The sequence below is a fragment of the Desmodus rotundus genome, chromosome 11 (genome assembly GCF_022682495.2).
Source record: "Desmodus rotundus isolate HL8 chromosome 11, HLdesRot8A.1, whole genome shotgun sequence".
In the NCBI taxonomy this organism is placed as follows: domain Eukaryota; kingdom Metazoa; phylum Chordata; class Mammalia; order Chiroptera; family Phyllostomidae; genus Desmodus; species Desmodus rotundus.
In genome coordinates this window covers 62,818,158-62,872,861 of record NC_071397.1, presented here as the reverse complement: position 1 = coordinate 62,872,861, position 54,704 = coordinate 62,818,158, and the positions used below count along the sequence as shown (strand labels likewise).

Sequence of the window (54,704 nt, the reverse complement as noted above, 5' to 3'; positions counted from 1 at the left end):
CTGGTGTTCGGGGAGTTGGGGGAGAATTGGTTGCTGGCCTGAGGCAAGACGCCACACATTTGGTGTCACAAGTGTTCTACGGGCAGAAACAGATCGTAGCACCTTCTCTTCCTAGTTTGTCGAGTGTTTTTATTATGAAGGAATGTTGGGTTTTTGTCAAATGCTCTTTCTGCATCTGTTGAGATGATCATATGGTGTCTGTTCATCTGGTAAAGCATATTGATTGATTTTCAGGTGTTAAACCACTTTTGCTTTCTTGAGATAAGCCCACCATGGCCATGATGCATTGTCCTTTTGTTGTAAAGATGTGTTCAGTTTGCTAAAATTTTAAGAATGCTTGCATCTATGTTTAAGTGAATATTGGTCTGTAGTTTTCTTAAGCCTTTGCCTGGTCTCGGCGTCAGCGTGATGCTGGCCCATAGAATGCCTTGGGAGGTATTCCCTGTTCAATTGTCCGGAGTTGTGCTGAATCAGTATTCTTTCTTCCTTAAATGTTTGGGCCTGGGGTTTTCTTTGTGGGAAGATTTCCACCTGCACTTTCGGTTTCTTTAATAGATATAGAATTGTTCTGGTTATCTAATTTTTCTGTAGTGGGTGTTCATAGTTTGTGTCTTTCAGGGAATTTGTCTATGTTTTATCTATGTCACGGCATTTCTATCTGGTGTAATTAAAATAGCAGATGAAAGTCCTTTTTCCCGTCTTTCTCAGTTAACTCTCCTCTGGTGCTTTGAAGCAATACAGGGTCTTGACTGGTCCCTGTGGTCTCCACCTTTCCTTTTATGGTCAGCCTTTGGAAAACTACTCCTTCCCCCTCTCCCTACCACTTGTATATTTCCCCAGCATTTCCCACTTAAAAAAAATCACTCCAAATTGTGTCTTAATTATTGTTTAATCAGTCCAGGAGTGTTTGCATTTCAAAAGAAAATGTTTCTGTGGGGAGTAGGTGAGGGAAGTACTTTGGGAAACGGGCTTTCCTCTCTTTTTCAAATCCTCGTCTATTACACGTTTATTTTCATTATTGTGCTTAAGTCTCCGCCAAGCGAGTTTCCGTTGCTCGTTGGTTAACTTAAAATCTTTGACACAGCCCTGCAAGACCCTGCCCAGTCAGAGTGACCAGAATCCATTCTTTGTGCTCCGTCTCGTGGACCCCCGTCTTGGCGGTCAATCTATTGCACTTCTCTGAGAAAGCGACCTTCGGATCCAGAGTGGAGTCCAGAAATGTACACACAAACGCAAGTACTCAGTAGACCAACACACGCAGGTGTGAAAGTCACGGTTGTAAGGCGTGCCATGCTGAGGATGCTAGGTTCTCGTGGCCCCCCGACAGAACCCGAGCCTGTCTGCATCCTCCCCTCCGGCAACCACGCGGACGCCCTGAGTGTGAAGGATGGGAGGTGGGCTCCGGGGCCACAACGCGCTGGGGAAGAGACCCTGGTGGTGCGGAGACGCCGGGGCTGCCAGGCGAGGGGTGGAGAGGGAGAGGGATTGAGTAACCGAGGAACGGAGCCTGGCCCCGCGCACGGCCCAGCACTGGGACGCTCGGGGACACTGAAGGGCGGCCCCCGGGAGCGCGGCTGGCGCGGGGGTGGCGGGGGTGCGGACGGGTGGGGACGGGCGGCTGCGGAGCCGGGGGCACTTGGCAGGGCGGGGTACCCCGAAGCCCCGAAGCCCCGAAGCCCCGAGCACTGGGTAAGATCGCCGCGTCTGGCTTCGGAGCGCAGTGCACCGCAGCGCCATGGAGTCTGGCCACCTGGAGATGATTTTTGACCGCGTGGGGCACTTCGGCAGGTAGGGAGCTGGGGTGGGAGTGAGGAAGGAGGACGGCCTAGGGGAGCGGCAGTCACGCGGGTGGAGGGGTCGGTGGGTCTGTTTCTTTCCGTTGCAGTGAGGGTCTCGCGCTCCGCACGAGATCTGAAAACACCTTCCACCGCACGTGCCTCAGAGAAGTCGCGAGACTCCCGTCCAGACTCCCGGTCCAGACTCTCGGAAACGAGCGACAGGACCTCCCCACAGCGAGGAGAAGGGCTCTGGGGGTTCACTTCGGCAGTGGTGGCTGCGGGCTCTCCCGGCGCCCCCGCTGCGGGGCAGGTGGGCCCTGGCACGCGCGCTCTGCCGAAGCGGGAGTACCGAGGCTCAGCCTGAGAGGCGGGGCCACCCAGACAGAGCAGTGCCTGGCCCTGGCCGCCCGTCTCTCTAATCCACCAAACAGTGTCCTCTTTCGCTTCCTGAGCCGGCTGCTATTCTGCCCCGGGGCGCCCTGGGCTTCTCTTAGCGCCTGAGCAGGCGTTGCCCCTTAGGAGCTACCGTTAGGCAGAATTTGTTGCTATTTATAGACACCTAGTAGGTGCCAGCTACACTGTACCAGGTAGTTACACAGAGGGTTTCATTTGATGCCCATTGTGATCTTGCAAAGGGGGCTGGTCGGGCCAAAGACCCACAGCTCTCACCTGGTGGGACCTAGGTTTAACCTTTGTACACTCGGCACCCTCTTTTCATTTGTAAAATTAATTAAAAAAATATTTAAATGTATTCATTCATCCGGTCGTTCATTCATTCATGGAGCAACGTCGTCTGTCTGACCCTGAATGTTTTGGGAGGAGAGGAAGCTGGGTGAGGGGCCATACAGCGTGCTGATCAGAGATTTGGAGCCAAGTCTACCTACATTCTGGCCAGCCACTTCCTCTAACGCGATTCCGGGAATATTGTGTCTCAGTTTCCTGTCCACAAAATGGGAATCATAATATCTGCCTTACCTCCTGTTCCCAGGTTTGTAGTGAAGAAGTGATATGGTGCTGCTCTTCAAGGTGGAAAGTTGCACAACTTTTTGTTGTGATTCTCAGTGTCCACAAAAAGGAAGTTACAGAGCCAGTGAGGAGGGGCAGGAGGTCCCAGCTGTCCCCTACCTCCTCCTAACACCCGCACTGTTGAATGCTGGATTGTGTCTAGCTCTGTCGTCAGCACATCTGGCTTCTTTAATGGTAACTACAGCCCTATGAGATTGGTAGTATCACTCCCATTGTTGACACGAGAAAACTGGGGCATGTGCCTCAATCACAGATCTGGTCACAACAGAGCAGAAGTAGGTGTTGTTGGATGTCAGTTCCTCTCCACAGCTCGCTCTCTCAACCCTGTCTCAACCCTGATGCTCTCTCAACACTGAACTCAGTGAGGCTCCTACCCTGGTACTCAGCCAGGCCCTTTACATATTATCTCATGTCATCCTTCTGGAAGCAGAAGGGTAAAAGATCAGCTCTGGGGTTGGGTGTCTGAGCTGCAATCCTGGCTCTTCCGAGTATAAACTATGTGGTACTGAGCATTTTATTTCCTGCTTCCTCCTCTGTATAATGGAGGTGATAATAGAACTACAAATGCTTATTACAAGTCCTCCACATGTAACCTCTCAGTTCATCCTCACAGAACCCTATGAGGTTACTTCTGTGTTCATCTGTACATATATTAAGCTAAACCTGAGAGAGACCATTCATATTTGCTTACACTCCATGGGTCAGATATAATATCTTGCTTTCTTCTCGTTTCAGATACCAGATATTTGTCTATTTCACATGTGCCTTCCAGAACATCTCTTGTGGTATCCACTACTTGGCTTCTGTGTTTATGACAGTGCTCCCCAAGCACACCTGCAGGCCCCCCGGCAAAGTGAGTCGGGTCCTTTTCCAGAATACCTCTATTTGGAGGTTGGAGGACGTCTGGGGCCTGTTTACCTCACGCGGGGAATATCACATTGTGGTGCAGCAAGAGAACGGTGAGATCTGGGAGCTCAACAGTTGTCACAGGTTCCGGTGGGAAAACATGTCGCATTTGAACTATGAATACAATGGCCATAAAAGTAGCTTTCCTTGTCTGGATGGCTACATCTACGACAACAGCAAATGGGGCAGCACCGTGGTGACTGAGTGGGATCTGGTCTGTAACCGGGAATGGTTTGCGAGGATGATCCAGCCCACGTTTATGTTCGGAGTCCTGCTGGGAGCGCTGATTTTTGGCTACCTTTCTGACAGGTAACGATGAAATATTCAGCATTGTCGCATCAGTGTAGGGTTTATTTTCCTGTCTGGTTTTCTTAGGGGACAGGGAACTATGTGAAAGATGTCAGTCGTTTTCATGCTTCCAATCTAAATACCTCCCTCTTTGCTGATCTGTTAAACAACATTCACAAAATAACATGTTGGTAAGGGGATGCGTTCTGAAGGCAGCCTGCCTGTGTTCAAATCCTGGTTCTACTTATGAGCTGTGGTCCCTGGGCAAATTGCCTAACCTGCATTTTGGAAGAATCTTGTTTGTAAGCTGGAGATGAAAATAATAGCACTCCCCTCAAAGAGTTACTGTAAAATTAATACAGAAAAAATACTTTGGATATAGGAACCACTCGATAGATACTAGTTGTTATTTTGAATATTCTTTTTCCACTAAATAGCCTTGCTGTTTAAGAGATGTAGCTTGGTTCTGCACAAAGACTTCAAATACTGGAATTATCAGGCATAGATAATAAAGTAACTATGTTTTCTCAAACATAGGCAAGTTTTAAAACATTGATAAAAGTCTGGAAATTGTATTTTAAAATGACATAAAATTGAAGAATAACTACTTAGAATGTCCAGGAAATTTTTAAAAAGTGACCAACAAACTTCCTGGGTACTTTTAACAACCTTCTATACACAGCTAAAGAAAAAATTAGTAAAATGGATGATAGTTCAGTACAAAAGTGTCAATAATAAAACTCAGAGAGACAAAGACCTGGACAATATGCGAGAGTGGAATGAATGGAGGCAGAGGAATAAGATATGGAACATGTTTAATATTAGAAGCTAATTGGTGGAAATGACCATATTAGAGGACAAAATTCTTATCACCAACTCAGTAAACACCAGAAAAGCATTTAATAAATTTTAAAATCCATTCGTGATAAAAACTAAGAATAGAAGAATGTCTTTGCTGATGACAAGTACCTACAGAAAGTCCTACCCCTAGCGGGATAGCTCTGTTGGTTAGAGCATCATCCTGACACACCAAGGTTGTGGATTTGCCCCCCAGTCGGGGCACATGCAGGAATCAACCAGTGAATGCATGGACAGGTGGAACAACAAATTGACGTCCCTCTTTCCCTTCCTCTCTCTCTCAAATCAATAAATAAAAATTTTGAAAAATGGTATTCAAGGCTCAGATGAGAAGGGGGAACATTCGTGCATAGGGCCACCAATCTAGCCTAGTGTTGTGTGGGAGCAGAGAAAACCAACTGTGTGAAGAGGACACTTACCTGTTGCTCCCATATCTTCTGCTATACCAGGCAAACCTGTTGGCTGGAATCTCGGGACTATAGTCTTTTGCCTTAAAACTATCTGTCAGAGACAACTCATGGGGAGAAAATACATGCAAGTCGTATATCTTAATAAGGGTCTAGTATCCAGAATATATAAATAGCTCTTGCAACTCAACAATAAAAAAAAATCCAATTTAAAAATGGCACAGGATTCGAATAGATATTTCTCTAAAGAATATATACAAATGTCTAATTAGCACATATAAAAATGCTTAACATCATTAATCATTAGGGAAATGTAAATCAAAACCACAATGAGATACCCCTGCACGCTCACTAGGATGGCAGTAATCAAAAGGACAGGCAATAACAAGAGTTGTGGAGCACGCAGAGAAATTGCTCTGCTCGTACGTTGCTGGCGGGATTGTGGAAACAGGGCAGCCACTTTGGAAAACAGATTGGCAGTTCCTCGAAAAGTGAAAACTTGGAGTTATCATTTGACCCAGCCATTTCCCTCCTCGGTGTATACCCAAGAGATTGAAAACAGAAGTTCCTACAAAATCTTGTTCAGGGATTGCCATGGCAGCATTAATCATAGTAATCAAAAAGTGAGATAATCCAAATGGCCATTAACTGAGGAACAGATAAACGAAATGTGGTGTAGCCATGCAATGGAATGTTAGTCATAAAAAAGCCTGAAGCACCGGTACACGCTACAGCCTGGCTGGACCTTGAAAACGCAGTGCCAAGTACATGAAGCCAGGCACAAAGGTCATCAATTGTGTGACTGCATTTATATAAAATATCTAGAATATGCACCTCTACAGAGACAGAAAGTAAATCGATGAGTGGTTGTCAAGGGCTGGAGGGAGCAGAGAGTGAGGAGCGACGGTTCCTGGGTGCAGCTCCTTTGGGAGTAATGAAAATGCCCTGGAATTAGATAGTGGTAAGTGTTGCATAACGCTGTGAATACACTAAAAACCACTGGATTGTATCCTTTCAAAAATTGATTTTTTATGGCATGTGAATTCTATCTCAATTTTTAAAAAAGTATCAGGAATATAATTTGTTTTTATTTGCTTTTTAGACAAAGAAATACCCCTCCAAATTATAAAAATATAGGGCAAGTAAACTCCTTATTCTACAAGCAGAATGTGGCAGGACCTCTCTGTCTTCAGGGCGCTCAGCAAGAGCTGCTGCACCCTTGGTGGGCAGCGCCAGCTCTGCAGGGAAGATGGTCCAGCAGATCAGAGTAGAAGCCCTGGGAGGGAAAGGACAAATCTTCCCTCCTCTTCCCGGAAATCCCCAACTATAGGATCACCCAGAGTGATCATACATGTATATCAGCAGCTTAGGCAGAGGCCTGTCCGCTCCTGGGAAAGACTGGCCTCTGGAAGAAATCTAGTGTTTACTCAAGATCCGCCCAAAACAAATGAATAACAACAGCCAAATGCATAAGCTATTAAAAATGTTGGTAACACTCATTGCTCATGGACCAGGGTGGATGTTCAAACTGTTACAACCATACTTCGCCTCTTCCACTGCTGCTGCTTCTTTTTCAGGGTGGGAAGACGATTTGTCTTGTGGTCCACAAGCATTGGCATGTATGTGTTTGGCATAGCAGCGGCGTTCGTGCTGGATTATTACAGCTTCATGCTCGCACGCTTTCTTCTTGCTATTGTGAGTCCTGTTTCTTAACCTCATTAATTCTGCCACAGTGTTTTCACATTAAACCTCAATTCTCTTAGATGTGCTTATTTAGAATCTAGGGCAAGAGATCAAGGATTAACCTTTGTTCTCTCCCTTGCAGAAGTTTTTCTGTGGAATATTAATGCACTCTGTTTAGAATGTAACTCATTAAAACAAAAAATTGTAGCTTTCTAGGCTGAAACTTTTTGTTCGACTCTGTGCCTGGCACATGATCCACATTCCACAATTACTAAGGTATTGTTTTATTTCTGAGCAATTAATTATATTCGCCTAGTCAAGCCCTGCATTTATGAGCCAAACAGATGGTGAAGATATGTTGTTGACGAAGTCATCTGTGTATTGTGCAGTAAAAACGCAAACAGGAAGGCATCAGGCCTTTCTGTTCTAAAGAACAGGGGATTCTAGTGCAAAGGGCATGAGTTTAAATACAGCTTTGTCATGTATTAGCTTCTCAGCTGTGTGACTGTGGGAAAACATGTTATCCTCTTTGAGTCTTAGTTTCTAAACTGTAAGCTGTAGAAAATAATCCCTGCTTCGCAGGGCTGTTGTTAGGATTCAGTGAGACTCAAGTAAACATCTGTGGTACAGCACCCAGCAAGGCACCCTGTGCAATGGGTACCGTCACTGAAAGTAAACCAGCGAGTGAGGACGTTGCTTCCACACTTGGTGAGGCTCTCGGGCAGGTTCCTAATTACCAAACAACAGCGGCAGTGCTTCTGCTCGAAGGTCACTGACCGAGGAAAATGGAGTAAAGTTTTTACCTGCAGGAAGAGCCTGCAGTCTTGGTGAGCACGGGGAAAGGCAGGTGTCCCTCTCACCAGGATGGATGATCCAAGGGCCCAGAAATTGATATCCACAAGAAATTTCAAAAGAGTATAATTCAAATATTAAAGGTTAAAGAGAGGCATTTTGGGAAATCAGTGGTGCTCTAGAATAATTTTGCAAAACTTAATTTTATGATTTGTGTTATAAAAGTCAAATTGAAATAATTTTGCAGTAAAAATTCTAATCCTTTCACCTCCCCATCCATCATTTGATTTATTCTTTTTTTTATTCCAAGAATGATCACACATTGCTGTTGTAATCTAAATGTTGTTAAAGATAGGCCTATTTTCAGAATAAATTTTTCTCCACTTTTTATTGTGGTAAGAGACACATAACATAAAATTTACCATCCTAACTTTTTACGTGTACAGGTCAATGATGTTAGGTACATTCACACTGCTGTGCAAATATCACTGTCATTCATCTCTGTAACGTTTTTCATCTTGCGAAACTGAAACTCTGTACCCATTTAATAACTCCCCATTCTCTCTACCCCATCTAGCAGCCACCATTCTACGTTCTCTGTGAATATGACTACTCCAGGTACTTCACATAAATGCAATCATACAGTATTTGTCTTTTTGTGACTGGCTTATTTCATGTAGCATAATGTCCTCAAAGTTTATTCATGCTGTAGCATGTGTCAGAATATTCTTCCTCCTTCCTTTTCAAGGCTGAATAGTATTCCATTGTATGTATATACCATATTAGGCTTATCTATTCATCTGTCTATGAATGCTTGGGTTGTTTCCACATTTTAGCTACTGTGAATAAGGCTGTTATGAACACAGATGTACAGATATCTCTTTGAGACTTTGCTTTAAATTCTTTTAAGTATATACCCAAAGTGGCATTGCTGGATCATATGGTAATTCTATGTTTAATTTTTTGAGGAATTCTCATACTGTTTTTCTCAGTGGCTGTACCATTTTACATTCCCACCAACAGTGCATCAGGCTTCCAATTTCTCCACATCCTTGCCAACACTTACTATTTTTTGCTTTTTTTGATGTAGCCATCTTAATGGCTATAAGATGATATCATATTGTGATTTTGATTTGTATTTTCCTAATGATTAATGATGTTGAGCATCTTTTCATATACTTGTTGGCCATTCATATAATCTTCTTTGAGAAATCCAAGTTCTTTGCTTGTTCACTTTGGAACTGAATTGTTTAATTGTTTGTTGAGTTTTAGAAGCTCTCTATGTATCCTAGATAACTTTCTTTTATCAGATGTATGGTTTACAAATATCTCATTCCGTAGGTGGCCTTTCCACTCTGGTGTTCGTGCCCCTTCATGCACAGAAGTTTTAAATTTTCATGAAGTCCAATGTGTCTGTTTTTTCTTTGTTGCCTGTCAAAAATAAAGGTTTAGTCAAATCTTTTTTCCTCTCACTAGTTACCACCGTGTTTTGCCTCTGTTTAAAATTTAGGGTTTAATAATAATGGCTTCTTGCACAGGGATAAATTGATATGTACACTTAGGAGGAACTGAGAAGTAAATTCACAGTGTAAAGGAATATTTACATGAAACAAAAGGTAGTGTTTAACATTTATTCACATATAACCTCTCAAGTTTTGCTGTTGGGGGTGGAAAAGGGCGAGGAAGATGAAAGGACCCATTTAAAGTCAAAGGGTGGATTGGATTAAATGCCCTTTTACAAATGTGATATGGGTTCCAAAAGACACATTTTTTGTCATTTTCTTTTTTGCCTATGTGGCATTTGCAGAGAGATCAGACCCCTCGGTAATTGTAAACTGACCTTAAATCTGAACTACCCTCCCCCTTCGTTTTTCAGGTTTCAAGTGGCTATCTTGTGGTGGTGTTTGTCTATGTGACCGAGTTTGTCGGCAGGAAGGCCCGGACATGGGCGTCCATGCAAGTGCATTCTTTTTTTGCGTTGGGAACCATGGTGGTGGCTACGACCGGCTACTTCATCAGGACCTGGTGGATCTACCAGCTAATCCTCTCCACAGTGACGATCCCCTTTGTCTTGTGCTGTTGGATGCTCCCGGAGACACCTTTTTGGCTTCTTTCAGAGGGAAGACATGAAGAGGCACAAGCAACAGTAGATATGATGGCCAAGTGGAATAGGGCAAGCACCTGTAAGCTGTCAGAACTTTTATCACTGGACGTGTATGGTCCTGTTGGTAACAAGCCTTCTGAAGTTAAGGGGTACCACTTCTCAGACCTGTTTTATGACTGGAATATTGGAATGAAGACACTTATTGTCTGGCTGATTTGGTTCACGGGGTGTTTGGGATTCTATTCCTTCTCCTTGAATTCTGTTAATTTAGGAGGCAATGAATATTTAAACCTCTTTCTCATGGGTAAGTAGTTAAATTATATTCAAGTGTAACAATGAAATGAAATTGCTGCCATGTTTTTATATGTGAAAAAAAGTGCCTTTTTTTCCTACCAGGAACGATATTGTCAACTGCATGATTATGATCTCTTGTAGTGTTATTATACTTAACACATGTATATACTAATTTTTTTTTAAAAAAAAATGCAAATAGAAGAACTTAGCCCTTCCTTTCTTTTCTGCCTCTTCTCCTTGCTCATTTCCTTCCTTGAAGCCCATCCCATTTCGAACTCTCCATCGGGGTAACTGCGATAACATTTGACTTTGTGCCCTTTCAGATCTCCACGCATTTCTGTATATTTGTGTACATAAACTTTTCATATTTTGACATAAGTGAAGTCATTCACTGCATGTTGCTCTTTGTACATTGTTTTCCTTTTAGGATGTGGTATGTCTTGGAGATCTTCTGGTCTCTTTCTTTCTTTAAATGTCCTTACTTTAAAAAGTTTGCTTAGTAAAATAACTTAAATACATGAGACTATCATTGATGTTGCTGAGGTTCTTCCACTTTAGTAGCAGGTTAAAACTGGCTGCAGACATTGCAGTGAAGGCCTGAGGCGTGACTCCTAAGGCCCACCGAGCCCACTGCAAACGGGAGAGTAACCGTGGAGCTCTCTCAGCGCTTGTTCCTCTAACTCCTGGTCATCTTCATGTCGGCTGCCTGCGTTTGGTATCATCCTCAGAAAATCTTGCTTTAAAATCTTTATACATGGAAATCATCCCCTTATTAAAGTGCTCTGACGACACATCTATTTTTGTTAGGAATTGTGAGAAAAGTCATTTTAAGGAAAAAAAAAACATTTACTCTCTTTTTGGGCAAACCATCAAGTTTGTCTTGCCATCATCTGCATTTGGTATGTCGGTTTGAGGACTGAGGCGGTGTTCCTGGAGCAGAGCCGCAAACGGTCGGAGGCTGAGGTGGGGACAGGGCAGGTCTGAGGGGGCTGAGGAAAGCTGGGGTTTTGGATCTGTATGACATGGTTTCTTAATTTCGATGGAGATATAAATTCTCAAGAAACTGGGCAATCTTGTAACTATAAAAAGGTTTCCAGGACAAATCTACGTGGTTTTATATTCTCTACTTTCTTGGATTTTTCATGTCCTTGCCCTTCCCAGTAGCGCTCCTGCTGGCAAGTACTTACTTCCATGCTGTGAAATTTTCCAACAAGTTTTCATCTCCTGAGATGGTTTGGAGCTGGTGGGCACTTCATCTCTGGTTTTGTGTCATTTGCAGGTGATAAATAACCTTTAGGGTCACGTGAAGATAGGAGCAGAATGGGGTCCAAGCAATTAGAGAGATTATAAATTATAAAGTGGAGCCCTGGCTGGTGTAGCTCAGTGGATTGAGCATGGGCCTGTGAAGCAAAGGGTCACTGATTCGATTCCCAGTCAGGGCACATGCCTGGGTTGTGGGCCAGGTCCCCAGTGGGGGACACATGAGAGGCAACCACACACTGATGTTTCTCTCCCTCTCTTTCTCCCTCCCTTCACTTCTCTCTAAAACTAAATAAATGAAATCTTTACAAAAAAAGTGAAGATCTTTTTAAAAAAATTATAAAGTAGAGAAAGTAGTGGCCCACTGCCCTAATCCCAGAAGGGCTGGGCCTCAACGCTTGCCCCATTTCTAGCCAGACAGAGTCAAGCCAAAAATCAGGTGTCATGTCAGCATCCCGAGGCAACAATGTAGGGAAAACCAGTGTAGTTTGCTTTCACTGTCGCTTCAGCTGTTTCACAGTTGCTGCCCAGCTTTGCCAGACTCCAGGACGTTGTCTGGTGGCTTTGCGCACAGTCCTATGCAGGGGAGAGCTCGGAGTCCCACATGGAGGGAGGCTATGGGGGAGGAAGGCTGCAGGACAGGGGCTTTGGCTCACCAAGACCTCACTTCCCATCCTGAGCTGTTACTTGCTCGTTTGGTTCAAATCATTTACTCTTAGTTGTTAAGTGGGGATAATAATCCAGGCTTACACCCATGAGGCTCTTTTTTTTTACCCTTATCTGAGGATGTGTTTATTAATTTTGAAAGAGAGAGAGAGAGAGAGAAACACCGTTGTGAGAGAGAAACATTGATTGGTTGCCTTCTCATAGCTCGGATGCTCCCTGACTGGGGATTGGACCTGCAAGCTGGGTGTGTGCCCTGACTGGGAATCCCACCTGGGACATTTTGGTGTGTGGGACAATGCTCCAACCAACTAAGCCACCTGGCCAGGGCTCCCACGAGGTTCTTTTGAAGCCCACTGTCTTGTTTGATCTTGAAAAGTGCTTAACGAACTCTTAAAAAAACCCCAGAATATAGGAGTAGATGTACCTGCTGCTCTGACCTGAAACATGAACTACACAGCAGTGTCTGCGAAAGGGAGGCGTTGCCTCCGAAGTTGTTTATTTTTCACATTAATGAGAGACAGAGAGACTGTCTCTCAAATAAGGCTCAGAATGTTGTTGTTATCATTATTTTTTTGTTTTTTCTGAGCCAGGTTTTTTTTTTTTTCTGAGCAGCTTCAACTGAATTTAACTTCAGATGTACTACTAAGACTGTTCACTCAGAAAACATGTACCCACCTGCTATGGGTACATGTGCTCCATGTGCTCCAGAACCTGTGGGAGACATGTAGACCCAGACCCGCCTCTCCAGGTGCTTGTCAGCTGCTGCCGATGAGTGCACTCCGCTCCTGAGGGCAGGCGTGGGTAGCGCCCTGAGATGAGACAAGCCGCAGAGGGAGGAAAGGACAGAGCTTTAGATTAAAAGAAAGATCTGGGCCGGTTCCTTCCCCAAAGGAGATTGTTGGGTTGACTCAGTTTTGCTGAGAGAACTTGCTTGCCCCCTGTTTGGTTCTGGCCAATGGATGATAAAGCTTTTTTGTTCTGGCACTAAGCTTCAAGCTTTGGTTCTTCAAGGGAAGGACTTTTATGTCATCTATGGATTCAGCTCTTTAATTTTTGTTGTGGGGGAGTAAAAAGAAGTCCAAATCAAAGCCCTTGTTCATATTCATATTCGATTAAAAATGTTAACTTTTAGGTTTAAAACCCATCAAGCAGTTATCATTAGTTTATGAACTTAGCTGACACTGGATTTTGTACTTTAGTTTCTAAGTTTGAAGTTGTTGCTGCAAAAATTTCTCCTCAGTTCTATCAAGCATAAGAAGAAAAACTGGGACAACTGTAATAGCATAAACAGTAAACTACAATTTAAATTTTGAAAGTATGCATGCAATCATCGGCATTCAAAGAAATAAACACCTAGAAAAAGAAGATCAGAAGTTATCAATATTGTCTATTAATTTTACTTATTTATTCATCTAGCAGGCCTGTCCTCCAGGCACCCTGCTGTGTCCTGGCGAGCTTACAGCTTAGCAGGGGCTAAGATTTCTAGGACAGGTGGTAAGTGCTGGGCGGAGTAAGCTAGCGTTTGTGCATTTCACAGGAAACACTCTCCCAGGAGTTTAAAAGTGCTGGGGCTGGCTGCCCCTGGAGCAGTTGGTAGTTCTGAGAGGCCCCTGGAAGCAGAGCCACTGCTGATCATTCCTTGTGGGGAATGGGTGACACGGAGGGGTCCCCTTGTACAGTTGGACACCACGGTTTATAGAGGGCCCTTTGCTCAATGACAGGTGCCGTGGAAATCCCGGCCTACACCTTTGTGTGCTTGGGGATGGATATTCTGGGCAGAAGAACTGTCCTGGCCTTCTCCCTCCTCTCCGGCGCAGTTTCCTGTGGTGTGATCATGCTAATCCCCAGGGTGAGTTCTTTCACATTTTATTTAGGGGATGATTCATTATACTGTGACGGTTTGGGGAGAATTTTTAGCTTATTACAGTAGGTATGAATATCAACTTAGATATATGGACAGAGTACATATATAATATTTAACAATATATTTTCTTTAAAAAACCCATTCATTCTCTTATGTAGTAGAACATGCTCATTGTTGAAAATTTAAGGAAAAAAGATATATTTTTAAAATGCCCTTTATCCCACTTCCCAGAGATGGCCAGCGATGTATTTTGTAAGTGCAGTAGTGTTGAATGAGGAGAATAGATACCTGCCAGCGATTATCACCGAAAACATTTATTCATTCAACAAAATCTATCCAGCATTTATGTGCTAAGTGCTGTTCTAGGTGCTGAAAACACACTGAGTCAAGTTTCTGAAGTATAACAAAGAAGAAGCAGGATGAGGAAGAGAGAATGACTGTGTACAGCAGGGAGCACACCTGTGTGCTATTTTCTTTCATCTAGGGCGATCCAGGATGGTGTGCCTCTCAGGGAAGGCGCCCTTACATCAGAAACCTGAAAGAGAGAGGAGCCATGGAGACATCCGAGGGATATTATGTCTTATATTCAGGGTTGTTTCTACTTAAGTAGTCTTGTTTTCTATGGTGCTAGGTTAGTAGTTGCCAATCTCTACTATTCTCCCTGAGGCACCTGCTTGTAAAAATGCACTTTCTTGGGGAGAAGCACTGCCTGAAATCACTGAAAGGACTTTCGCGTTCCCCTATTTTGGCAAACCTCATCCCCTAGAATACCTCTTGCATCCAGAAGTGCTCCCCCTTGTCCCGCCAAAATGTTATCAGAACCTGTATTTTCATCCTCTATTTGAAAAATATGGTCACTCTAACAATATTTTTAAATACTTTATGTAATTTTCTCCGGTGATAGTATCTTAACATGCAGCACAAGGTGTTTTAAGTTTTGTGTATTGTTTGACATTAAATTTAAGCTAACCAGTGGTTTCCTTTCAGAGGGATACTCCACTTAATTATCAGGGTCGGTGATTCGGGTGTTTTATGTAACTGAAATTTCCAGGTGATTGATATACAGCTGATATGAATGCAATAAAATTGCTTAGGACGAGGAGGCCTTTGCCAGTTTGAGGGAGCTTCATCTGCTTTTGTCTGTGTTTTTACGTAGTTTGCAGTGATAGTAGTTGAGTTGATGGCAGGTGCCTCTGAGTTGGTGGAGATTTAGGGGAACCCCAGACCCTTCAGGACCTACAGTGGTCAAGCCACAGCGGTGATGGGGAAGACAGGAAAGTGGCTGATGGGGACTTCCAATAGAGCACCAGCCCCTAACCACAAATTTCTCCCCTCTAATAAAATTTCTCTTCAAATGGTAGTGCTAGTACAATACACATTTTTTTAAGTCATGTCAATTGATTCAATCAATAGTGTCTACAGTAATAATTAAGGTGACAGGGTGACACTGGCTGCTTTAATAGAGGCACCCCCAAATCTCAGTGACCTCACATAATAGGTGTTTATTTCTCGCTCACAGAAAATCTGATGTGTGAGTGGTGGTTGATACCGTTGGGAGTGGTGAGGGGAGGGTGTTTGCTCCACAGAGTCGCTCAGGGACTCGGGTTGACAAGAGGTGCTTCCATCCTCAACAAATGCACTCCAGGGACACCTGGGTTTCAACATGCAGATGGCAGCTAAGGGGGAAGAGAAGAGATGGAGCACGGGAGGACTTTGTGAGCTGCTGCTGGAAGTGAGACGCCTTAGGGAAAGGGGAGGCTATGCAGAAGGCACCCACTGAGAAGTTTGCGGTTGAGGAATACATCAGCTAAGGGGGGATGGGGTGGACAGTCTGTACAATAGTTCAGTTATCACGTGCAAGTTATTTTCTGGAGATACTTTATAAGCCATGGGATTACTGCTGCAAAGGGCACAATTTTGTTTTTATGGCTCTTTGATTTATTCTGCTGGCTCAGTGCCAGGAGTGGGTTATTGGTGGAACCAGCGTGTTTGGATGTATCTCGTTCCAAAGCAGTCCTCCCAAGAGATATTTTTTTTTCTTACTTGGTAATTTGAAATCTCCAGGGCTGGGGGCAGGTACAATAAAAACTTTCCTGTAAATTGGAAAGCTTTTGCAGACCATGAGTAGAGTTTACAAAATAAATTCAAACAAAAAAATAAAACTTTTCATTGTTCTTGAAAATATTAGAAGACTAGAAAGTTTTATTTAATAATTTTAGCTCTGGCTGGTGTGGGTCAGTGGTTGAGTGCCAACCTGCGTCTCAGGTTCGATTCCCAGTCAGGGCACATGCCTGGGTTGGGGGCCAGGTTCCCAGTAGGGGGCATGTGAGAGGCAACCACACAGTGATGTTTCCTTCCCTTCCTCCCTCCCTTCCCCTCTCTAAAAATAAATAAATAAAATCTTAAAAAATAATTTTAAAAATTCCATTTTTCTTTAAAATATTACTTATGATGGTCTGTTTTGCTAATATGTTTATTTCAGGGTTATTATCACTGGAGTGTGTTGACTGCTATGGCTGGAAAATTTGCCATAGGATCAGTGTTTGGCCTCATTTACCTTTATACAGCAGAGCTGTACCCAACCATGATAAGGTAAGAGTAACCTATTTTTCTGATGTTTTCCTATTATAGTTCACTTACGTATCATTTCATTTTGTTTGGCCTTTGCATATAAATGCTTTATTTTCATAGATGCTACTGGAGCTCTGAGATAGGAGGAAGTTACAAGATGCTAATTCTGAATCTGAAGCTTTGTCTGTACCTCATTGGCAAGGATAGTGAAGAAATAACACTCAATTACCCTAAAACCATTTTAAATCTTGAATCTAATTGACTTACACTGACTGTCCATATGACTCAGGCTGATTTTCTGAGGATGTTTCTCTTGATGTTCTGATGTTGTATCAGTCTGTTAGAGCCACTGTAACAAACCACCAAAGCTGGGAGACTCAAACAAAGGAGGAAAATTTGTTTTCTCACAGTTCTGGAGGCTGGAAGTCCAAGATCAAGGTGTTTGGAAAGTTTGGTTTCTCCTGGAGTCTCTCTCCTTGGCTTAAGAAAATATATCTATTCACATTAAAAGCACATTCTTTTCTTCCTGCTAGACATTGTATAAGATTTCTTTAAATACCTTTTGACAAAAAGCACACTGAGATATTGCTTGATTTTTAAAAAATAAAATGTTCCATAGATATAAATCTTTTGTTCTCTCAAATTCCCACTCCAAACAAATTCCCGTTCTAGAAGATTGATGTTATCCTCAGTAATAGACTGGATGAATATACGTGAGGGCCCCACCTGCACACCACATGAAGATTGGTTTACCCTTTTATGTCCTGAATTATCTGCATGCTTGTATATACTACTGTTTCAGAGAACGTGGGTCTAAATCACAAGTGATACTTGAAAAATTAAGTAGAATTATTTCCAAGTATATTAAGCCAAGCTTAAGTTTTATTATTTGTTCTCTGCTGGAGGGTGGATCAGGGTTCCTGGAAGTTGATCCCTCACTCTGTGTCATCTGTGCTCCCCTCGTCTTCTATTCCTGCTGCCACCTGCGTTAATTCCCCTCTCGTTTTCAGGACGCGGGCCATGGGAAGTGGCAGCATGGTGTCCCGTGCAGGAAGCATCATCGCTCCGTTCTTCGTTTACCTCTCTGGCGTGTGGATCTTCATGCCCCAGGTGTTTAATCAACTTGTAGAACTTTGCTGAGAGAGCAGAAAGGCAGACCAGCTCATTGCCTTCTATATTTTTATTTATGGGAGGCAAATTTATCATTCAATGATAGGGGTCTGTGGAAACCTTATTAACAGCTCACTAGGCGGTAAGTAGGGTGGTAACTGCTGTTGTTGGCCAACTGCCTTCCATCCACGGGTGAGCTCAACACTACAGCTCAGTCTGCAGAAGGGCTGCTCCTGCCATGAAGCCGGGACCACACAGGGAGAGCGCTGGTCTCTGGTCTCTCAGAGCCTCTGCTTCTATCGCCTGCCCCGCCCAGCCTGTGGTCCTTCACCTGGATGCCCAGGCTGCCGCCACCCCCAACCCCTTGCCCCTGTTTTCCTACCACGTGCCTCCTGGTCAAGGAGAATTCTAGAGGCTGCCCGTTCCCTGGAGGAATCTGTGGTGCTTGATGGAGAGGTCTGGGTGTCTGTGGCTTTCAGATATAAAAAACCTTTTCCTTCTGGCTCTGGTGGTGTGAGCTCTTTGCGTGGCTACGAAGAGTGAAAGCAGTTATGTTGTGTTTGTAGATTTCCTCAGGTGGGTGCTGAGAGGTTGGGAAATCTGGGGGAGCACTGTTCTCGGTTCCCCCCTGGTCAGGAGGAAGATGGGAGAGTTGAGGAGTGGGTGGAATAGGGATTGGGAAGGGACAAGGGTGTGGGGTCAGTGGTGGCCCAAGGTGCCGCAGTGACTTAGAGGAGAGCCCTGGGTCTGCTGGCCCCCTCCTCTCCCAAGGTGCCTCTCAAACTTGAACTACGCTGTAGCTTCCTCTAGGCTGTTCCTTCTTGGCCTCATTCAGCACTCCTCTTTCTTCTTCTGAGTGCCCTTAAATAAGAGCACCCTCCCCCCGCCCCCGGCGGTCTTTCCCAATCCCTGCGTGGGTAGCCTCTCCGAAATTCTGACTTCTCTTGCCAGCCACAAACCCATGTTTCCACCAGGCTCATGGCTTATTCTCCCTGAATGTCTTACAACAAATTCACTGTTTCCCAAACTGAAGGGGTTGGTGACTTAAATTTCCTCCTCACTCTCCCACTTTGGATTAGGAGCCAGTGGCCTCCAGCAGGACACTTTAGCGTCAGCTTTTCATTTGCCCTGGTTTTCACCCCTTCTCTTCCCAATCCACGACAGTAAATCCTGATCTTCTCTCTCAAAACCAACCCAGATGGCTGCTTCTGATTCAATTCCACATCACCTTCCACCTCCCAAGTCTTTTCCCTATAATCCAGCCCCCACCCCAGAATAGTTTGCTCAACCACAGCTCTGCTCCAATTGCCGCCTCACCCTCAGAATAAAATCCAAACTCTGTTTGATTCAAGTCAAGTCCTTTCCAGATGGAAATCCTGGCCCATCTGACCTAGTCTGTTTTGGTTCCTCACACACCTCCCCCTCTTCCCCACACTCAGCCCCACCCATTCTCCTCCTAAACATCCCCACTATAGAGAGGGTTCTTTCCTGTCTTGCCAAACTTCTATCTATCTTTCTTTCTTTTTTTTTCTTTCAGAGAATGGGAACAGTTTTGCAGGGACATGTGGTAGCCATGAAAGTGATATCAGTGATGTTAAAAGCAGGAAAACAGATAAGGCTAAGTGACTAGAGCGGGACCTCCGTGGAGGAGGGAGGCAGAGGCTTCCGGGATGCAGGCACGGTTCTGTTGTGGGTGGTCCAGCCTGCGATGCGCTCGCTTCATAATTATTTCTTAAACTGCATTTGTTGGATGCCCGTTTAATACTTAAATCATATTTTATGATGGATATATAGATAGACAGACAGACATGGACTTTTTTTTTTCCTTTTTAAGAGGTAAATGCAAGAACTGTTAGGACTCATAAATCTCAGAAGCGTCAAGCCCATCTGGGACGGAGCCTGGAAGGGCCACCAGAACCACAAGACGAGTTAGGGCAGTGGTTTCTCCCCAGTGCTTCCATGAGGCCCGTGCCCGTTGACACAACACAGTCCCTCTCACAGGGTCCTCCCAGGCTTTGTGGAGAGCAGCTGCCTCGCCAGGAACTTCTTGGAGAGGCTGTCCCGGAGCGTGTTTCCCAGTTCACCCTCCCGCACGACCTCTGCAGATGACGGGCAGGGAGCCAAGCACTGTGGGAGTTTGGAGGAGGCAGCCCCCACGTGTCTTTGAGGATGCAGAGAAATCCCGCCTCTCCAGGAAGCCCACCCGGACCCCAATACTGTCCCTCTCCCATGTCTGTGCAGCATTTCCTATGTGTCCCTTTCACTGCCTAGTCACAGGCTGGCTTTATTATTCACGTGTGTGTCTTTGTGCCCTGCCCCCCCAGGTTAAAGTGTTGAGCTCTTGCAGATGGGACCTTTTGTATCCCCACCACTGGGTCCAGCAAAGCATTTCCTCACCTTGGGTGCCACTCATGTTTTAATTTACTTACTATTTAAATAGACTGGCTTTAAAATAATAACAGTGAAATCATGGGTGTTTATACTAGTTATATGTTTTTCTAAAACACACTAACAGAATCTCACAGGTAATAAGACAAAGTTGTGAACCTGTCTAAAGCCGCCTGGCACACGTCGGTGGGTGTCCACCTGTTCTTTCGGAATCACTGGCTTGGCGTGGGCACCTGCTCTCTCCCGCTCCAGAAAGGGCACTCAGCCACGTTTGCTTGGTTGGCTGTTGGAGGGCCGGCCTCTTTGATGGGCTGACTCTGAGGTGGAGAAATGACTTGGGCTGTCTGATCTGCACAGAGAGGGGCTTTGGCGGGGGGGGGGGGGGGGTCCACTACCCACTTTAGGGCATCAACTTTTCTAGGAGCATCTCCTTTGTGCTAGCCCTTGAAATTCCTCATTAAATAAATAAAATATAAGAATGGGAGAGGTGTTTTAAAACAATAAGCTGAAACACACAGAAGATAATTAACTCTGTCAAAGCAAACTGCTATAAATTTACTAAAACCAAATAAATATACTTTTTAAAGGACTTCTGTAAGGGTCCATTAAGGACTAGTTAAAATGGATTTTTAATTTTATGTAACAGGTACTTAAATGGTGCTTGGTATGAGATACGCTCTTTAAGTGCTTCACAGAACTTAGTCTTCATAGGCTGCAGATACTGCTTACTGCTGTCCCCATTTTATAGACGGGGAGACTGATGTACAGAAAGTCATTATCAGCCAGAGCTCGCTCACCTTTAAGGTGACGGTGCTTGGATTCAAACCCAAATACCACGCCTTTTACCCTGTTAAACCAACAAACAGTACAAAAGGGATTGCAGAGAATTAATCTCCTCCCCCACCTTGACCTGACCCTGACCCTGACCCTGATCGCCCGGTTCCCCTTTCCCTAAACAACCTCTGTCAGCAGGGCCTTGTGTATGTTCGCAGAAATATTTCTGTGAATGTGCTTTCTTTGGAGACAACAGATGTTGCTTGTTTTTTAATGAGCAAAAAAAATAGATTATTCAGGGGAGAAAAGGCATACAACTCTAATTGAATAACAATAAAAATTAAAAAAATAGATTATTCAGTTTCTCATTAAGCTTATTTATGGATGCCACGCTGCCTGGGAGCCAGCGTTTGCATTTAGAGGAATGGGAATGCTAATCTAGAAGATATGTCTACATTTTCTCTTTTGAAAGGAAGCACATGGAAATCACTCGTTCCGATGCTTTTATCATCAACCATTATTTGCTAGTAATCTACAGAAAAGTGGATACCTAATTCATATCATTTTTTTTATTCATCCATGCATTTGGCAAATGTTTAGTGAGTGTTGATTTTGAACTAAGAACAAACTGTCACAAGCCCCAGAAATGAAGGCTGGAGTGGGGAAATGCTGGGCCCGGGGCTAGGTCCAGAGGGGAGGCTTCCTGGAGGAGTCAGCAAGAATCAGCCTGGTGGAGAAGGGAATTCTAGACAGAGGGACCAGAAAGCCAAGGGCTTAGAGGTAAAAGGAACCCGGCCAGCCTGGATCTGGATGCAAGTGTTATTGCTCACACCCAGGGTGGGTTGTGGGAGGTACTGTAAATCTAGAGAGATGGGTGGGGGTCTCAGAGGTCAGAAAGGAAGAACATTTGGACCAAAGGTGGGTTTGAGAGGATAGGATGGAAAAGTTGTACCCACAGGAACTGATGACCTGTTGGGTGTGGTGGAGGGGGGAGCAGAGGGATGTAAGAGTGGTTCTGGGGGTTGGAGGGAGCTGTGGAGTAGGAACAGGGCTGAGGTGGGGAAGAACAGTGTGTGATGAGTGTGAGGTGCCTGCAGGGCAGGGGACAGCCCCCGCTGGAGTACAAGTTTGGGAGTCAGCTCATAGGAAGGTGAGGAAGGGGTGAGGAAGGAGTGAGGGAGACTGAAGAGCATAACCCAGGAGTGGTTATGGTGTGATGGAGAAGTCCAGGTCAGAGACCAAGTTGCAGCAGCCAGGGAGGTGAGTACCCCAGAGGAGGAGAGGAGGTGAGGAAGGCAGGAGAGGACGGTGGCTAAGAAAGAGCAGTACAGGAACATGTCCCAGGGGCCTGGAAGGAGCAGCTCCGGGGTGGGGGACGTGGGCCTGGCTGGGAGGGCAGGAGGAGGAGGGCTGAGAGAGGGAAGCAGCCGCGGTGGGGAGAGGAGAGGCGGGAGGCTGCATGGGGTGTGGGCCAGGCAGAGGGCCTCTTTTGGTTCTTTTAAAAGATAACACTTATTGACCAGTTACTATGGGCCAGATGCAGTGTTATGTGCCTTATAGGTGTTATTTAATCCTCTCAACAGTCTTTTGGTACGATTATTATTTACATTGTACAGATAAGGAAACTGAGGAGCATAAAAGTAACTTGCTCAAGGCCACACAGGTAGTGAGTTACTGGGCAGAGTGGGCTTGGGGATTATAAGAGGCTCGAGAACTTTTATTTTTACTAGCCAGTGTCAAGAAAAAAAGTGTCAAAAATATGTGTGAGTGAGGGAGGGCTGCTGATGGAGGAAACCCTGAGGCGGGAGGGGGAGGGGGAAAGAGGAGGAGAAGGGGGAGTAGGAGGGAGGGGAAGGGAAGGGGACGTTGTTGGGGTGGTTGTTGGGGTGTTCGTGGAGTGGAGGGAGCTGGCCAGGGCGGCCGGAGACCAGGCCTCCCGCTTACAGTGAGGGGGGAAAATGGAGGGCTATGGATTTGTTTATTGCCTATTATTGTTACTACCAAGCTTAAAAAAAAAAGAAAGAAAGAAAAAATCCAGTTCTCTCTTGGATTTTCCATTTGATTCCGTTTCTTGTTTAGACTTACTTATTCAGTGGTTTTCAGACCCTGACACAGGCTCTTGGGGGTTCTTCGGGGTTCATACATCAGTGTCTGTGTCTCCTATGTCTTGAGGCACCAGAAAATTCTTTTTGACATCCTTTGGAATGTCACCACTACTGCTTCTAGGCTTCTTCATGCATTTCTAAGAATTAGATCATCAGCATTCTGCAAAACAAAATAAAGAGCAGACCTCCTAGGCCACATCTGCCATTGACACACCTTCTTCACGTCAGAGTGGCCCTGTGTGTCTCATCCTTCTCCTCGGGGGGCTGTCAAAGCCCCAATGTGTAGCTTTATCAGAAAAACCATGCCGTAGGCTACTTTGATGGGCTCTTCCCAAGCAGTATTTTTTGGTACAAGAATTCAAATTATATAAGGATGGAACACATTTTTACAGACTGTATAAAGCTTTAGTTCTAAAATCCACCCAACATCTTCATAATGATCAGTATAGAACAGATACGTACACTTTAATTTTTAATGTGATTTGCATTTTAAAGACAAACACCTGGTGCTATTCTAAAGGGTTGCCTTTTATGTGTCAAAATTTGGGAAGTAAAGAAATAATTGATTTTTGTAAATAGGAAATCAGGTGGACCCCCCCTCTCCAAAGTAGCAGTTAGTTTCCATTGCTCTCGTTTTGTTTCCCCTTCAGTTCTGTAGGTTTGGGTTCATTGACACATTCATTTGTGCATGCATGTCCGCATTCATTCATTCCCCAGCATTTATTGAATTCCAATGCGTACTGATTACTGGGGCAGGGGCAGGGTTGGTTATGACACTCACTGACCAGGAGGTCCCAACCGAGGCTCAGTTGCTGGGTTTCTCCACAAGACAATGGAGTCTGGGAAAGTGGGACAGGGCTTTTTTCTCTGTGTAGCAGCTCCCAGGACGGTGCCGGCAAGAGCGATAGTGCAGGCAGTTCCCAGGATTCATTGAGTAGGTGCTCCACAGTGGTTAATGCATGAATTAGTGAGTGACCAGATTAAGCGCAGACCAAGAGTTAAAGAACTCCCAGGCCAGCCTACGTAACCAAAGGTCTCACCACAGAATAAAAATGCCCGTGTGTCAAATTCAATTCTATTTCCTTGGAAGAAGTTTCAGAATTATCATTCTCTGAAAGGTACATTTATTTCTTGATGTATCTCTTACTATTTTTTTTTTTTAAATTCCTTCCAGTTGCTTGTTGGGATTTTGGCCTTAGTGAGTGGAATCCTAACACTAAAACTCCCAGAAACCCTCGGGAAGCCTCTGGCAACTACTTGGGAGGAGGCTGCGAAACTGGATGCGGAGAAGCAGCAGCAGTTGAGGTGAATTATTTCCCACGACCAACAATACTGGTGCTGGACAAAGACAGAAGAGATTAATTCAGGGGGTTCTGGCCTCGGTGAATAAATGTGCCGCGTGTACTCTCTAGCACCTGAAATATTGTTTACTTTCATGCCTTTGTATTAGAGAAATAGTATTCTCAAATCCTGCATGTCACTTGTATGTCTTTTAAAATTTCTTTGTAAGAAAGTTTTAAAACAGTTGTTTTGTAAAAGAAATAAAAGCTGAGATGAGAATGCTTATTTTTTAGACTGCTTTCTTTTTGCCACAAAATACTTTTCCATATTTGTTCTTCTGTGTCACTGTTTCTCAGCTTTCCCCACTCACCACCGGAGGGGATATACCCACGCCAGTCAGTGCCAGGGCCCCTCCTACCCCACGGACTCGAATGGGAAGAGGGTGCATGTGAGAATGAGTTTCTTTTTTCTTTTCTTTTTCAATTGCAGTTGACACTCAGCATTATTCTATATCAGTTGAAGGTTACAGCATAATGGTTAGACGTTTATGTAATTTACGAAGTGTTTCCCCTGATTATTCTAGTACCCACCTGACACCATACATAACTATCACAATATTACTGACTACGTTCCCTGTGCTGTACTTTACATCCCTGTGACTACATTGTAACTATCCATTTGTACATCTTAATCCCTTCACCTGGCTCCCCAACCTGCCTCCCATCTGGCAACCCTCAGTTTATTTTCTGTATCCATGAGTCTGTTCCTGTTTTATTTGTCCATTTATTTTGTTCCTTAAATTCCACATGCAAGTGAAATTTTGGTCTTTGTCTTGTTTATTTTACTTAGCGTAATACCTTCTAGGTACATCTATGTTATTGCAAATGGTAAGATTTTATTCCTTTTTATGCCCGAGTAATATTCCATTGTATGTACACATCACATCATCTTATCCAATTGTCTATTGATGGGCACTTTGGTTGATTCCATATCTTGGCTTTGTAAATAATGCTACAATGAACATAGGGATGCATATATCTTTTCAAACTAGTATTTTGGATTTCTTTGGATATATACACAAAGGCGGAAGTGCTGGGTCATAAGGCAATTAGTTCTATTTTTAATTTTGTGAGGAGTCTCCATACTGTTTTCCACAGTGGCTGCTCAAATTTGCATTCCCACCAACAGTGCGGCATGGTTCCCCTTTCTCCACCTCCTCACCAGCGCTTGTTGTTTGCCGATTTATTGATGATGGTCATTCTGACAGGTGTGAGGTGGTATCTCACTGTGGTTTTAATTTGCATCTCTCTGATGATTAGTGATGTTGAGCATCATTTCACATGTCTGCTGGCCACCTGTATGTCTCTTTGGAGAAGTGTCTATTCAGGTCCTCTGCCCATTTTGTGATTGGATTGTGTGGGTTTTTTGGTGTTAAGTTATATGAATGCTTTATAAATTTTGGATATTAACCCTTTATCTGATGTATCATGGCAAATATCTTCTCCCATTCAGGAGGTTGCCTTTTTATTTTGTTTATGGTTTTCTTTGCTGAGGCAACACTTTTTAGTTGGATGAAGTCCTATTTTTTTGTTTTTCTCTTTTGTTTCCCTTGCCTGAGGAGATATATCAAAAGAAATATTACTAAGAATGATGTCAGAGAGCTTACTGCCTGTGTTTTCTTCTAGTTTTATGGTTTTGAATCTTACATTTAAGTCTTTAATCCATTTTGAGTTTTTTCTTGTACATATGTCTGAAGGTGGTCTAGTTTATTTTTTAGCATGTTATATAGCATGCCCTGTTCAATTTCCCCAACAAGTATTATTGAATAGACTGTCTTTACCCCATTGTATTTTCCTGCCTCCTTCGTCAAATATTAATTGACCATATAGGCATGATTCTCAAACACCTTAGGGTTCTCAACCACCACATGTGGGTGAGGGGGCACAGCCCATTTTGCATCTCCGCCTCGTCTACCAGTCTCAATATGGCTTCTTCTTTATAGCCTTATTATAGAATTTCTGTCCAACTAGTCTTCAGATGGTTCTCCAGGTTCATTTTCCGTAATTTAGCTGTAATTTTGCTGTGGTCATGGGAGGGAGTGAGCACAGCATCTTCCTATTCTGCCATCTTAACTGGATCTGAAAGTACGTTTCTTTTGCCAAAACCCCTTGAAGATTCTATTTCTGATATCCTTCCCCTCTTATGAGAACCATAGCTCTAAATTCAAGTCTTTTTTAGTAATTCCCTGTCAAAAATGTTTATAATTTAACCTTAAACACTATAGCTATAAAAAAAAAAAGATGCCTTGCTTTCCAGTAAAGAGTGAAGAGGGCTTGAATGTGTAGTCAAATTTTATTTTTATTTTCTTGTTTTTAGATTTTACTTATTTATTTTTAGAGAAAGGGGAAGGGAAGGAGAAAGAGAGGGAGAGAAACGTCAATGTATTGGTTGCCTTTCACATGCCCCCCACCCAGGACCTAGCCCACAACCCAGGCGTGTGCCCCGACTGGGAATCAACTAGCGACCCTTTGGTCTCAGGCTGACTCTCAGTTCACTGAGCCACTCCAGCCAGGGCGAAATGTTTTTGTGTTTGGTTACACATAAGAGGCATGCATCTGCTGGAGGCTGGGAGTGAGTGTTCTAGTGGGACATTTTTACTTCTTCAGAATGTATGAAATTCTCTCTGCAAGTCTTCTTCACAGGACAGAGAAGCTGTGGCATTTTAGAGCATTGCCTATTTTTAAAGTTTGCACATCATCCTGGAAATCGGCTTTAAGCATCATGAGGATCTGTTGCCGATGTAAAAAGAAATTTAAGTGTTCTTGCCTTTTAAAGAAAATCTACACTTATTCTACAGGAAGCTTTTTACTCTTTTTTTAAGTACTAGATTTTGTTTTCTCACCTTATTTAAAACCATATTTTACAAAAACAGTTTAATATCATGAACATTTCAACTGCAAAATTATGGCCTAATCTCCTCTGTTAGAGGAGTGTATATCAGATAAATTTCCCATAGGTTTTGGGTTTTTCTTTACTACGGTTTCTTCAGAAATTGATTATATTTTTCTCTGCTCTTGAAGTTTGGCTGTTGGGCATGCCTTATGTCCAGCATGTTAGAATGATCAGTACCAGTGTAGTCTGCAGAGGCGAGTCAAAGGCCTGGGACAATTACTTACGACAGATGCTGTTGGCTAACAATTACTGTTCAGGGAGAAAAGAAAAGAGAGATTGGACCTGAATTATTTAGACTTTTTATATTAATTCAGTTCCCTGGATAGTTGCTCAGTTGGTCTTTCCACTCTTACAATCAAACATAAAACCAAACGCCTTTCTCTTCTGTAAGGCAAAGGAAAACAAAACACACAGGAGGATATAACAAGAGAGGAAAACATTTATTCTTCCTCTCATCTCTTATTTTGTCTCTTTTTGTCATCTTCAGCCTGTTTTCCTGTCACTTAGATTTTTCTTTTAAGCTACCATTTGATATTTTTTGGCTTTCTGTTTTATGTTCTGTATTAGTTTGTTAGGCTGCCATAACAAAATACCACAGACTGGGTGGCTGAAGCATAGGAAATTGATTTCTCACAGTTCTAGAGGCTGGAAGTCCAAGATCAAGGTAGATTGCTTTCTGAGGCCTTATGTCCAGCATAAGGACAGCCGCCATCCCACTGAGTGTTCTTATGACTTCTTTGTGTTCACGCAGGAGGGAGGAAGGGAAGGAGAGGGAGCGCGAGTGCTCTGTTATCTCTTATGAGGGCACTAATCCCACCTAGAGGGTCCTCATCACCTCACTGAGCCCTACAAGCGTTTAGCCCATAACACCTGCGTATGTATTTCAGTATCAGTAAATGTCCAGTCAGAAGAGCATAAAAATCACCAGAACAATCTGAATTTTGTAAATTTGCAAAAGTAAGATATAGTCACTGCAACCGGTGAAGACCACTGTGTCTCTCCTCTCTTGTCATCCAAGTGGTCACAGACATTCTTTTCTTTCTGTCAGATGTGTATATATATTCTTTTAAAAAAGATTTTATTAATTTATATAAAGAGAGAGGAGGCAAGGGAGAAAGAGAGGGAGAGAAACATCAGTGTGTGGTTGCCTCTTACTTGACCCTCACTGGGGACCTGGCCCGCAACCCAGGCATGTGCCCTGACTGGGAATCGAACTGGCGACACTTTGGTTTGCAGCCTGCACTCAATCCACTGAGCCACACCAGCCAGGGCTGTATATATATTCTTCAAGAGGGCTTTTAAAATGTAATAAACTCCAGACCCCATGGAAGCTGAATCTGCACACCTCCCCTCCAAACTGCTGTTAAAAGGTATGTCATTAGGAAAGTTCATATTAAAAATATACTTTGAATGCACCTAATTGAATGCTCAGCTCTGAGGGGCTTATCTGTCCCCCTTCTCTCACCCCTATCGAATATTTACTGAAAACACTGAACACAAAGAGTTCATTCTGTAAAATGGCATATGTGAAAGGGTACTTGAATTCTTGCAGGTGATAAGGAGGACTCTTTTCTCATTTAAGATTGTTAAGTTGGTGGTGGAAGCCAGAGTCTCTGGCACCTTCTCCCAGCAGAGTGTCTGGGAGTCGTGGGTGTTCATGTCTGATCCAAATTCACTGGAAGTCAGTGAGGGCTGTTCGTTTTCTCTCTCAAGTCCACATGGCACCAGTATTTACTGACAACTACTAGTTCCCTAAGTACATTCATTTTCCTCATTCATTCCCTGCCTCTCCCTGGGCTCACTCACCCCAATTAGGGACCAAACTTCTGAGATTTTTATGGATGTTCCGAAAAGTAAGTTTTATTTTATAGGGAAGAAAGTGTTCAGTTATAGATTCTTCTTCTGTGTGCTCAGCCAGGGCTCACCATGCGTCAGAAACTTGAATGCCTTGAACTCACTCGTTCAGCTTTTCCCTGCGCCATCCTGGAGGAGACGCAGCTGAGTCCCTGGAGCCTCGCTTCCTCAACAGCCTTCTGAAAAGTTCAAGTTCCACCTTCTGAAAAGTTCAAGTTCCGTTGGCGGGAGGCCCTTTATGGGCTGGCAGACTGGCGCATCAGCAGGCTAACACATCCCGAGACACTGACAGCCGTGTGGAGCAGAGCGCGGGGGCGGGGTGCACAGGCAGGCCCGGGTACACTGCACAGGTGAGGCTCGGGGCACCTGCAGAGCCCAAGTAAAAGTTTCCGAAAAATCGTTGGGGAGGAGTGTGAAGCTGTGCTCGCCCGCCTGCAGTCTCGGGGAGATGGCTTCAACTCTGGACCTCCTCAGCCACTTGCCTGCGAAATAATAACATAAGATCCCACTAGATGGTCCTGGAGGCCCCTTTTAGCCCTCATCCTCACTGACGCCTGAATCTGCGTTCCTGTCAGCTTTCTGAGCGACCCCTCATTGGAGCGACACGGCTGTCGTTCTGTGCGACAGCAAACAGAGGGCCTGTTGGCGGCACACTCACACAGCCTTCTTTTTTGGTTTTGTTTCCAAATGTTTCCTCCCCGTCTCCCTTTCAGAGGCAAGGCCAGCCCTGACCTGGGCAGGGAGAAGAAGGAGCCCTCGCAGATATCTTCCACGGCTCCCATTACCTCTCAGATGCAGTCCTCCCTCCTTGCCGGACTTACCGGACTTCCACGCTCCGCTCCCAAATCTCCCCGTGCAGCCGCCCACCATCTCCTCAGCTCTCCTTGAACTTCGTGCCTCTGCTACCTTGCTCACACCGTCTCCCCTCCCAGTGTTTCCCGCTTTCCTCTCCTGTGTCCGTCCTGGACTGGCCACTTGGATCCCCCACACTCCCTCTCCCTTGCGTCCTCCCAGCGCCTACAGTTAGAGTGCTGCTTATTAGAGGACCATCTTATTCTGCCTTCTTTCCTTTCTTGAGGGAGAAAATGCCATTTTATAAATCCTTGGGTCATAGTCCTGGCAACATGCCTTGGGCAGAATGAGTGCTCTATAAATGTTTGTTGATTGATTTTATAGTAGGTGATCAATAAAACATATCTACCACCTTACAAAGAAGGTTACATACCTCAACTCAGCAGATGTTCACAACTTATAAGAAATCGGAGTTCATGCTCAATTTTCAAATGGAGAAACTGAAGTTTAGAAGCTAGGTGGCTTGCTCAAGGTGAAGCAGATCGTCTGTGGCTCCTAAGGAGGTGCTTGGGTGAGGACCTTGAGCCTTGGAATCTGACATTCAGACTGGGCTTTGCCATGTGAGAGACCCCGGGCCCTTCCTTACTCTCTTGGAGCCTCAGTTGACTCACCTGTAGAATGGGGATAATAATAGTAGCTACCTCACAGGGTGGTTGTGTTAATGGTGTCATGCATGTGTCTAGCAAATGGCTAAGGCAATATTATTATCATTATTTTGATACTTCAAACTGCTTTCCTGTAAACAAACTTGTTGACCGTGAAGTAAGTGTCTGCCACACACTCAGCAAATATTTCAATATGTGGACTAAAGAATCATTTGGTTTTTATCCTACATTATCTCCTAAATAATTTTTCTAACTGCAATCAGGTCATCATTTAACTGATCGACAACATTATTCTGCCCTCACACCCTCATCCCCCTCCCCCAGCACAGCTGACCCAGCAAAGCCAGACACCCATGGGAGACGGCAGCTAACTCCGGGCAGCCAAACGAGGAAACCAGGGTTTGCTTCTAGCTGAGCTTGCTGGGAGTTGGACAGGTTCACCCCTTATTTATCATGCCTACAAATCAGCTGGAGAAATCCCAGGCTGGAGGCCAGATGAAGGGTTTGTGAACTAGACAGAGAAGAGCTGCTAAGGGTAGACCCACTTCTAGGGGTTGGCAGAACCTCAGCTGCACGATTTACAAGATGAGGTCAGTGGCTCCTTTCTCCAGGGAAGTAAGTGACAGAGACACAGGCATGTGGACCAATGGAGAGTCAGACTAAGGGGAGTGTCCTTAATAACTGCCCCAATGGGAGGCAGTTTTGCTTTCCCTCTGTCTCTCAGGGCACTAGCCCAACCTCTCACTGGGAAAACAAGTGGTGGTGCCAGAGCCTTCCGTGAGTTCCAGGCCGCTTTTCCAGAGACAGGTACCTGAATCCTCCTGCTTGCGGCTCAGGGGTCACGCTGTAGTGCTCGGGGAGTTCCGGGGGCCATGTCTTAGTGGGATCAGGTGGCAGGGATTCACAGGCAGCTGGGCCAGGCTGAACCCCCTTTGCTGGTTCACATTTCTTCTCCCTGGCAGCTGGTTATTCTCAGTCACAAATTACTTTTCCTTCTCAACTTAGATTATGAGAACTATTTTGAGAAAGTGGTCGGGCAGGGAGGCCAGTGTGAAAGAGGAAAGCCAGTAAAGGGATAGATGGCTGCCTTCTACCTCTGGGGCACACTCCTCGGGCTTGCCCCCTCCACTGGTCTGCCCCTTGTCCTGGGCCCCTGCCTTCTCCTCCGTCTGCCCTGGCAGGACTGCTCCTTCCTAGGGAGCCAGGCTGTTGGGGAGCAGTCAGAGTAACTAATGACTGAGGAAGTGCATATACTGCTTGAGAAATAGAAATAACACGCAGTAAAACTCACTGGAGGACTTTAAAGTGTCAGAGATCTTCCGAGCCGGAGGAGACCACTGACAGCTCACAGCAGAGGGAACGCCCCACCTCCTCCTGAGGAAAGGTGAATTTTGTGGCCACCGTTTGTATCACATGCCCTGGCTACCGCAGACTGGACAGAGAAGGGCAGCTGTGCCGAGGGCAGACATACCGGCTGGTTTAGCTCAGCAAGGTGGCCTGGTGCTAGAACACTGTCTGATTGGAACGGCAATGACCAACTGGGCTAACTGCATTTTCTTTCTCTGGAGTTTCAACCTGAGACCTACAGGGAAAGTTAGAGTGCAGGGACAGAGGTGGGAGGACGAGGAGGGAGCCTGGGTGGACACAGAAGCTGACAGGGGAGCAGGGCTCAGTGGTGAGAGGGTGGGAGTTGTTGAGCCCTCCTCAACCCTCTCGTTCCCACACTGGGTGCTGGGCTCAGGCTTCTGCCCCTCACAGGCTGCTGCATTTCCAGACAGACTCTCAGAAAGAGCCCTCTTTATGAGGCGAACTCAGTGGGTCTCTCTTATTTACCACCCATGGGGGCTAAGAAAGAATTCGTGTGGCCTGGTTTACAGAGGAGGGAGTCCAGACGAGGAGACCGTGGGTCACCCCCCAGCTTACAGAGAAGCCTGCTCTCGGGGGCGGGGGTCAGGTGTAGGGTTGGGCTGAGGGTGGGCATGTCGAGGTGGGAAAGCAGGGATGGAGTCAGGGAAGGCAGCTGGGAGAGGTGGTCCTCAGTTAGAGTGAGCAGCAGGAGAGGAGGTGCCGAGGTTCAGTCATTCAAACTTTCTGTTAAATATTGTTATATTTGCTGCTTGTTACTACCGTGCTTATTTCACTAACCTTCCCTAGGTCTTGCCCACAGGGAAAGAGGTTTAGGAAAGGGGGCAGAATGAGTAGAAATCTCCCCCCAAATTCAAACCTACTTACCTGTTGTGTGTTTTAAAGGCAACTCCAGGCCAGTTTTGCACTTCTGTCTAAAACTCCATCGAGACCTTATTGCCCATACTCCAATACTTAATAGAAAGAGAGTTCACAGGGAGCTCTCCTTATCCCACGGGAAATGCCAACAGGAAAGGTCTTACTCCGAGAGGCTGTGGACCTCAGGAAAGAACCCTCAGGGACAAACTTTGTCCTGGATGGAATAATCGCCGACACAAGGCTTATAGCTCACACCTTCTCTCCTCACAGGCCCATGGATACAGCCCGGATTGCCGTGGTGGGGGCAGGTGTGATGGGACTCTCCACCGCTCTGTGCCTATCCAAACTGGTCCCACGATGCTCCATCACGGTCATTTCAGACAAGTTCTCTCCCGATACCACGAGTGACGTGGCCGCCGGAATACTTATTCCCCACGTGTATCCAGGTGAGAGGGATTTTCGCTCCTCTCTCAGACATGGTAGACGTCAGGTAGAACGATGTCAGCGGAATTCTGTTGGCAAAGACAGCAGGATGTGCACGTAAGTGTAATGTGAACTTTTAACATCTTATAGGTCCACCTGTTAGGAAAAGCTCGGTTATGCTGTAAGACAAGACCAACCTTCAAGACTTAGAAGCTTAAGAAACAAAGGTTTATTTCTTGCTCATGGTGTATGTTGTATGTTGATTGAGCATCGGCGAGGGATCAGCAGAGACCCAAGCTGATGGAGCAGCCACTGTGTTGAATGTCATCAGTATCTGTACCTGGAGGGAGGTCTCACCTCCAGGGGTCTCACTCTAGGGGTCTCACCTCCACAGTTAAGTGCTCTGGCCAGGAAGTGACTTCTGTCACTTGTGATGAGAGCTCATTGGCCAGCACTACTCACATGCTCTTCAGCCTTAGGAGGCCCGGAAGTGCAGTTCTGTAAGGCTCCCAGGAGGCAGATGGCCAGAAGTATTTGGGGAACAGCACCAGTAACTACCACAATCGGTAACTCTAAGCCTTTCCGCCAATACTAGTAATGATCAAGCCAGAACCCACCTGTGTGTAATGGGACTGAGAGCCTCACTTCTAAGCCAGTATAGAAACTACCAATCAAAGTGTGTTCAGGCCTAAAGACGCACTGATTTTTAAAAACATGTCCGTGTATCCTTTCCATTCAGGATTTTCCACATGAAACGGGAGAAAAGAATTAGCATTAAATCGAAAACAAAATCACTTTGCAGCCAATTTTATACTCACTCTTTCCACTTTCTCATTTCCACTGTCCTTTTCCCCTTTAATTTTAGTTTTTATTTATCAAAATTACACATGCACATAGTTTAAACAATCAAGTGGTTCCAAGATTTGTTAAAAAATAGCAATCTATACTTTGAATATTGCCCTATTTAATCTGGAAACACACGTTCTTCAGTCCAGGAAGCAGTGTTTGAACCACTCCGGGGCTGACCTCTGCCCTCGATGACGTCTCTGACTCTCTTTCTGGAGTCGCTTTTGTGCCTCCAGGATGGCCCTTCAGTTCTCTCAGTTTCCCCTCCTCACTCCTATTTCTATCTCTTTCTCTTTTATTTTACTTTCTGGGAATTTTCCTCAGTTTTGCCTTTTACCTTGCTGTTGAATTTTTAATTTCAACTATAGCATTTTTAACTTTACAAAGCTCTGTTTTGTTGTCTGACTTTTCCTTTGATATAGCATTCTTTTTGTCTTCTATAGTTGCAGTATCTTTTCTTATCTTTACAAAGATAGTAATAATAGTTTAAAAAGTTTCTTCTCCCTGCAAAATTTCTGTTGTCCCAAGTTGTGTCGCTTTGTTGGATGTTCTCATTTTTCAGGTTGCAGGTTATCCTGGCCAGCGGTCATCTTTACCTGTCTGCTGACAGTTCAGAGTGAGACCGTAAATAGCCAATGGGAATTTTGAGCGCTGTGTAGGGTTTGCTGCCTTGAGTCTCCCTGGAGTGTGGTGGCAGAGCTGTTTAGTTGGGGAACCTGTGATATCATCATGTTTAAGTTTTTCTTCTCGGACTGGTCATGTTCCTCAGAGAAGAGGCTTCTAGCCTCCTGGCTGGGGAAGGCAAAGCCTGGGCTGGCCACATTCTTGAAGGCAGGGGAAGAAGGCTGGGGTCTTAGCATCTGGTTTGCATGTGTTTCCTTAACCCTCTAGTTTTCAGTATTGTATCCCTGTCTTCACCTGTGCTTGGTGTTTCCCAGAGACCCCCTGTTTCATCTAACAGAGTATGAACCCATTTTTTTTGCCAGGGTGGGGAAGGAGGGCAGGGGCCTTGGCATTGCAGGTCCAGAAACTTGGCTTTCTCAGCACCTGTGATGCTGATGCACCTTCTGGGTGCTGCCTTGCAGGGAGCAGGCACAGGCACCTGGTGTGTTTGCAGAACACCAGTTCACTGTGGGTGCCTTTTGTGTAACCAGGGTTCTGTGTCCCCTTTCCAGAAGCCCCCTTGCTTGTACCAGGTCCCCGTGAGTGGCCAGAAGGTAACCTGATAGTTGTGGAATCATCTTCAGAGGAGATGCATTGAGGAGGAGGAGGCACATTGAGAGTTCATCCAGGCCATCAAGGCCCAAGCTCACACTCTGGCTGGGTGGTTGGAGCCCTGCAAAGGGGCCTCTCTCTGGTATTGCTGGATAAAGACTCCAGTCTTCTCTCTGGGCTTCTTTCAGACCAGGTCTGGTGGTAAATACCCTCTGCACTCATGAGTATCATCACCATATGGGGACCATGCCAGTCTTACAGGGTCGTGTGAGAATTAAATGAGTTAATATAGGTAAAGCACCTAGAACAGTGCCTGGGACATAGTGAGCGCTCTATCTGTACTTGCTATTGTCACTACCTCCACTCCAGCTACAGTTTCCTTTTCCCAGCACTTGAACGTGAGGTAGCTCACCAAGCTTGCTCTGCCCACTGTTGAACTGGAATTGTTTGTTCTTTTGGGATGACTTCTGCAGCAGGCGGATCTCGGCCACTATTTCATTGTTAAGGTTTGGGGTGAGAACGGGACCAATGCATTTCAGTACAGCCCCAAACACTGGCTGTAATTGTTGGGGTCTGATCCTTAGAGGTCAAATTTAGTTTTTGTTGCAGCTTATTATTTATTTCTTCCTTATTTCTACACTGGTGGCCCAGTCTGCACTTTTGGAATGCAGTGTTAGTTCGCAGAGGCCCATGTTTAAAGGCAGCCCAGGCCCACTCCTAAAGAAATGTTTGTGGGCTCTGTAACACGTTTTAAACCCTGCTACTGAAATGCCCTCATTGGCCTGGAGGCTTTGTCTGGGGAGCAGGATGACTCCAGGGGCCTGCGCACCTCCTTTGTGAACTCCAGGGACATCCCTCCATGCAGAGCCGATCCAGTAACCTCTCTGCCTCAGTTCTCTCATCTCTGCTGTGGCTGCCCCCATGGAAGCCTCTCAGTATTACTGCGCCCTGGTCTCTGGCCTGACCTGGGCTTTCCCTCATGACCCTTCCACAGGAATCAGAGGGCCAAATACTTTACCCACTGTTGGATTTCTCTGTACCTGCATTGGACACTCTTATTTTGGGGCTTGAACCCTGACCCTTACTTCCTCCCTGACAGGCCTGGCACCCTTCCAGAAGCTGCGTCTGGGTCCCACCTCTGGTGCTCTGGCAGGGAGGCCTGGGGCATAGAGAGCACTGATCCACAGGACTCTGCCAGAGAGGTGGTGCCCGGTGTGGTCCTGCAGACCCTTGCTGACCTGAGGTGCTACTCCAAGCTGGCCCATGAGTTCATGGAGTGGCAGGGTTGGAAGAAATGGCAGCCCTGGCTGGGGCTACAGGGAGCTCTTCCCGAGGAAATAACTTCATAATACAGGTCTTGTTTCCCTGTAGCAGGAGGGTGAATGCAAATCCTGGGCTTCCCATGGATTTGCATTCTGTTCTCTGTCCTGGTTGACCTGGCCCCCCCACACTGATCTTCCCTTGTCATCCACCATGTTTTCAGTCTCCAGGAAAGTGGCCCTGGGTTCTTTTTCTCCCATTGTTTTAACTGTATGGCCTGCTGGATGCCTCAGCCACGCATGGACTTCTGCTCAGGTTGGACTTCATTCAAAGACCTCTGGAATGTATGTGGATCCCAAGTCCACCTGCCAGCTGGCTCACCTATCAGATTTTGCCCCAATTGATTGGTTTCCACTTTGTGGGTCAATCATTACACAGACAGATGCCTACAGCATATGTCAATATTCAAAAGTTTTGTTGCAGATATATCCTCCACCGTGTGGTACTTTATCTAAATGAAGGAGCTTATCTGAAGCCCAGCTATTATCATCGTTTTCATTTCTGTGCCACTCTGCTTTTCTCCATGATTACAGACACACCCATTCACAAGCAGAAGCAGTGGTTTAGAGAGACCTTTGAACACCTATTTGCAGTTGCCAATTCTGCAGAAGCTGGAGAGGCTGGCGTGCATCTGGTGTCTGGGTAAGAGAGCAAAGCGGAAGTTATTTTAGAATTCAGAATGATCTGAACAGAGCTCAGAGTGCGGCCTCAGTTAGTGTCGAGAGTCTGCTGTGAGCAGAGTGCTGACCTAGATGTGGGAGGATTGGAGGAACATTTTAGGCTTTACTCCAAAGAACTCAAGAAAGACAAATTACAGTATTAGATTTTTTTATAATAATAAACAACCATTGCAGTTTCCCATCACAAATACTATTTTGAGTTTCCTCAGGGATTTTGCAGTGACTTGCAATTATGGCTACAAAATGTGTCAGGTAAGCAGTGAGGGGGCTGTGAGAGGATCGTGTGGCCGATGGAACATAACAGGTGGGACATTGGAATGGGTGCAGAGCCCCGAGATACAGGGACATCTTACGTATTTAGTGTCCTTGGAGAATACTGTGTTCCACAAGTATAAATTTTGTAGGTCCCTGAAGTCACCTTTTGAAGTGCCACTTGGGAAAAAATGTTTCTGAAATGGTAATCTCACTCCCATCTGATTCTTCATATCTGATTCCTGGAGGCACACAGTTCAACAAGGAGTTTAAAAATAAATCCCATGGAACATTTCTAACACAAACGAGCACTTAAAATATGACAGTATCTTTCAATAAGTTCTTAAATTAGATCACAAACCGTTCTGTCACTTTCAGTTTATGACCTAACGTATATGTCGCCCAGCGATTTAACACAGTCATGCCCTTCAGCCTTCAGAAAAGCAGAGGGATGCTGCCTTTTGCTAAATTCTTAAATCCACTGCACCTTCTGTGTTATTTCTAAAACAAAAACCAAGACAAAACACAAAGTGTCCTCTTTCCTCTTTTGAGATCAAGCTGTGTGCTGGCATTTTCTGCTGGTGAACACATCTGCCTCTGGAAAGAGATTTCTGGTCTTTCTCGTCTCTTGCCCTCCCTCACCTCCACAAACACCAAAGGATGTTGACACCACTGATTTCCCACAGTCTTTGTCCAAAGTAGCAACTTTCGCTTCTCTACCTTCCAAAGATGGACTGATACTATAACTGTCTCCAAAGCTCTCTGATGAGCCACATAGAAAAATGGTTTTCATCAATATACAGCCACACTTTGTTTTTGTCCAAAACCGATGTGGCCCAGTCTAATTCACAAACTTCAGCTCTAAGTAATTTTTTAAAAAGACAGCTATGTTCAAAATTCAAATATCCTTTCAAGAATAATGCTTCGACACCATTGAGGATATTAAAAAGAATGTACTTCAAGCTATTCTAAAAGAGAGTGATTTATTTCCCTCACAGGAATGGTTTTTACCCCACTGGCTTCCAAACAGGATTTGGATCCGTCCAGCACAGACAAGGTCACAGTGTCCTGTGCATCTGGGGCTTAAGCATATAGCCTTATTCACCTATTCACTTCTTCAAAACACCTTTTTAGCATTCATCAGTATCAGGTACTGTCCTAGGTATCAGGGATGTATAAAGGAGCAGTTTCGTACATACTGCTTGGCATACAGTAGATTCTCAGTAAGTAGGTGTGGAGTGAATTTTTAAGAAAGCCCGCCGTGGTCCTGCCCTCACGTAGCTCATGGTCTGTGGGCAACGTCCTAAATCTGCTGAGCACAGACGAGACACGCGTGGCCAAGGGAAAAGCGCGGGGTGCTACGGAAGCGTTTGTCTGGAGAACAAGCTCGCTCTGGGATTTTACGAGTTGCCACCAGGAAAAAAGTGATGTTTCAGTGAAGACCATTCAGATGTGGGCAGGTTAGTCTGGTGAGGTGGAGAGGTGAAGGGGGAAGAGACGGGGTCCTGGACAGAGGAGGCAGCTCTCTGGGTGGAGGGAAAAGCACATGCATAGACCTGAGTCTGGGGTGACCGTGGTGTGTGGGAGGGACTGAAAAATTCCAGCATAATGGGAAGCCACCGAGGGATTTTACACTGAAATAATTGATCGTATTTACATTTCAAAAATATTCTGTCTGTAGTGCGGAGAACAGATTTGTGCAAAGACATGATGGTGGGATAGATTAGCTATTGACGGTGAGGGTGTGGGGTGGATGAATTTGGGAAATGCTGAAGAGGAGATGCGGATGGGCCCTGACGGGTGATGGCATGCAGGGGGTGAGAGAGCAGAAAGCGTCAAGGGTGATTTTAGGTTTCTGGCACTAGCACCTGTGTGCAAGGGGCCCCATTTTCTGAGTTGGAGAGAGGGGTAGGGGCAGTGTGGGGGGTAGTTGAGGTATGAGACATGGAGGTAGACATCCAACGGGCGGCAGGCGAGGTGGGTTTGTGTCTGGACTTGGAGCTCACGAGAGAGAAGTGGGCTGGAGATGAAGCCTTCTGAGTGTCTGGCCTATAGGTGATGGGGAAGAAATGGAGGAGGGCAATCTAGCCCAGGGAGAGTGTGCAGATGACACAGCAAGAGGGCCCAGCCTCGCCCTGCAGCAAGCATGTACACCTTCCATGGGGGCTGCTTTGAAGTAATTACTTAATTGTGAATTACTTAAATTCTGGCACATTAATATCACATCATCAGCTCGCACAGCACTCACATGATTTTCCTGGCTACTTTAGAGCAACCATGATTTACAACATTTATTCTTATTGATGAAAACAACCCAACACTCATAAATCAAACATATGCCTAGCAGCTATTGGTAGGACCATTACAGCCCCATCCACCCAACCATGACTTAATGGTACCAGGGCTCCTCCGCACAACTCTTGGCTTCTCTTCTCAAGAGCTTAATGGATGGACAGCCTACAATGTAAGTCAGAACTTGCACCCCGGCCTCCGGCACCCCCACCATTGCTCATTCCAATTTAGGTATTTTGTTCAGAATTGAGGCCAGCCTTTAAGCTTTTGATGGTTTGCTTATCATTTATGTAAAGCAGTATGCAACACAGAAAAATATCCTTTCCTCAAATACACATACTCATAAGTAAATAAGAAAATCTAGGCAAGAGTTTTTTGGAAAGAAGAAAATTAAATTCAATCTTTAAAAGACACTACTTTTCAAATGTTTTATTCCTCTCCATAATGAACATTTTAAATTTAGCTACTGAGTTATATGAACCCAAAAGAATGGAAGAATAGATCTTTTTCTCTGTATGTGATAGGAAGTGTGATTTTTCAGTGATTTAGAGAGTGTCACATGCGGTTCACTAGGAATGTGTTAATTCGCCAAATTTCAGGGAATTAACTCGCCTAATATTTTTGAGCTGGCAGATATTTCAGAGCATTCCTACGGAAGAAGCACCGTTCTGGGCTGACGTGGTTCTGGGATTTCGAAAGATGACTGAGGCTGAGCTGAAGAAGTTTCCCAAACATGTGTTCGGTCAGGCGTTTACCACCCTGAAATGTGAAGGTTCTGCCTACCTCCCATGGTTGCAGAAAAGGTCAGTTTAAATGGCTCTTTGCTGCTTTGTTCATTTGGCATAGCCATAAATAGCTCAACTGCTATTCATAAAACATATACTGAGAATTCTCTGTGATCCCTTGAGGCTCTTGCGTTGTGTCTTGTTGCTCACAAGAAGTCAGGGCATTGGACATGAATGGTCTGAAGACAGTGTTTGAGTCCCAGGAGTGAGTCACATTGTTTTGGCGGTGACTTGTCTGTCTTCTACCACTTGACACACAGATTGGTTCCCGCTCACCCCGCCACACCGTACGCCAGGAAAATCTACTTATTGAGACAGTGTCTTAGTTTCCTCGTCTATAAAATGGAGAGGTTTGGAAAATATGCTTTCGGCTATAAAATTAGATGATTTACTCTAGTTCTTTGAATGAGAGGATCCTATGCTTATTATAAATTATTTTTTAAATATTTTTTCTCATCAGTGAGAACATATTTATAGCTTCATTATTTTCTTTTGTTATAAAGAAGAACTCTAAAACTAAGGGCTTACCTAAATTATGTAATTGCTTCCTCACCAAGTTTAGGCCCAAATACCTTGAACTTGCATTTGGGCTTGGTTTTTAGGACTTGCTATTTCCAGTTAGTTAGGAAACACATCAAGAACATCTTGAGTTGAAAAACATCAAATAAATCTCTCTATAGAAGTCAAGAAATTGCAGGCATGTGGCGGGGTGTTAGACATTGGCTTTTTCAATCTCTAAATCTGTGTATTTGGTGGACGAATCGGAACACTGTGAATTACTGTACAATGTTAGAAGGGTGACTTGAGGTAAGTGGGCAATAATGATTGGGCTCGATATAAGATATAGAATAATTGATTCAGATAATTCATTAATTCCATAGTTCTGTGTTGAACACCTGTGTATACCTGGTACTGTGCTAGAAACTGGTCAAAAAGAAAGATAAAATGTGATCATTTTTCTTTTTTTCTTTTAGATATATTTTATTGATTACACTATTACAGTTGTCCCATTTTTTTTCTCCCCTTTATTCCCCTCTGCCCTGTACCCCCTCCAGCATTCCCCCACCTTAGTTTGGCGTGTGTATATATATATATGTATGTTTATGTTTACATTGGTTAATAACTACAGTAACACATATGGGGAGGGTTAAGTACAGATTTAGGAGAGTTGAATGGGGGCACAGAGGAGCAAACCTAAGTCCGTTGGACACAGACAGGTCAGGAGCGTCATGCTATATTTCTGTAGCTCTGTAAGTGCTCTTGCTTGCGCCCCTCAGTAATTGATATTGGCCATTTTCCGTTTGTAAGTTCCAGTTTCATAAAGCTCACATTTCTGTGCTTTGTTCCCTGGCCCACACGCCACCGTTCATGTGTGAGGGTTGCGCCTGACCATCAGCTGCCAGCTGGACATTTTGAGCCGGCCCGTGGTGGCGTTGCTCCTGAGCCCGCATTCGGGTTTTAGCAGCCTCGCCGTCTTTCCGGGGTGGCAGTCCTGTGCAGTGTTACCTTCTTGTCCTTGTATTATAAAAATGAGTAGAAAAATCGGAAGTGCTAACGTTAGTGACAGAAAGTTGCGGAGTCGTGTACTTTATCTTAAATTCACGTACGGAAGTCAGTAAGCATGCCTCGAGTGGCAAAGCTTTACTGTCAGCATGCTGCCTAATTTTAAAATTATGACAAAAAACAAAATGGAAGACCATTAATAATAATGGGTACAAAATAATGGGTATAAAAGGTGAGGTGTCATTAGAGAATTTTATTATAATTTTTAGCATTTTTAGCCCTCTTGGGCTGAAGTTTCATAATTACCCCCAAATCTATTGCTTGGCTTCCTCTTCTTGGACTTTTGGCTCCATGTTCTGGAAGGTCTATAACATCCTGGCTGGCGCTCTGTGGTCCCTGGCAGATTGGGAAGAGGTGGGTGAGGAACCCCCCCAGAGTGTTTGCTCCCATCGCAGAGACTGTCAGGGGCTTCTCTGTGTGGGTGGGGCTGGCCAGCAGGCTGGGCCGGGAGAGCCAGGGACCCAGACCTCAGGGAAGTGAGTGAAATCTTGTAACCTAATCTCCAGATTCCTATCATTTGCTTTACTGTCTCTCTCTCTCTTCTTTACACATATTTTTTCTAGAACCATCAAGGAGTGAGTTGCAGACATGATACCCCATTATTCCTAAATATTGTCACATGTACTTTCTAAGAACAAGGATATTCTCTTAGGTAAATACACTTCTATGATACAAACCCAGGTATTTATATTGATATAATAGTACAATCTTACTCAGATTTTGCCAATTGTCCCAGTAATGCTTTTATAGCAATATGTGCGCGTTTCTGGTTCATAGTCCAGTCCACGGCCGCACACCACACATTGCATTCAGTAGTCCCATCTTTGCAGTCCGTGGTCTATCGTTGTCTTTTATGACCTTTAAAGGTCATGAAATAAGGCAGACCAGTTGTTTTACAGAACGTCCCTCAATTGGGGTTTGCCTGATTTTTCCCCATGATTATATTGAAGTTGTGAGTTTTTGGAGGGACACCATAGAGGTAACGTGGAATTCTTATTGCATCATATCAGGGAATGCACGGTGTCAATTTGTAGTCTTCTAGTGACGTTGACTGTGAGCACCTGGCCTGCCAGGTAACTTTATTTCGCAGTTACTAAAAGCTTTGTCAGATCACACCCTGAGGGTATGTAGGTATCCGTTCATGGCCTAAATTCACTTACCAGTTTTCGCATCTGTTGATTCCTCCTGCCTGAATCAGTACTATAATGCCGGCCAAGTGATAATTTTCTAACTCCTTCCACATTTAGTTTGCTTTCTACTATAAAAAATAGAACTTTTTCTTTTCTTATATTTACTTATTCAACTATTTACTTATATCAGTATGGAATCACAGATCCCCATTTTACTCAATAGATTTGATCTATTACTTTTATTATTTATTTTGATGTTCAAATTGTCCAAGATTTGGCCAACGGGAACCCCTTTGAGTTACTCCCGGGTGTTTTTGACACGTTTGCATTTTTTAAAAAAGCATTTTCTTACCTTTGGGCACAACAAGATTCTATACATTCCAATTTTGAGAAGAAAAATATTTTCTTTTTATGACTATTTCCCTCCATCTTGTCTTTAATAGAAACCTGAAATAATGTCACAGTTGAAATTTATGGACTCAGTGCAGAAATAAAGTGCCTTTACTCTTTCTCCCTTCCTTTTCCTTCCCTCTGTCCTCTGAAGTTTCCCTCCATTGTACTTTTGGGTGTGTATCTGGAAAACACACCCAACATCAGACAGAACACTCTCTACCTTGTCCAGCCTGGGACAAGAACAAAAACAGAAACCCTCATGAGAATGTATAAATATTTATAAGTTCTCAACCAAGCCAATGAACCATTAAATACGATATAATTTATCCTTTTACCTTGACAAATATGCTTTGCATTTACCTGAAGGCCAAGTTTACATTTAGAATTCTTAGATTCCTGGGAGCGCTGCACCTGAAAATGGCAGCAAGGGGCCTCGGGTGCATGCCAGCAGGCACCCTAGCCTGTACACTCAAGCTCCAGCCCTACTCTCCCCTGAAAATAGCTCTCCCTTGTCCACCCCTCGGGCTCAGGGGTGCACACAGCGGCATGGTCTGTCTGTCCATCAGAGGAGATGATGCAGGATCTGGAAATGGGGAGGGAATGGGGGATTCTGCATCCCCAGCTCACAGGTTGGAAGTAAAGGGAGAGGTTCAGCCCACCTACTCATTTCTTACGCACAGCTGGAGAAGGGCAAGTGTGGAGTCCTCCAGGTGACCCAGAGGAAGGAAGGCCAGCTCAGATGAGCCAGGGCGTGTTCTGAGTCCTGGGAGTACTCATCAAGGGGTGAGGGTGTGAGGACTTTCCCCTAATCTTTCGCTGAAGCATTGGCTATTCAATATAGACAGAAGGCTTTAACAGAAACTCCCTGGGAGAGAGGACAGGTTGCTTTCATTGTGTTTTAAGGATCAAGTAGTAGATAAGATCTTTGGAAGACGGGGAGTTTTGATGGGGCAAGGAGGGACCTTGAAGGCCCATGACACCTGGAGATGTGGCAGATGGGTTGTCATGTGGGGATGGGTTGACATGTGTCACCCCCAGTGTCCGTGTCCCCTCTTCTGAGGAGTTTGCCTGGGGCTGCCCTCGGCACTGAGAAGCTTGTCCCTGGGTGGGGGTGGGTGGGCTTGTCCCTATGCTGGATTGTAGGTGACAACCAGTCCCTAGTATGGCCACAGTCTCAGCTCTTCTCCCATTCTGCAGAGAATGAATGTTTTGGCCCTGGGGCCCACCTCAACCATTTGCGCACAAAACAAATACAGAGGACCCTCAAACAACACGGGGTAGAAGTGCATGGGACCATGTATATGCAGCCTTTTTCCCTGCATGCCCCATATCCCCGGGTTTACATCTGTGGGTCCAATCAACCACAGATGCAGAGGGCCGGCTCCACGCAATGTTCTCTGCCATTTTATGTGAGGAATTAGAGCACCCACGGATTTTGGTGTCTGCTGGGAGTCCTGGAACCAATTCTCCATGGATACTGAGAGACTGTAGTTAAGTTTCGAGGAGTCAGAAGTTATTTTTGACTATATGGGAGTCAGCTCCCATAACCCCCACCTTGTTCAAGGCTCAACTGTATTGTTATCTGGATGATTTGTTCTGTCTGCTTCTAAAGTATCACCTCCTAGAAAACAGGCCCCTTATTTCCATAATAACCTTATTTTCAGGCCTCATCTCTAACTGCGGGACAAAGGCCTGGGAAAGATCCTGCTACCCTCTCACTAGTTGGAAGCCTGCTGCCCGCACTTTACTTAAAACAACCCCAGTGAACGGTCCTTTGTGCCAGTGGCAGCCACCTCCTGAGCAACACCAGCGGGCCTCATGAACAGCAAGCTAGGGTCCGGGCCTTGGAGCCCGCTGCTTGCTGTGGTTTTAGGTGACAGAGTCAGGGAGGAGAGGCATGAGGGGATGTTCTTATCCCCAGAGTCTGGGGTGGGGGCTTTTCTGGTTCATTTGTTTGAGATACATACCCACCATGATAATGGGCTGGGGCATGAGATTCTAGCAACCCACCCCACCCCTTGTCAGCTCCCCCAGGTCCCTGACCCTTCATGCCCCCACTGCAGCTGATATAGGGCCAGCATGGAAAAAGTGCAGAGGCCTCCTCTGCGGAGGTTGGCTGTCCCCCTTCCCTCAGGGCCTGGCATCTGGCCAGAAGGCCAAGGCGGACAAGGGAGAGAGCCACAAGTCCCCTTGCCTCTTGAGGGAGGCTCTGTGGGGCAGGGACTCCTCTAATCCAGAGGCAAACCTTTCAGCCCAAGGATTTAGGCCAGGTGGGGGGCAGGGCAGCCTCCTGGTGAGGGTGTGGGACCCCCTGGGCTCCCTCTGTGGGCTGCCCCCACCTCTCCTCCACTGGAAGCCACCCAATTCCTGCTTGTTCCTCACCCGCCAGGCCTGTTTTGTTGCCTCCTACACCCCTTCTACACAATGTAAATGCTCAGGCATGGTGTTCGGACTTGAAAACAGGCATTTCACTCAGCAAGCCACAAAAGGAAAAAAAAATGTTTTTAACCACAAATTGGATCATTTTTCAAAGAACAGAAGGGTTCATCTCCCTCTCAAAATATATGTCTCCAATAAAATCCATAACAAACAAACAAAAACCCTGAGGTTTAATCAGCCAAGCAGATCATGTTTTATGTCTTTGGCCAGTGGAGTCATATTCTGCTGCTTTTTACTTGCCCCTTCCAGGAAATGAATCATAGAGGCAATAGGTCAGCTGAGCCTGTCTCCTCACCAGGCATCTTACTAAATAAATCATCCCAGCTGGCCCAGGATTGTCCTGCCTTTGATGACATCCAGAAAGCTGGGTATCCCATGTCTGTCTCGGGGGAGCCCTGTAACTTATGTGCATTGCTTACTTTTCAGGAGGCCACGCCGTATTCTGTGGTCCTGATCAGGCCTCCACTGACCACAGCACTGACCACATGTGGCTGCTCCCCCTGTATGTCCTTCCCACTCATCTAGTGAGTCCTGTGATACTTTCCTTGGGAGGGCCCTCTGTCTCCCATCTCCTCTATCTTCTGTTCTCCCTCTTGGCCTGACCCACAGCACTGCCTATGAAAGAAACACCTGTAGTTCTCTCAGTGGTTGCACTGAAATACGGGTTCTACCTATTAGGAATGTGACAGGTTGTCCCTGCCTTATGAATGTCTGACTTGCAGAGGTCCCTCCCTGTGTACAGCAGACCTCTGCTCCCCTGCGCCCAACACACACTACGCCTGCTAGAGCACAGCCTTCCTTTCCCAGCACCTTTAGGGATTTCCTCCCCCTGTCGTCACCCGCTGCCCAACTCCTGAACCAGAGGAGCAAGGGGAAAAGAGGGTCCCAGATCAGGTCTAATGGGAGCACTGCCCTTTCTCCCTGGCTATGCAAGGATGAAGTGGGAGGGGACCAGCCAGGAAGCTGGAAAGTGACGGTGTCTGTTTTTTCTGATGATGGCAACAAGGTGTGGTAGGGAATAGACGGAAGCTGTGCGTGGTGTGCAATAGCCTCGGGGGCTTCTGTAACTGTGGCCTTTCCACTGGGGCTTCTGCAGCTACTCTCAGGCAGCGGCAGAGGTGAAATTGGTCCCTGACCAAGCGTGCACGGCTGCTCCCACCCTGCCCATCGAAACCTGGGGGCCTCATCCACGTCCCCTTTCCCATAGACACCAGAGGCTGCTCCAGGCTTGAACAGGGCCTACAGTGATTCCTACCAGTTTGTGGAGTGGCCAAGGCAGGGATGGAGATTCTGAGAAGTGGGAAATAGAATGCATTTGACTTTATTAGCATATGCATTATGAGGGAATGAGTGAGGAATGTGGGCATCAGATGAGAAAATGTCTCAGGTCAAACAGACTATAAATGAGACAAATTAGACTATCTATAAAATGCAAGAAGTCCCATGTATCTTTCACCTAGATTCCCCAAATCTTAAATTTATCATATTTCTTCACCTTTTTCTCTAAATATACATTTTTTTCTAAACCATTTGAGAGTGAGCTGCAGATATAATGCCCTTTTACCCCAAATGCTGAATATGTACTTCTCAAACCCAACACATTCTCCTACATAACCAAGGTCAAGTAATCAGTATGAGGGCATTCCGTTAACATAGGTACATTTCTGAAGTCTACAGATCTCGCTCAGATTTTTCCATTGAGCCAATAACATGCCTTACAGCAGAAGAAAATCCCGAATCATGTTTCAAAAATAATAAAAATATTTTTAATGAACCTAGTCACTTGCTTCTATGTCTATTCCTTAGAAGCAAGTGACTAGTTCTGTCCACATTCAAAGGGAGGGGAATCAGGCTTCAGCCTCGAAGGGGAAAGTTTCAAATGATTTTTGGATATATTTTTAAAACACCACCATTGGTCCTCTAAGTGCAAGTTGTTTACATTCCACACATGCAAAATACTCCTATCCGTAATTTTAAGTATTAGAAGCTATTTTAGGAATAGTTGCCTTAGGTGTCCCTATGAAGAAACAGTGCATTTTTTTCCTGGGAAGCAATATGCACGGTACTATTTGCCAACTGAGATTTTTAAAATTAATTTCCTTTTGTTTCCCTTCATTTTCAGACTAATAGACTGATCGCGGTTAAGGCGACAAGCTTCAGGCTTGAAGCAAGGCTTGATTACGTTTTCTAATTGACTACATTTAATAACACATACATAATACACAACATCTCGCAGAGCCAGCCCTCCGCTCCGGTCCTCGACCCGGTCCTCTCTGGCTGTCTTGGTTTCCTTCCACATCTTTAGCAATAGCTTTCTAGCTCTTCACTGTTTCTTTCTTCTCCAGGTTATCCTCAGATGGTGACTCAAAACTCAGTGCTTTTTTTTTTCATCTCAACAAACTTTAAGCTCTAGACCCTGCCTCAGCAGTCTCTGGTCCCAGGCTCCGTGCAGAGGTCGGGGGGAAATGTCCCTGCACCCACCCCCGGGGATCCAGCCCTGCTGAGCGTGCGTCTCACCTGTTCTCTTAGAATCAGTCTTCGCAGTCTCTGGCCCTCTCCTTCTCATGGAGAAAGTTCCAGCAGTCTGAGGAGCCAGCTGCGGGAATGGATGCTGTACCCACCTCTCCTCCCTCCTAGGCCCAGACACAGATTTTCCAAAAGCGATCTGGTCTGCAGAGAAGCCTCTGGCCTTCACACAGCCACTTTTGGACTTCTCACCCCAAAGTTGTCTTAGGTCCTTGGAAGAGGGTTTCCTTTTATTTACGTAACTCAGAGACCTATTTGGATAATATTCCCAGAATAAAGGTATGGGCTGTTAGAATATTAACAAAGGAGTGTTAAAATGTCTACCTTTGGCAAGATGGAAGCGCTTAGAAAATTTAAATGACAAACAGAATCTTTTTCCCAGTTTCTACTCATTAGATTTCAAAAACGATTAGGGTCTGAGTTTCAGTGGCGAACTCTAGGTGTGTGCGGGAGGATTGCAGGCAGTATCTGGGCTCTGCTGCACGCCTCGCCCGCCCCTGCTGGGCTGACCCCGCCCCCTTCCTGCCCTGACCTCACACTCCAAGGTCCCGCCTCTTTCCTGCAGCCCCCCTGCCGCGTGCTGCTGTAAAACAGCTCCATCCCTTTGTACTGGAGCTTGCCAGGGACCTACCTGTCCCCTGTGCTTCTCCCCGCAATGGGTCCCAGGCCAGAAACCTCACCTACCCCTTTAGTGCTGCCCAGGATTCCTGTCTCAACAGCCTGGGCTGTGGCAAGGGATGGCAGGTGGGGTGCAGGATATCGCCTCTATTCCCAAGGGCGGGGGGGGGGGGGAGCGGGGGGAGGAAGGGGACTCCCATTTGGTCCAGGGAGGTGCAGTGTGTGTGTGTGTAAACAAGTGCCTAGTGGGACTCCCAGGGAGTACAAGGAAGGGCCGTAAAGACAGTCATTTCCCTGGTTTATGGATCCAGCTGATGTGGTCCAGGGGAGGGCTGGCTGGCTTTTAGGCTTGGTAAAATGGACACTCGGGTTTTAGGGTGATGATCGGAGGACACTGGGCTGGGGCTGTTCAATGAGCCCAGCTTCTTGAGTCCTGCCACCCCCCATTTCCTCCTGGGTACTTGGGTCAATGGTATTTTCCCTGCCAGGGTGAGGTCTTGCTCAGTTGCAGGAAGCCCCAAGAACAAAGTCCCCAAGCTTTTATACTCCCAACCATGTCACTCAAGACCTCCAGAATAACTACTTCCTATGGTCATAAAGGCAGCCTTGTAGGTGCCTGGTCACCTAATTTAACAGCCAGCTTCCAGGTACAGTTTCCTCCTACATTTTTGTGCTATCTTAACGCCTTGGCCACAGGTCACACAACAATGACTGAGTATCACCGTGTGGTCACATGGCAGGTGACTGGTCTCTGGAAACTGTCCCTCAGTGTCCTCCTGAGGGCAGAGACCTGGGAGGGACCCAGCGCAGCAAGCCCGACAGGGCTTCCCAGCAGCCCGTCCACTGTGATTTAAGAAGAGTCCAGGTAAAGGGTGGACTTTTATCAATAGCTCAGCCAGCAAGGTGCCCTTGAAATGGGAAAGGACGTTTACATTTATGGACTTGTTACATATTGTCATTTAAAAACACACCATGTGAGCTCAGCTCTCTTATCCCTAGGTTATGGTTGAGGAAACAATTTCAGTGAGTTTAAGTAATTGGCTCAAATTCCAAGGCTGGCAAATTCCCTTACTTTTCTGAGTTAGAAGAATAATTCTGAGTTCTAAGGGAGATGCCTGGAACACAGAACATAATGCTTAATTATTAGGCTCTCATGCTAACCTCCCTGTGGTAGATGTAAGGGGAGGGACATGTACCCCCTGCGCCAACCATCGAGTTAGGGAGACCAGACTAATACAAAGGAACATGCAAGAGTTAACACTATGAGATAGGAAGTTCAAGGCAGTTAATTAAGGTGCTAGGTAAATGACATAAACAGGAAATATCTGGGTATTTAAAATACCAGATTAGCTTGGTGTTTATTTAGCATCTGAAATGATATAGAAACTCTACTGAACACAAAGTACAGGGTGGGGCAAAAGTAGTTTTACAGTTATTTGTATGGAAAATAATATAATAATTAATAAATAATACAAGAGTAAACTGTTGCATGCACCCACAACTGTAAACCTACTTTTGCCCCACCCTGCATATAATTTCCCTGGCTTTGAATTTTTGAAATAGGTTCTCATTTAGGTTCAACTTTAGGTTCCCAAGAATGTGAAGCAGTCGATGGCTAGCATTTGACCTCCTTGGGCACTTCCTGTAAGAGGTGGAGCAGGAAGCTGCTGCTAAGGCTCACCTCCTGGTCTCTTGTTCTCACCAGGGTAAAAGAAAGTGGGGGCCTGATACTCACCCGGCGAATAGAAGACCTGTGGGAGCTTCACCCGTCCTTCGACATTGTGGTCAACTGTTCAGGCCTTGGAAGCAGACAGCTTGCGGGAGACTCGGAGATTTTCCCTGTGAGGGGCCAAGTGCTCAAAGTTCAGGCTCCCTGGGTGAAGCATTTTATCCGAGATGGGAGCGGGCTGACGTATGTTTACCCCGGTGCATCCAACGTAACCCTGGGTGGATGTAGGCAAAAGGGAGAGTGGAATCTGTCCCCAGATGCAGAAATGAGCAGAGATATTCTTTCCCGATGCTGTGCTCTGGAGCCCTCCCTCCAGGGAGCCTGGGACTTACGGGAGAAGGTGGGCCTGAGGCCCTTCAGGGCAGATGTTCGGCTGCAGACAGAGCTTCTAGCCCGGGATGGCCGGAGGCTGCCTGTGGTCCACCACTATGGCCACGGGAGTGGGGGCTTCTCCGTGCACTGGGGCACTGCTCTGGAGGCCGCCAGGCTGCTGAGCGAGTGTGTGCAAGCCCGCAGGACTCCCGCTCCCACGTCAAAGCTGTAAGAGATGCAAAATGACAGCAAATGACCCAGGAGACTGTTGATCAAAATATAGTTTCTTTTCAAAATTAGAAATGATACAATCTGTATGAGTAGGTTTAGGACCAGTACTAATCTAATCCAGTACTAATCTGGTACTAGACTTACATCTAGTACTAATGACATGGGACATAAAGCTCTATTTTTGTTAAAAATAGAGATTATGAGTAAAAAAGATTACTTTTAGATCTGGTGTCCAAGGACCTGTGCTAATTTACATTGATGCTGGGAGCTGTTGGGATTTGGACAGTTTTGCTCATAAATCCACAGGAGGAGACAACATATGGAAATCACTGAAATCACTATCAGTTCCTGAGCTGCCCGTGATGCTCAGGTTGTGTCGAATGAGCATTGTAGTCCCTGTAACTAAAAGTCCACGGTGGTCACGCAGTGCACGTTTGTTACATTTAATGGAAGACAAAGCGCGGCTCCTGCTAGAGAATTCCCGGTATTCCTGGTAGAAGACACAGATGAAATTACCTGCAGACTTGGCACTAACTCAGTAAGTATCTGGGGCCAATTCTCCAAGGGCCATACATTGGCTTGTTGTATGGCTGACTGCGCCCAGGCAGTTTTGAAGATTGAAGAGCATCTGCAGCCAAAGAGCTAATTTGCTAATTAAGCTGGAACAATCATTCTGAATGAAATATAACCAGACTTTTCTGCAAGTCATTAAAAAGTACTGTGGAGGGAGGGAATGTGTCTCATGATAAAATGAGTTTGGGAATTGCTGAATTAAATATATCCAACCAGTGTCTTGACTTGGGCCTACTCTGAGCCTTTTATCCGTTCACGTGCATTGTGAAGCCTCGGGTGGGTTTGGGCCTGAGGGAGTGGTAAAGGAGGTGCTATTTATTGAGATAAAGATGCTTTAGAGAAACAGAGGTGATTTTAAATTTAATTTTAATTTTGGGGGGAGATGGAGTATGTTTAGAGATGATTCTGTTCTGGATATTCTGAGTGACAATGTGAGAGAGAGAAAGCCCCTAGGACAACTTTATTTTTACTGTTTTGTTCATTGAGTTTTGCATCTAATTTTGTTCAGAGAGAAAATTCTGCTGGGAGAGAATAAAAGGTGGGGGGTTGGGAGGAGAGAGAGAAAGAAAGAGAGAGAGAGAGAGAGGGAGAGAGAGAAACTTTGGAATGTGGCTTATTTTCCATGGATTTCCACCAGGGGGTGGTATTGTATCAAATTCAGATAAATTGGTAAATTAGAAAATTTAGAAATGATTAGAAATAAAAACGGGATATCAGGTGTGTTGAGTGAATCTGTGATTCTTTTGAGTTTATATGCCCCAAATGCCTATTGTTCTGAATTCTGGGTAAAGTAGTTGACAAATGTACAAGTTTAGACTGAAAATAGAGAGACACACACTCTCATTACATGAAATCTGTGAGAAATAACACATTATGATAAAATGGCATTTTAAAGGAGGAATGGTAAAAATAATGGTAAAAATAAAAATGAATGCTTCTCAGAATCGGTCATCTTTCCATCATTTTCATCGTGGTTTGAAGTGCTTTGTATTTGTTGCTTTCGGCCCCGTTTTGTTTGATCCCACTGCATTTTTCGTCGCGTGCAGTTAGGCTCACACTCCATGACATTGTCTATTTGCTACTCTCAGAGTTTAGCTTCCCTCCGTGTTTCACATTTCTGGCGCCCGACACTACGAGATGGAAAGATTGGAGGCTTCTTGAGAAAGTGAATTAGGGCTCTAGCCCTGTTTCAGTTTCACTGATGGGTCAGTATTTGCTCCCAGTGTCTCTCAAAGGTTTGTCAGTAGCTTCCATGCCAGGCTGCACATGAGAATCACTTGGGAAATTTTGGAAACATAGTGATGCCCAGCTCTGCTCTGGAGGGTGGGTCATAATATCAGTACTTGTTCAAAATTGCCCATGGGGTTCTAACTGGCATCCAGGGCTGCGAATCCCTGAGCACTGTTTCCTGCCTCCTCACAGGGCCCCACTGCCACCACAACCACTCGCCTTTCCGTCCTTTCTCGCTCCTGGGGGCACCGTCTTGGGGATGTGCTCACAGAAGCAGGGATGTCCTCCGGCACTTCTGGTCAAGGAGGCCAACAGGAATTAGCTGTCTCCCAGAGCTGGGAATCACCCTGCTGGCTGTAGGTCCACTGCCTGTAGGCCGCTATCTGTCTTTGTCTGAAAGATAAGAGACAATATACAGATAATGGCCAGACCATATGTAAAGAGAGAACGCTGGCCCACAAGATGCAACAGCCTGTCCAGTAAACCCAACCGTTATCTGTAATAGCCAGCCCTGGGAGTCGCCTGCTCTGGGTCAGATTTGGAGGAAGCCAGACTGCTATTTCAAGTGCCAACCCAGAAAGCTAAGCAATCTTTTCTGAAACAATTGGCTCCAAATGGCGAGGGACTTGATTAGTAACTGACAGGTCCCCTAATTTTTGTCCCTTTGTAATGCAGGACCAGCCAGAGAAAGCTCAATATGCTCTCCTAACCAGTCACACAGGACGCCGTGATTCTAGTTAGCCCGCCTGCACCTTCCCCAGGACGACAGCCTCCATCAGGGCACACCTGAAGTCCCCTGCTTTTCACTCTAAAGCTCCCAACTCCTCTGCCTGCCTTGGAGTGAAGGTGGCTGCACCTTTGCTTTAGCAAGTTCTGAAAAAATAACCATTGCCGTTCTCACTCAGTTGGCCTATTTCCTTGTCCCACTTCCCGCTCCCAACAAAGATTTCCTGTCTAAGTGGAGGTCTTTGGTGGTCTGTGCTAAAGCCTGAGAATGGTGTACTTTGAGGTGGTTCCCTCCCCCTGTTTTCTATCACAGACCATTACATTCTTTTCTTCTGAACATGCGGAACAACTGATTTCATTCTTAAGCCCCTGTGTTTGACACAGTGTCTCGTGTTTGTGCCTGAGCTCAGACCTGCGGCTCCTGTGACCCGGAGCGACGCGGCAGCTCTGAGGGCACCGGTGTTGTGGGCACAGTGCTCCTTCAGAAGAGAGAGGTTATGTATATACTTTCAGGATTTATTCGCTTAGGGAGAGAAGAAGTTGAATAGAAAGACCATAGCCCAGTAGGACATGGTTGGCTAGCTGATGCCCAGCAAAGCTATCATTTACAATTGAAAGGCAGATAAAGAGCTTCCCAGACAAGAAAAAGCTAAAGGAGTTTATCATCATCAAACCATTATCATATGAGCCCTAGCTGGTGTAGCTCAGTGGATTGAGCATGGGCCTGCAAACCAAAGGGTTGCTGGTTTGATTCCCAGTCAGGGCACATGCCTGGGTTGT

At 45.4% G+C, this 54,704-nt stretch overlaps 2 protein-coding genes across 5 annotated transcripts; both read left to right on the top strand.

The window, feature by feature from the left end:
* The first annotated feature begins 2,812 nt into the window (after positions 1-2,812).
* On the top strand, positions 2,813-24,430 carry SLC22A16 (solute carrier family 22 member 16). Its single transcript, XM_053914104.1, has 8 exons — positions 2,813-2,978; positions 3,540-4,019; positions 6,841-6,958; positions 9,615-10,146; positions 13,784-13,911; positions 16,409-16,518; positions 17,508-17,607; positions 24,049-24,430. Exons 2-8 carry the CDS (start codon positions 3,616-3,618, stop codon positions 24,181-24,183), a joined length of 1,527 nt encoding a protein of 508 aa, XP_053770079.1. The 5' UTR covers positions 2,813-2,978; positions 3,540-3,615; the 3' UTR covers positions 24,184-24,430.
* A 6,686-nt stretch (positions 24,431-31,116) lies between these two features.
* On the top strand, positions 31,117-53,658 carry DDO (D-aspartate oxidase). Of its 4 annotated transcripts, XM_024551806.4 has the most exons (5): positions 31,117-31,225; positions 32,912-33,087; positions 36,979-37,087; positions 40,296-40,472; positions 50,829-53,651. In XM_024551806.4, exons 2-5 carry the CDS (start codon positions 32,916-32,918, stop codon positions 51,394-51,396), a joined length of 1,026 nt encoding a protein of 341 aa, XP_024407574.2. In that variant the 5' UTR covers positions 31,117-31,225; positions 32,912-32,915; the 3' UTR covers positions 51,397-53,651. The 4 variants fall into 4 exon arrangements, with proteins under 4 accessions (XP_024407574.2, XP_053770044.1, XP_045044612.2 ...); XM_053914069.2 differs by lacking the exon at positions 31,117-31,225 and having other exon boundaries at positions 50,829-53,654; XM_045188677.3 differs by lacking the exon at positions 31,117-31,225 and having other exon boundaries at positions 33,049-33,181; positions 50,829-53,657.
* Positions 53,659-54,704: the final 1,046 nt, after the last annotated feature.

What these genes read in the sequence shown, in the direction of transcription:
- SLC22A16 (XM_053914104.1), top strand. Translation starts at nt 3,616, where the DNA reads ATGACAGTGCTCCCCAAGCACACCTGCAGGCCCCCCGGCAAAGTGAGT. An exon ending in TTTGGCTACCTTTCTGACAG is followed by an intron (nt 4,020 to 6,840) that starts GTAACGATGAAA and finishes CTTCTTTTTCAG; the next exon opens with GGTGGGAAGACGATTTGTCT. An exon ending in TGATCATGCTAATCCCCAGG is followed by an intron (nt 13,912 to 16,408) that starts GTGAGTTCTTTC and finishes TGTTTATTTCAG; the next exon opens with GGTTATTATCACTGGAGTGT.
- DDO (XM_024551805.4), top strand. Translation starts at nt 36,732, where the DNA reads ATGTGGATCCCAAGTCCACCTGCCAGCTGGCTCACCTATCAGATTTTG. An exon ending in GGCGTGCATCTGGTGTCTGG is followed by an intron (nt 37,088 to 40,295) that starts GTAAGAGAGCAA and finishes AATATTTTTGAG; the next exon opens with CTGGCAGATATTTCAGAGCA. An exon ending in CTCCCATGGTTGCAGAAAAG is followed by an intron (nt 40,473 to 50,828) that starts GTCAGTTTAAAT and finishes TGTTCTCACCAG; the next exon opens with GGTAAAAGAAAGTGGGGGCC.